This window comes from Toxorhynchites rutilus, chromosome 1 (genome assembly GCF_029784135.1).
Source record: "Toxorhynchites rutilus septentrionalis strain SRP chromosome 1, ASM2978413v1, whole genome shotgun sequence".
Lineage (NCBI taxonomy): Eukaryota > Metazoa > Arthropoda > Insecta > Diptera > Culicidae > Toxorhynchites > Toxorhynchites rutilus.
Genome location: NC_073744.1, coordinates 111,031,528 through 111,094,268, shown reverse-complemented (window position 1 = coordinate 111,094,268; position 62,741 = coordinate 111,031,528). Strand labels below are relative to the sequence as shown.

The 62,741-nt window shown below is 38.4% G+C and overlaps 1 protein-coding gene across 3 annotated transcripts; it reads left to right on the top strand.

Annotated features, from left to right (window-relative positions):
• Nucleotides 1-23,717: 23,717 nt before the first annotated feature.
• On the top strand, nt 23,718-36,319 carry LOC129762942 (uncharacterized). Of its 3 annotated transcripts, none has more exons than XM_055761574.1 (2): nt 23,718-25,226; nt 30,632-36,319. In XM_055761574.1, exon 2 carries the CDS (start codon nt 32,929-32,931, stop codon nt 34,648-34,650), a length of 1,722 nt encoding a protein of 573 aa, XP_055617549.1. In that variant the 5' UTR covers nt 23,718-25,226; nt 30,632-32,928; the 3' UTR covers nt 34,651-36,319. The 3 variants fall into 2 exon arrangements, with proteins under 3 accessions (XP_055617550.1, XP_055617549.1, XP_055617551.1); XM_055761575.1 differs by having other exon boundaries at nt 32,897-36,319.
• Nucleotides 36,320-62,741: the final 26,422 nt, after the last annotated feature.

Genomic DNA, 62,741 nt, shown 5'->3' with positions numbered 1-62,741 from the left:
GGCCAATTGGCATCACCAAAACGCGAAATTATGCGTCTCTCAAATTTCGTTCGCAATATGGCCATGTTCGGTCGTGTTGTGTGGCACGTGGCGCCGTCCTGCTGAAACCACATGTCATCCGTATCCATATCTTCAATTTGTGGCAAAAAAAATCGGTTAAAATGCGGCCATAGCGCTCACCATTCACAGTTACCGTCTCGCCGTCCTCATTTTCAAAGAAATACGGCCCGATGACTTCACCAGACCATAATGCGCACCAAACAGTGACTTTTGGCGGATGCAATGGCCTCTCAACAATAACGTGTGGATTTTCTGAGCCCCATATACGGAAATTTTGGGTGTTCACATAGCCACCGAGCTCGAAATGTGCCTCATCGCTGAAGAAAATTTGATGCGAAAATTCAGCATTTTGCTGCTGTTGTTCGTTCACCCAATCGACGTATGCCCGACGCATTCCATGGTCACCACGCTCTAATTTTTGTACCAGTTGGACTTTATATGGATGTAGGTGCAAGTCCAAATGCAAAATTCGCCACAATGATATGTTTGACAAGCCCAATTGCTGAGCACGCCGTGGAATCGAAACATTCGGGTCATCCTCCATACTGGCAGCAACAGCAGCAATATTTTCGGCCGAACGCACATTACGATGATGCACAGGTTTCACAATATCCGCTACGGATCTAGTTTGTTCGAATTTACGCACTACATTAGCGATTGTGTGCTCTGTAGGCCGTCCATGACGACCAAAATCCGTCCGTAATGCTCGAAAAACATTTGCCGGTTTTTCATCATTTTTATAGTATAATTTAACAAAATTAACACGTTGTGCGATGCTAAAACGATCCATATTGTAAAATGGCAGACATTCAACTAACGATATGACGCTTTGGTTGACAGCTATGTCAAACGGTTGTCAGCGCAGGGCTGTATACTTTCGGAAGCCCGAAATGGAAAACCCTGTACATTCTTAACTTGATTCAGTGAGGTTTTGAAGAAAAAATATAAATGTCTTAATGGTAGCGTTTTCAATGGGTCTGGATTATTTCGTGTTCATCCTCTATTCTATTACCAGGCTGTCTTCACCTTATTGTTCAAACTGTAAAGATTACCATTAAGGTCTCTCTCGAGTAGAGAAAAAAAATGCAAGGTGCAAGGTCGGGAAAATACGGAGGGTAGAGAATTGGTTCAAATTCAGGTTTTTCAGAGTCTCTTCAGTTACACGCTAAGTGTGTGGACGAGTGCTGTCACTTTGCAAGATTATTGGCGCCAGGTTGCCTCTAACACGACAAATTCGGATGTGTCTGCGTCGGATGTGTTTCAGAATCATTTTTAATCAAATTGTGTCGGCAACACCACTCGACGCAGCAACGCCGTAATGAACTCAGATGCGAACTGTGTCATGTGTAACAGGAAGAAACGTCAAATGGTTGAACAATAGTGGCAAGAGAGCATTGTAGCTTATCACTGTGCCTGCTTTCATTTTGGTTCATCTCGATAATTAAGAGTTTTCATTGTTTGCCTTAAAATTACCTTAGACTATATCCTTAAATTACTTATTGTGCTCAAATTATAGAATAGTGCACACATAGAACGTGGACTGATTCTGTCGTTCCAAGCCTATGTACACTATAATTGTAAGTGATGAATAAAATCAATGAATTATATGAGGAATGAAATTGTAACTGTGGTATAGCTTGAAGCATAAAACATCAATCCGAAAAACTGCGTTTTTCGTGCTGTCGAGATTAGTGTCACATAACTTCTCCCCCAACAAAATCTTCAAGAATTTTATCGCGGGGACCCAGATGGAAGGACCGCAAAGATCCGCAGGAACAAGCTGCCAGTCTTGCAGCTGGCCGGACACCCACAATCAGAGTAAGGAATGTAATTTATGGAGCATTACGGTTGTGCGGGGGTGGACGATTCCGTGAAAGACAGATCGTACGTTTGCAAACGGTGCCGATCCAAGCAAACCGTAGCTGGAACATTGTCTACTCTGAAACGAGACCTACCGCTTTCAAACACCAGATGTCTTTGTTCAACAACGGTCAAATCCGGATCTTAAAATACGAAGCAATGATCTGATACAGCGTCATAGACTACTCCGAGTACGACTTCCAGTACAAGGGCTCTTCGTTAGCGGCCGAAGAAGCACATATCCTTAAAGAGAAGGAACTGGAAGTGCAACAAGCAATAATGAGAAAGGAATTAGATGAAGAATTACGTCGTCTGGAGAAAAGGAAAGCACTTATGGAAGAAGAGGCGAAGCTGCGTCAGAGGAAATTACAAGACGGGAAATCGTTTCAGAAGAAGCAGCAGATGGTCAGGAAGGAGTATCTAGAAATGCAGGCCATAATTTGACAGTTCAGCGAGTGTGGCAGTCAGAGCAAATCGATTCTCGACACCGAACAACGAGTTTCCAATTGGTTGGAACATTGCTCTACCGAACCATTCGAAAATCAAAATCCTACTTCGTTTATGGTATCCGCATGTGCAACGCCGATAGTCAGTCAGAATCCACCAATTCCAAGTGATGGCCAACATCAGGCTGCAGTTCTTCAGATACCCTCATGCTACGTTCCTGCACAAGCTATTCCCGCAATGACACCAATGTATTAGCCATCTAATGTATCAGTCTGATCAACTGAATTGGAATCTCATTCCGGGCCAGGTATTTACCCATCACTGTGGAGACTCCAGACAGCAGATCAAGAGCATCGCGATTCTAGCATACCAGCAATACGATCCGGCTTTTGAGTTAATTCCATGTGGCAGAATCCGGATGCGCCGCAACACGCTCACGGAGGACCGATTCCCGATGTCGCTCCGGGTATTCCTCCTAACCAAACACGAAACGTACAGCAAGGACCAATCATACGGCACAAGATGCACACCAGGTGGCAGCAAGGTAGGTGATGAGGGAAGAATTGCCATCCTTTTCTGATATTCCCGAGGATTGGCCAATCTTCATCTGCAGCTTCGAGCAATCGACTGCAGCCTGTGGCTATATTGACGCCGAAAACCTAATACGACTACAGAGATGCTTGAAAGGGCATGCACTTGAGTCAGTGCGTAGTCGACTTCTGTTTCCTTCGAGCGTTCCTCAAGTAGTAAACACATTAAGAACCCTGTATGGCAGACCCGAACTCCTCATCCGATCGCTACTTGAAAAGGTCCATCGAGCGTCTCGAACCGATTATCGAGTCTGATCGTTCAAAATCTCGCTGATCAACTAAAGGTAGCAAACCAGTTTACGCATTTGGCCAATCTGGTGCTCATGTAGGAACTTGCCGAAAGCTCCTCGGCTCTCTGAAAATGCAGTGGGCTGTCTACAAAAGTAGGCAGTCATACGCTACGCTGACAACTTTCAGCGACTTCATGTCAGGATTAGTGACTACAGCAAGCCAGGTATCCTTCGAACTACCAAGTTCCAGCCGGGACTACAAGAAAGAATCACTAAAACCCAAGGAGAAAAGTATACTACATTCGCATTCAGCGATGCCAACTGCGTCGTCGTCTTCAATTGGGCTTGTGTCGTACGTGTTTGAATAGCCTTTGTAAATGGCTCTTCAAACATGTACAAAGTTATTAATCGGATTGAACAATCTTCGTCTCTGTGTTACTTGAAGTTACGCGAAGGAATGGATCCGATAGCTGCAAAGAGTAGATTGGATTGGAGCATCGACGGGTGTGTTTTCGGTACATCAGAACAGCAGGCTGTCATCCATTTCCAAGGCGTCATCTGCGGATCAGCAGCTGAACAACCAACTTCGAGACTACTTCGTACTAGAAGACGTCGGTGCAACTGGGTCGTGTGAACGTTTATAAAACCTGAAAAATCCATTTTGATTATGACTTGACTATGTTGACCTTAGAATAAATTTCGAAAAACGAAGATAAGACATAAATTTATAATAGAAATGTGAGGCATTTATACATATGATGGTTTTCCCACGTCACAATATTTCTAGCCTACTACACTTTTTCTGAACAATTGTTTCTGTTGCAGTTATTTACTGCGCCGATTTATTCCGGTCTTCTTCAATGGCATTAACGTTCCTAGAGGAACTTCACTGTCTCAACGTAGTATTACTTGCGTTATTTTTATTAGTACTTAGTTGAGATTTCTATGCCAAATAACACGCCTTGAATGCATTCTGAGTGGCAAGCTCTAGAATACGCGTGATCACAGTGCAAGTCGGAGGAAATTTCTTTGACGAAAAATTCCCCCGACCAGAACGGGAATCGAACCCGAACACCCGGCATGTTAGTTATGACGCTAACCACTCGGCCACGGGAGCACCAGCATTTATTCCGGTCACGGGTTCCGATCAATCGCCGTAAGGCCGCCCGAAGTATTTTCGTAGAAGGTCTAAAAACATAAAATTTAAGAAACGTTTGGTCCATTGAATTATATTTTGTAGTTTTTTTTATTCATTGCCATCCGAAATTAGTCCATTTTTTTCAATTGCATTCGTTATTTTTTATACCATTTGATTTAAGCATTGGGGAAGAAAGGTCATAAACGGTAACATTCAAATACCAATCGAAAACTGTTCTGTTCTGTTATAAGTTTTCTTGCAATTGGTTGGTTGTCATGACTAAACACTAAAGAAAGACTAGTTGAAGAGAAAAACTTTGGAACTCTTACAATGTAAGGAAAACTGTCCCAGTTGACGAATCAAAAGTTTTTGATCTTCATTTCGTCTGTGGAGGTCCGTGAAGTGTAAGGATATCGTTGTCAAATGGTATAAATGGTATCCCAGAGAAAACATGCCGTGAACTGATAGAGTCTCCAGAAGTAAAGCATGTCACAGTCGATTTATGTGATGACACAATCTGTTGAATTTTCTTCCTCACTCTGTTTGTTCCGGTTGTCGTCCTTTTTCCGAGCGTGGGGCAACATCTGAATGAATAAATAAACAGGAGAACATCATGTGAATTAAACTTTAAGAATATTCGAGCGAAGTTTTTTTTCTTCCCTAGTATTTTCAAATATAAAGCTAGCCGAATGCTTGCCTAGTTCCGAAACATTATCGCACAACGTTTGCCACATATTCAACACCGATATATTTGCGGTATGGCCACATGTGTCGTAAATGGTGAAATGATGATATCGGATGAGACCACCGGTCCTTTTGTGGATGTGTTGGCGAAGAAGATACAAAGTAAATGTTATTCCCCGATAGCATTCTGCTTCCGAACTGCGGTTACAATGAGAAGCAGAAGAATACAAAGGACAGCTTCGGAAATAAGTTATTCTCAAATAAGCTAAACGAATCAATCTTTTCTTGATTGATTGCTGATGGATTATTGAGATGCACTGTGATGATGTTTCTGTGAGAAAAAACTGGCAAATAAAAAACCAAAATCAGCGTTCATTTCAATTGGAGGATATTTTTTCTCACAATAAAAATAATAATGAACCAGTACATTTAATTTCGATTTACTTAGAACATACCCTACAACATTATAAACTACATACGCAATAGAATGCATTGAACTTTGGCTCGAAATTTATGACTTTTTCCAATATTTTCCGTAGACCGTAACACAGTATCAAAATCCAATTTGAACGGCTTTTATTGGCGCACTCCGATATGCGAGGACACTTGTTTTATTATTAGTGATCGACCCCGTTTCCGTCCGTTTGATAGCTTAATTTATTTTCTTCCGTCAAGCTTCATTGGTCCCATAATCGAATCACAGAACCTTTCCGTCCTTTGCCGCCTTTTTCATTGGCTTGTGGCGCAATCTTAGCAGCGAGATGTGTTCGATTTGGGTTCAAATGGGGTGGGTAAAGAGAGGACGAAACGATAAAAGATACCATTGACGATACACACAATAGATTCAATTTCAAGGGCTTTTAATTTTCATTTTATACATATTTATATCTTATTTTGCTAAATCCGCTCGTCTGCTCCGACGCGCTTTCTGTCTTTTAGCTGTTCCTTACCAGGGTTCGTGTTCGATTTGCTTTCAAGAAAATGTTGGATGATTCTGTTCCGAGATTCCAATTTTCACATGTGACAAGTGAACGTGACGGTCGTTGTCCGCAATATTTAAAAGAATAGATCTGTCCGCACTTTAGATTTAAAACTTGAGCATTATTTTTTATAATAATTATACTAGACTTCACTAATTAGGAATCATAGAAGATTATTTATGATTAAAATGTCACATGGATGGATTTTCTTAAATGGAGAAATCTTGCACTTTCTTGGTTGACGGGCCTATTGAACACTCCTTCCAACCCGCTACATAGCATCAGGCAACAGCGCAAACAGATAATCAGAAAATGGGTTTGAGTGGCTTGAGTGCCACAACGGTTGCCGGGAAGAGGATTATGTTAATTTCCGTATGCGACACTTTCCTGTTTTGAGGTGGTGGATTCTTTTTCACCCGGAATATTCAATATAATACAATCGACGGAAGTAGCGTTCAAATGCTTTAAGATTCGGCTGTGTTGAGGACTTCAAAGCAAGAAATAAATGTCCTCTAATAACGATTGCAGTGTAAACAAACAAAATTGTAATCGTAAATCAATTAAATTATCCATAAGGGAGTCAAGAACCTTAACTTGTTTCGTGAAGGTTATGCAAATCACCCCGTCAGATATCGCACAATGAATCCGATAGTGCACCACTTGGTTAATCGTACGACGATTTTGTTGATGTTTACCCCTTGGGCTTGTGCTATTGTGAACAGCATTTTTTTGTATGTCGGACCTATTTAATTGTCACTAACCGCTTCCCTTTCGGGATAATTTTTCCCCCTTTTCATCGGAGTTTGAACATGTGTTCGGCCGCTTTAAGTTTGAATAGAAGTAGTTAAATTATGTCACTTTTAGAAATGAACGGTATTCTCAAGTGAGTTGAATGATTTATGGTTGATAATTACGATTTGCCTACGATTTGTTGTTTGGTAGAAGTGAAATGATACAGGGAGAAAATGAACCAAATTCGATATTTTTCTTAGTCTTCAATGGAACTAATGCTCGTTTCTCTAGGGCAATCAATTCAATAGTTTGAACTTGGGTAGATTGTATACTCCGTAGTTGCTCTTCGTGATTGATCTGAACCATCAAAATTGCACAAAGAATACACTGAATGACGCTTGGGAGTAGCAAATCATTCCCATATTGCATATTTCGGTGATTCGAGCTTCAAACGACGCCGGGCACATCCTTACAGTCTACAGGGAAGGAAAGGAATGTTAGTATGATATTCGCGGCCAGCAGGGCCTAGCGAGCTACCGAGACCATTAACATGTCACTTCGCATACAAAACTAAATTTCTTCCTCTTCTTATTCTTATTCTTATTATTATTGAATTATAGAGATTTAAAAAGTTTGCAGTTCATTCGTCTCTAGCCCTGAGAAGGGACCTTGGGGACAACTCAATTCAAACTTTTTATTTTTGCCTTGACAAAGACACTTCATTGTCGTTCGACGCTCCTCAGCAAACCGTATCCGTTTCATCAAACATCAATCGGCGTCCTTGAAATGGATTAGCCTGTTTTCGAAGCAAATTTGAGGCTATTGAAGCAAGTTTTCGGGTAAATAATTACTAAAAATATAACTCTCAGACATTTTATATTTTGAATAAAATGATTACAATCCACTTTGTTTAGCTGGAAAAGATTTATTAACCCTCAAAAAGGAATCGATTTCTCCTCAAAAGTATCCAGCACAAAGAATAATCCCCGCCAATTAGAATCAACGATCGATTGTGGAATTCATCAATGATATTAAAACTCCTGCTTTCCTCAAGTAATATAATTTCTTCGATATTCTCTACAACATATCAAACATTTCATTTCCTTCGCTATCAAATTCATAGCCGATGTCATCATTTGTAAACAATCAATATCGAATTGTTATCGATACTTCGGTTTTCGTTAAAGGCTCTGTTCGGTCCGGCTGCAGAAATGAAATGGAATTGAGAGAGAAGAGCACAGGGTTTAGGCGAGTGAGCGAGACCATTCCTTTCCTATCACAACTAAATGGATTTACGACCAGGCGCCAGCTTATATACAGATTTATGTGATTTGAATAACCTGTTTTCAAAGACATTTTTCAGCTATTGAAACAATTTTTCGAGTCAATGAGTAGCAATCATATACCTCTTGAACATTTTATCTTTTGTATGCAATGATTATCACATCATTCCGTTGATCCAGAATTATTAATGTTTAAAGGAGGAATGTATTCCTCCTCGAAATAACTCAGCAGAATCAATACCTCCACTTCTCAACAATTGGAAACGACGATCGATTACGGCATCCGCCAAATGCTTCTTTCAGTTCAGCTGCAGAAAAGAAATGGAATTGGGAGCAGTGTATTAGAATATCAACAAATATTCACGAGTAACGAATATGATTTTATTTCAGTGTAAATGACTTTTTTTTTCAGCTCGAAACACACTGCCCTCATTATATTGATGACAATAACAAACGAGTTCATTTTGTTCATATCGCTGATGCATGAACAAATTTGCTATAATTAATGAATGCGCCATTGAGTGGGGTTCATAACTTCGCTGTTATTTATACTTTGAATATCAAAAGCAACAAATTGATATTTCTCACATTCGAAACGATATTCGTTCTGGCATTGATTTTGAGCCAAAATTCAAAAATAAAATAAAATTAGTCAGGCTGGATCATTTAGAGAACAAAAACGCCAGAGCTCGATGAAACGATTTTTGCAAGAAATCGCGCAGAATTTTGTTTGGCGAGACGGTAACAACGGCATTGCGAACGATCCCTAAACACCGTATTGCAATTGAATAACAATTGCTCCTAGACTCGATGGTCAAATGGATTACAACATATCATAATCTTCTTGTTGCCTGCGTTGATTTGGAAGGACTTAAGCATCAGTACTGTGTGCTGTGTGCGGCTGGTTTTTATGTAGGTCGGATTCTACATAAAAACCAGCCGCACACAGTTACCTCTGGTTAAAAGTAAACAACAGCTGATATTCATTTGGCTAAAATGAAATTCCGTTCTGGCATTCTGAATAATCAAGATGAAAATGACATTGGGTGGAAAAATAAACATCAAAACATATTGATCAACAAAAGTTCATTTGCTCATATTCACTGGTTGCTTGGATCTGTCATTTTGATTTTCGTTTGGAGTATATAGGTTTTCGATGCAACCTATCTCGAAAATATATGCTTTTGAGCTAAACGAAGATGATTTTTTTCAACACTGATTGGGAGAGAAGATCATAATGCATAGGCGTGTGAGCGTTACCATCCTCATCTCACATCGCAATAGCAATTGAATGGATATCCGAGCGGACGCCAGGTTATATACAGATTTGTGTGATTTCAATAGCTTGTTCTTAAAGTAATGTTTAAGTTTTTGGAACATGTTTTCGGGCCAATAGTTAACAATCATATAACTCTTGGAAATTTTGCCTTTCGAATGAAGTGATTATCATATCGCTCTGTTCAGTCGGCAAGGAGGCATTAGCGTTCAAAACCTAGTACTCCAAGTGTCACGCTCTTGTTTTCGGAATTTTAAACTTACACCCCAGTACAAAAAAGAAACAATTATCCCGTGAATATTTTCCGTTAAGCATAGTGCGCAGCCTTTGTTAAAATATAATCGTAACGGAGGAGAATTACTTCTGGGAAACCTGAGAAGATAACAGAGGAAACTTCTCTAAAACCAATCGAACCGCCCTAGGGGCATTGAACCCTCTGCACTGGTTCTCAGTAATTTTAGGTTTTTTTCTTTCATTATACTATAGTAAAGTGACCAGATGGTCAGAGGTCTAACACGGGACACAAAAAAACCTTATTTATATACGTTATGTGAACATAAACCATAGTTTAGCAAGTCTCACTTATTCGTAACATGTGTCCTTGCAATTACACCTTGCACTTAGTTGTGATTTTTCGGTGGTTTAGTTTTTGTTTACGCCTGAGCCTGAAAAACACTCGCTCAGTCAGAGCATTTAAGCCTGGCAAGCACGATCCAAGTTCTACCATTTTTTTAAATTACCGAATGGAATGGTCGAAAATTCCAATCCATTTTTAATCGATTTTAATGTTAATGCATGCATTAAAAAAATGTACTAATTTTGGATGGCGATGGATAAAAAACTATAAAAGTTCATTTAATGGAACAAATTATTCTCAAATCTTACGTTTATTAAGCCTACAACGAAAAAGATTCGAGGCTGTAGATTCGCAGCAGCATACTGCCAGCTCCACCCCACAGCGAAGGAGTTGGACATCCTGAGATACTTCGGGTCCGATCTGGTATTTACAACATCCTCTGCCTGCCGCTTCTTAAGCCGGGAGATCGAAGCAACCGACCAAACGGTGAAGAAGAATCTGGCCAAAATGGAAATTTCTATGCGGAAGCGTCAGACGAGACCAGCCGTGTCTGAGCAGCAGGCAATCACCTAGAAGGAGTAGCTCGAGGTGCTGGTGAAAAAGTTCTTTTCGGCGAAGCGCTATGTCGTGCTCATAACAAAAGACGAGACGTACTGGATGCTAGCATTCAACGAATGGCAGGGGTTCGGGTACCCAGATAAGTGATGACGACAAATATATCATCCACACCAAGTTCTTGAAGAAGGGAATGTCTAAACTGCTCTTCGTTCTAGTCTTATGGTGAACGGGGAGATATATAGTACGAAGTGCTTACCGGAAGTTACCGCCTTCATCAAGAAGTATTACGCGAAGGTGATGTGGTCTTTATGTCGAATCTGACAACAGCCCTAAATGCTAAAAATCACTGGAGGATGGATCGGCTGGAGATAAACATTGTAGTGAAGACCGCCAACCCTCCCAACATCTCCCAGCTGCGACCGACAGGAAACTTTTGGGCGAATGACCAAAACGGAGAGACAGCTGACCACCAAAGCCACGAAAAGGTTGAAAAACACGCTGACAAACATCTTTTCATCGGCCATGATTGTGGTTTCGGCCAACTTCCGTAAGGCCGCTCGGCACTTCATTTACGATACCTCATCGCATAACCCGGCTTCTTCCTGTTCAGCATACACTAGTTCTTCCGGCTTATATAACACGTTAAGCCCCGATCGAGCTAGAGGCCGAAGATGAACTTTCCGTCTGACTCACGTTGGTTCCTGCGGATCAATAAGAGACTTCTATAAAAATTATTTTCCAATTTCGTTACTGTCGTACCCAGAAGACACTCTCTAAACAAAAAATCCACTGTCGATGCGATGAAACCAGCTCAACGTGTTAATCTTCGGATGGATTGGAAGCGCTCTTTAACAGTCTGTAAAACAAAAGTTTTTTTTTGAGGTTCATCCATTTAAGAAAATCAACATTGTGATATTGAAATATATTGATATCGCGGGATATTTTCGCTTCTTTTGCCAAATGCGAGACGTTTCGCAGCACGTAATCTTACGCGGAACATTTTGTTGAAATGCGGACGTCTGGTCAGTTTATACTATAGAGATCCATCATTCGTAGGCGGAGTAATCTCTAGGGCAATCAATTCAATAGTTGATTATATGTAAAATGTACTTTTGCTGTTTTCTGTGTGATGTTTGAAAATCTACGTGATTGTTTCGTCTACCGGAATATAGGGGTGGACTATATATAGGGTGTTGCTCCACTCTTGGAATCCATTGGAAGGAATCCTCTTGTTCCTCACGCCTTGTTCGGAAGGGTGGGAGCCCCTGTGGTCTGCTCTACTGTTTGGGATGTGCTTTGGAAAAGCTCTTTGTGATATTTTGGGATTGATTAGTGCAAAGCGAACACATGATGTTTCTACACTTTACACTGTTTTGTTTCTACGCTTATTCTACACTTATCTACACTATTTCTACAATTGTTTCTCTTTGTAAACTGATCGGATTCACATTGTGTCCATTATGGTGTCAATGAATGTATGGGAAAAAATCCACCCCATAAACCCCACAAAAATATTCACCACCTCGAAAAAACACACTATGCAGAATATCAGCTCAATCGGACTTGAGGCAGAATCACGCAAAGTGGACAAAGTTTGAGTTTTTTGAAAAATCGGGGTTTTCAAAAAAAAAAACAATTTGATGCCAAATGTCTTAAAATTGTATGGAACGTCGAGATCTACTGTCATCTCGATTTTTTTTGTCATTTGATAAAAATATATCTTTTGAATAAAAAAAAATTGTTTTCAGTAGATCCCATCAAAATAAAATGTATACTAAACCAACGATAGTCCCATGTCAACCTTGCAGTCATAGATACCCACCCAGTTTTTTAGCGTAGTTACATCTACACTATAAATTTCTTTCAATCCATGGAAAACTATTCACAACATTGGCACTGGCACTACCGCCTGAGGAAAAGGAACATGTTTGCAACATGAGCCTCGCCTTTGTACAACAATTGCACTAGCTGAGATTCACGAAAGCGAGTTCCACTGTGATCTTACAGGCCTTCCCGAAATTTGGGCTCTTGCTCTTTTGTTTTGGTCATGGCTTCCACATCACCTAACCACTAGTGTACATAACCTTATAGATGTATAGTTTAAGGATTTCTGTATTGAAACTAAAGACTGAATGTTACGAACTGCAACCGGTCAGCGAATCACTGAAGCCAAAGGGTGAATCCATTTACATACGAGACTCCCTCGTAAGAAAACCGTTACACAATTAGTAAATTAATTTTCCGGAATCCCCTGACTACAGTGAAACCCCTATACACAAAAGACTACTACATAAAAAGTAGTACCATATTTAGAAAAATATTACGCTCCTTGTTGTCTCTTATCGAATAACAAAACTTATAGACTTAGCATTCTAGATAAGATGTGAAACATTTTTTTGAGTTGAAATATTCACTTTTATCAAGAGTGAACTGGGTTCATAAGATTAAAGAAATAAATTCGTCGCTCATGTAATAAACATACTAGGTTTTAAAAAAATCAGTAAATTTTAAGCCGAAATAAATAACCGAAACTCTCATTGATGAGTGAGCAGCCCCATAATCACACTTGCACATAAACATACCCGCATGTGTTGAGTGCACATAAAACAGAATCGTTTATGAAAAAATTGGATCTGAATAATTAATAGCATCTTCAGAGCACATTATCACCCTTGCGGTTTGTGTGCATATGTGCGTTATTTGCTACCTCAGAGAGGGTCTCGAATGATACAGCTATAAAGTGCTGGAAAATGAGAAAGTGTTGCTACTATAAACATATAATAAATTTACGTTCTACGAGGCTAACGTTGCTAAGCTGCTTCGAGTATTGCTCCTTTCGTACGATGCTATGCTTTTTGATAGCGTGCGTATGACTAAATACATATGTATGCGTATGCATATGATCGTAAATATATTATTAATGTTTCTAATAACTTTTTACAATTTTGTGTTATGACTCCGTTGTGAATGAAATTGTTTAGGTTACCAATGTTATGAATAGGAAACCGGCACGGAAGTTGAAGGTTTGATGATTATTAACTATACTTAGGAGCGATTACATGTAATGTTGATCTTCTTAAGCATGATTTTTATAGGTTGTTTAATATGCCTGTTTTTTATTGGTAAAGCAGGAAAAGTCTCAAACTTCGCTATCCATTTCTTAAATGAGTACACTTATACATTTAATATACCCAAAGCTTCACAGAGTAAGCCATGATTAAATGTACATGGTTGTCAAATAATTGCATGCTTCAACAGTTTGCAAATAAAAATACTCGACTGCAGGGTGGCAAGCAAAAGATAAAACTATGTTTGTTTACATAATCAAATATAGCGCTGTCGGTTTCTGGTTTCATCTTGATCCGAAGGCGAAATTGATCTCGGAAAATATTCCGAGGGTTGTTTGAACAGGCTCCGCCGGAAAATAAATACTGGGGTACAGACTCTCCGGTATATGCTATATACACTCACTTCCAACAAAACGCTTATAATTTGATGAATATGATATAAACGTGCAAACATTCAACAGATTTTACGATAATAGAACAAATCAAGGGGGACAACAAATGTAGGGTGAGGCATGCAGAGCAGGCGATCAAGTGGTATGCTTTTGTGCTATCGTGCATTCGCATGCTAACATAAGCCTGACAATCAGTAACAGAATCCAGAGAGGAGCGCAGGGTAACCTGGAGAGTCAACTTTGGTATTTGTTATCTTAGTAAATTGTAATTTAATTACTTACAGCGTTCCCTGCATTATTTTTTTTGTTTGTATAACGGCAGTCACCAAAATGATTCGGTGATATACCATATAGTGGTAAATTGTGACTTACCAATTGAGTGAGAGCGAACTGATGCGTTTTCATCAGTCACAGTCATCATTATGGTACTTAAGATTTCAATTCGAATACATATATAATCTTAGAGTGTGGGGCACACAGTACAATAATTAAGAACTTCTGGTGAGAAAACCACATGTGTCTGCATGGTCGATTATTCGCCAGCGTGTATATTTAATGGATGACAAATTTAAAAAAGGATTAAGAACAGTACCCTTTTCTGCTCTCTCTCTCTTCTTCTCGGAGGCTCATGTCTATCAGCACGAAAACGATGGGACATTGTGTGTGCACTTTATTTTATTAGGCAAATACAATCTCTCGCAAGGAAATCAGGTCAATTTTAGAGTTGTTTACTCAAAGGGTAGATGCTTATTTGCTTAGATGTCGACTGTTGATTGAATTTTTGGGTTGATTGGTTTCACGGTCTTTTGAGCATTTCGTAAACGAGGGATGATGCATTTGTCATGCAATTTTCGCCCGCAATCAGGCATTTTTAATTGAAACCTGCCACTGTTAGAGGTTGTTTGCATCAGAAGCATGTTGAAAACTGTGGTTTTTCTATCCGAGTGGTATTAAAGCGCAATTTTTTATTATTTTTCACATTTCTATTTATTAACACTTTGGCGTCCGGCGACACCACAGTGGTTACGCACGCAAACTAGCGCCTGATTGCCGGCGACACCACAGTGGTTACGTGCGCATAGTATCTCAGTGGCCGGCGATAGCACTTGAGTATCATTTGCATTCTGTTGGGGTTTGGTTTAAGTAACAATAACATACACAGACTATCAATTTTAATGTTTTTATAAGTAGAGAAGGTGGGGAAAAACGGACATATTAAGAAGAACTTTTATTATATCTTTCGAAACTCGCAGTTTCTTGCATTTCAATGTACTGTTTTTCGAAATAATCGGTGGAAGGTTTTTCAATGTTTTTAATAAAATTAAAACAGACCGAAAAGTAGAAAATTTATTCGATGATTATCCGCATTGACATATAGTGGGGGGAATACGGACATGTTTGTAATATTTACGTATGTATATCTTCGAAATTTCATGAAATTAGGGGAATAGGGTTGAAAACTTATGAAAACTAACGATAAGATTAGATTTCTATTTCTAGATCTATTTCTATTTCAATTTCTAATTTCCCGATAATGTCAAGAACGGGCGGCGACAAGCCAAGTAATCCGAGTTAGCGCTGTCGGCGCCAAGCGCATATTTTTTTACGAATCGTGCGGACGTCAAAGTGTTAATTATTCATTTTTTCATTTGTGTATGTTTTGGGCTTCACTAAAAAATTCTACTTTCTCTGAAAGAAATGAGCAGCTGGAGCTCATCTTTTTCGGAATTCAGGGAGCGATTTTGACGTGTCAAAGTTGAGTATTTTAGCTTTAAAAACAAACCTCAATTTTGCCATGCACCGATGCCATGCCATGCACCCGACCGAATAACATGACTTTCTTGAAGTGGGAATATTTCTTGGAAGCAGCGGAATGAAGTTAAATTGAGATACTAAACAGGTTCAGAATTCGAGCGAATTATTCAAAAGCTTTCAAGTGATAGTGGTATGTGTCAGGTCTTACCGTTGGATACCAGATCAACTGTTTCAACTGTCAATTCATCCTATGTTCTTGGTAATCTAATTTGGTGCTGTTTGCATGTTACCATACTCTCAGCTTATAGCAGAGTTTGTTCTAAAGAGCTGTGTGTTTTCAGCTCGTCTACAGCCAGTTTGCGATTGAAGCCTATGGAAACTTCAAGTTCATAGTCCAGTGCCGAACAGGGAGAAAGCTGGAGGCTCTGAAAACACGGATAACGGGACCGAATAAGCCTAAGCATTCTTTAAATGCAGCTTTGCGAAAGATGGAGTATGTCACATGACAAGACATGTACAAGTCACACCAGAGTAAAACGGTGTTGCGGAAATGGGCTTCTTCTGGAGCAATTTAGGGCAGATGCGGTTTCAACAAGGAGCGTACCTCGTCAATAAAAGCCCACTAGGTTACTCTGAACGAAAGCAGATGCCGGGTCTGATATAAAGTCCGATCGGCGTAATTTGTTAATTTGTTTATTTTTTTTGTTACTTGTTTATTTGTTTATTTTTTTGTTTATTTGTTTATTTGTTAATCGATGTTCATTTTTATTATTTTATTTGTTTGATTGAAGCAGAGAAACCCCCATTTTACTCTGAGACAGAGGAGCCAGCTCGCGTTTGTTGTTATCACCCTTATGTCTGCACGAACCAGTCATGGTGAACCAAGGGGAGGTATTGAAACCTGTTGAAAATTTCAACATGCCATTTTTTTCAAGACTTTATAAATAATTTTGGCGTCGGATTACGTCTTTCATTTCTATACTGGGGTGTAAGTTCAAAATTACAATTGATTTGAAAGCAAGCAATTGAAATCACAAAAATCTGTATATAAGCCGGTGCCAGCTCAGAAATCCACTCTGCTATAATTGCACAGCGGTTGGAGCATGTTATCGCTGCTCATGAATGATGTGGCGAAGTTAACTTTGTTCATCAAGAAAGCGCTGGCGAACAAAGTCACCAGTAAGAGCCTGTTTGTGTAAGCGAGGGGCACTGGTGTTCATTTATGCTTCTCCCTAAGGTTAAATAGGAGTTCACCGGAAAGATGAAAGCGATCTAGAAAGCACCAGTATTGCAAAAGACCACCGGTTCCGGGAATAAGGGCAGGGCATAGAAGACAGTCACCGAGAAGAATCCGAAAAATGTTTGAATCTTTCGAGAACTTTTTATGGGTACAATGAATCTCGAGAAAGACAATTCATTCCCGCTCAACACTCGCACAAACGATGTCCACTCAACAGTTTCTCAAACAGGAAGTGAGTTTTGTGAGGAAGGGCTGAGTGAGTGCAACATTTATGTAGACTGATTGTAAGCGGCAGATATTTTGTCTATATGAAATGGTATACAAATGATATCACATATAAAGGGCAGAGCTCTTGACTTTTAGTTTTGTGGAGCGGACTGATTGATTCACCTTTGCATTGCATCTAAGAGTTTCCAATCATCAGAGGCGAACCAGCCCAGGAGGCTGAAAGCCTCTCAAATAAAGAATAAAAAAAAGTATCCAATCATCGCCCACATTGCAACTATCGATTTACTGAGCTAGCAGTAATAATTCAACCGGGAACCGGTGAAGTTATATGTTGGGGTGAGATTTTTTGCTCCTGCCACATCGCCTCACCTGGCACCTCATCTTCGCTGTACCGAATCAAATGAAATTGCACCGGATTGCAAAAGGCAAACACTAATCGAAACTGTCCGACCAAAACACGAAAAGATGGGTAATGTCGGGAACATAACCGGAGAGACGTAGAACTACGCCAAAGGTTGTCAAAAATATAAATATTACTTAATTTTTATCTGTTCGGGTTTGGCTCAAGTTATTCCACTTCAAAAAAACAAGCTGTAAATACGTAGTTCATTGTTTGGCTTCTTATTCATATTTATATACAGAGCAGATGTAATGTAGACAAACTAAATGCCCAAACCATCATCAAAGCATCATTGTTTGGCTTCTTATCCATATTTATATACAGAGCAGATGCAATATAGACAAACTAAATACCCAAACCATCATCAAACCATCATCGAAGCAGCGGAACACTAAAACTCCCCAATTAACTCTCAGTCTCAACATTAGCATGTTGATTTTTTGGTGTCGAGAGCGACCCCGAAGCACTGATCTTCTTGAATATCAAATTAGTTTTTCAGTATCATTAGAGCAAAATTTCTTCTCAAATGCTCTCAAAAACATTATTCCCAAATAAATGATCCACAAATGTGCCAATGAAAATGGACATCTTGAATTTTCCGAATTTGATTTCCACGAAAAACTACCCTATGCAAAATCTTAGCTCAACGTCTTCGGACTTCATTTACTAGTGTCGCACAGCGATCAAAGTTTGTGTTTTTTGAAAACCGACAAATCACCCAAGGGAAGGAAATCGGGGTTTTGGAAAAAAAATTGATCCCAATTGTCTTCAAATTGCGTAAAAACGTCGAGATCTACTGTCATCTCGAATTTTTTTTCTCAAAAATCGAAACTCTGGACTCTTTCGACACTCTTCCGGAATACGAGGCAAAACGAATGGTTTAGGGTGCCAATGAAAATCGTCATATCGATTTTTCATATGGGACTTCCTGCGAAATGCTGATTTGCACGATAAAATACTTTTGCAAAATATTGGCTCATGCGGACTTCATTTACTATTGTCGCAGATCTCAAAATTTAAGTTTTCTGAAAATCGAAAAATCACCCAAGGGGTTTTCAAAAAAGTTTGTTGATGCTAAAAGTCTTAGAAATGCATGAAACGTCGAGATTTACTGTTATCTCGAAAAAAAATTTCGTCAAAAATCTAGTTTAACCGCAGCGGAACGAATTTTCACCTTTTGATTTCAATCGAAGAAAGCAGCTCTCGCCGCCGGAAATTCACACGAGATCTCCGCCGGCAAACAAATCAATAAAATCATTTTGCTTTATTTCGGATATTGCTTCAGAATGCATCGAAATAATTCTTTGGAAAAGCTATGTTGAAATTTTCAGAAATAAAAAAAAACTTGTTTGCAATGGGCCGAAGCTGCTGGAAGCCAAGATGTGGGCTGACCTGGCACATCTTCCATTGTTTCCTACCTGGTCAGTGTTCAGATTTTCATTTTATCCCTCATTCATTCCTGTTAGACTTAGTCTTAGTCTAACATCAAATCGCGGATTAAAACGCACAAATCATCTTATAAACAAAAATTCACGTCAAGTTTGAGCACTTTTCCCGAAAATCAGTGAAAACAACTTGCTTCATTGAAATTGTCCGATTTGAATTTTCAGCAGCAAGGATTTAGGCGCAGCGAACGGTACCGTCAAATTCATGGCAAGTATTCTAATTTTGATTTCATATAGTTCGTTTTCTGGTGAAATTGATTCTGTCCAACGCTCACCGATGATCTCCCAAACAACGTTTGATGACCCTCAAATTGAACTCAATCGCGGCCACGCGCTAGAAGATCGTGGCTCTGGAGGGGAATGAATCATAGAAGGTTATCAACCTTCCGAACCACAGGAAGGATGAAACAAATGGGTGTTCAAGTCAACGACGATTAAATATGATATTTTCTTCGATGCAGCCTGGTAAATGAGCTCACAGACATGGGTCTAACACATAAAATTCGCTGTTACTTCGAAGCAAGTCTGTCGTCTGATGAAGTGTATTGAAGCCCATGCCCGTGTTGCTACTTCAGGATCAATGGTAGAAAAATAATTTCGGCCACAATCTACATGGACAATTTCATGATTTTTGCGATGCGATGCGAATACTGAAATTGTTCCTTTACGACTACTTCAAAATGAAGGACCTTGACTTAGCGATTTTTTGCCGGGGACTAACGATCGTTCGCTCTCGGAAGAACGTAAAGCTGTTCGTAGATCAAGATCATCATCGGATATAGGTCAACCAAGTTTGTCAATCTTCAAGACCAAATGAGGTCCAACTGAAATCTTTTTGCGACGTACAAGCGAACACTAATGATCTGTTGGCACTTAAACTTGACGGATGTGCGTTAAGGTCGTACCAACATAGGAAAAAAATAAACCGATTTTTCACATGCTCGGATACTAAGGGGATCATCACGGGATAACGTGAAGACGTTCATGGGAATAGCTGGGTCATTGAGTTTGAAACGGTAACCAACCGTGGAAAAGCCCTCGTGTGAAATACACCTTCTCTCCTGTATTACTGTATTACTTCTTTATTATAAACCTTTAATGTACAGGATTTTGCTGTCACATTCCAATTCCGGGCAATTGAATTCCGGTGAGTCAAAAACCACGACGAAGCGGGCGGGAGTCAACCCAAACGCTCGACCGATATTCGGTGTATCCGCAGTATTCCGCAGTGCACGCCAAACGCACTGCGAACTTGAGGGAGGACTACCGGTCGCAGACTACCCGTACTCCACCACGTCCGGTATGTCAGCACGTCCCAGAGTCCTGGAACAAATCCGGATAGCGACCAATTAAGGGTGAAACCCTGCACCCAGGTATGTTCTGATAGTGTGACATGGCCACATCATGCACCACATCAAGCCGCACGTGATTAATTCGGCTGACGACAGCTATGAAGAATCATGGATGAACAAGGATTTCCCCGAAAGCTGAAAAAGACTGATTCAGGTAATGACGAACAGTATGCGGTGCATTGTGCGGATCTCATGTGATCTATCAGAATCATTTGAGACCCACAAGGGGCTTCGACAAGGCTTCTGTCTGCTCTTCAACGCGACCCTGGAAGTTTTTATGCGGAGAGCGGACTTTAACGGCACGACTTTCAACAAATCCAGTCTATTTTTGGCTTCACCGATAACGTGGACCTAATTGTAAGAACACATGTGATGGTTCGAACTTGTATATCCGACTGAAACATGAAGCAGGACTGATTGGGCTTGGGGTCAATGCGTCTAGGACTAAAAACATGCTAGCAGAAGGGACTGATCTTCACAGAATCTATCATGGTAGTAACGTTGTAATTGATTACGACGTGCTCGTGGTGGTCGACTAGTTTATCTACATTGTCTCGTTGATAACAACAGGCACCAAAACAGCCGTGAAATTTGAAGACGCATAATCAACGGAAGTCGTGCCTACTATGGGCTCCACAAATACCCAAGGTCCAACAAACTCCGACCCCGTACGAAGTGTACCATGTACAAATTGACGATTCTCGAATAGGTCTCGAATTTTTTCAATACATCATTGAAAGCGGTCAAGTCAAAGTCGACCAAATTTGGTCGAAGCACCTTTTACGTTTCATCACCCATAAAGACATAATCGTATTTTATCGACAAATTCTCGTAGAGCTTCCTTGATCTTTTTTCGCCTTCAGATTTTCTTCTGCGTTTCCATCCGGTACTACTTGTGCCTTGCAACTTATAAACCTCGCCATGTCTTCGCTTTCTGTACATAAAGGGTGCGTCACATCAAATTGCATCACGGAAAAAACGCTGTAGAAATTCGCCCAGTAGACCGATCCTTTTGAAAATTTTGGACAGTAAAATAAAAACTTTTGGCATTTTCTTTTTATTCATACTTCGAGCCCAAGCCCGTATGCTCGCACCTTCCTCTTTACCCCGTCCATAAGGTTCTGTACAACGTCAGGTTGTAGTTTTTGACGTAGGACTACGTCTAACCGGAAGATATAGGGGGTGAAATGGAAATCTAGGCACTGAACAAGTAGGAAAAAATGCAAGATTTGGAACGCTTATAACTCGAGCATTTCTCAATAGATCGCAATGGTTTTGGCATCAATTGATAGGAAATATATCTACGCATCTATCATAATGAATAACATTTCATTTTTCTTGAGATAAATAATTGAATAATTGTGAAATATCAAGAATTGTCCAAATGCACTATGTGCCCATTTTTGATTGGTCCATTTTGTGCTCCTCAAATCGTACCGACCAAAACGGGCAACCAGAGCAGCAGCGAAATAGAATGAAGCACCATTGGAAAGGAGAAAGAAAAAAATGAACGAAACATTGGTCGCTGTCTCACACATGCGTAATTCTCGAGCCAGCCAGTCAGCTTAAAAATCCCCGCTCCGCTGCCGTAACGATCATTCTCATTCAAGCCGTACACCACATCGGTTCGCATCAAAACACTTCAACAAACCAACCCAAGCAGCCATGTCTGGACATGGCAAAGGAGGAAAAGTGAAGGGAAAGGCAAAATCCCGCTCGAACCGTGTTGATCTGGAGTTCCCCGCAAGGGTAGCTAGGCCGAGCGCGTTAGTACCAGTGCACCAGTCCACCTAGCCGTTATATAGTTTCGGCCGTCGAAGTGATCGAGTTGGCTGGTAAAGCTGCTCGCGACGATAAGAAAACCCGCATTCAGAACAGAACACATTCGGTTCGGTGGACATCGAGACAACAACAGGCAGTTGCAGCGAGTGGCAAACGCAATCGCAAAACGGCAGCTGGTAGCAGAAGAAAAAAGTTTGTTCTTTATACAATCTGCTTTGGTGGCAAATCCAGAATAAGGCGGCATCGAGGGCGTTCGAAATGGTTTTTTTTCAAAACCACGAGTACTAAGTTTTCTAAAATTCCATAAAACACGGCGCTTATCAGGGCCATTAAACCTTTCAAAAAAGAGTTTACGAAATACAGTTCAATGCTTTCTAAAATAATATTAAAAATAATAATAAAACACAAATTGATTTTTTCATCATTTGTTTGCCAGTATATGATGAGTATGTGAATTTGGCAGTTGTTCTGAGCTTATTTATGGTTGGGGACTTTCCCGATTATTCAATATTCATCAATTTTTAAATTGCTTCTAGATTGAAAGTACAGTAATTTACATTTAGCTCGACATTCAGCTAATTGGACGGACCTGTAATGCGACATATTTAGTTGGACATTTTTGTAAACATAAAGTTCGAGGCCCAAATTATGACCCCACATCGAAAGTCGACACTGTACCACTGTCATCGCAAATGTTCAATTACAGGTTAAAATCGCCTCCAATGCGACACTGAGTGGTGTTTCGGCACGTCGCATTAAATGTAATTTACTGTACAACATGTCACAAGCTGGATGGGAAGAAATTTTCCAACTGTGAAAGCTGTGGCGAGTGGCAAACGCAATCGCTAAACAGGAAGGTTTAGCAGAACAAGATGGGGATATCGAGTGATAACAAAACAATAAACTCTTTAGATTAAAGATAATTTTGTGATCCTGAAAAGGACCCTTTTTAGCCTGCATGTGAATCCAACGAGCGAACAAATCGTAATGAATGTATTTTTTTGCCATCGCTGCCTTTTAACGCTCTTTCGTTCGTCTCGTTGGACTCGCCCCTTTGGCTTAGTCTGCTGATTTGTCTCTATCCTGTGAGTGTGTACCGCTAGAGTACAAAAGGCGCGGATCCGCTGAAAAATATATCATTCTCTTTCAAACCGTAAATCAGTGTGGTTGTGTGGCATCGTTTCACATCACATCGCATCAACGGATTGGTGCCGGAGCACCAGTATACCTAATAGCGGTTATAGAATTTCGGCCACCGGAGTGCTCGAGTTGGCTTGCAAAGCTGCTCACAACAATAAAAAAAACCCGCAAAACCGAACAGAACAGAGCACATTCGGTTCGGTGGCAACAACTAGTTTCAGCGAGTGGCAAACGCAATCGCAAAACGGAAGCAGGTAGAAGAAGGAAAAAGTTTGTTTATACAGACTGCTTTGGTGGCAAAACCAGCCACCGTAAAACACGGCGCTTTTCAGGGCCATTAAACCTTTCAAAGAAGAGTTATTGAAAGTTTTTCACAATACCAATGCATTCTAAAGAGACATAATATGACATATAATATAAACTGATTTATTTTGTTCATCTTGTTCTTGAACTTATAGGTAGTTGGGGTCTTTTAAATTAATCATTCAGTTTTCACAAACCCATGCATGGTTTCCGAATTAAAAATGGCTTCAAATTACAACACATTGTATGCAGGATGGCATTAACGAATTTTCTCGGTAGCAAGAACTGCTTTCTTTGGTTGATAACTGATGTTGAAAAATGAATGACGTTACATCTGCATTGTATAGAAAAATAACTAAGGAGCAACATGATGAGCTATATATTTCCTTATTTTTCTTTCTTTGTTTTTAAGAGGCTTTGAACTTTGCAGTTCATTCGCCTCTATGTATTTCCTGCTGCTCTGTTCTTATTTTAAAGGGCTTTAATCCGAAGGTCATTCGTCCATGTATTTACTGTTGGTTTTTCAGAACGCTTATAGCTCGTTTATTTCTCGACATATCGTAGAGTTCGTCTCCAAAACCTCAGTTCTTTTTCATTTTTATTTACTTTGTTTGCGGAAACTACAAATCTTACAATTCATTCGTCTCCGAAACACGGAAACAGTTTAAGGTACGGTAATGTGCTCAATAGTGAAATATATGATAGTGAATGAGCTGATGACCACCTATGCATCCCCTATCACAGCCATCATTTTGATTGTACGATATGTGCATACGCCGAAAGATGCCCGGCGTTGAACATTTAATAAGTACAAAGCCTTCGGAAAAAAATCAAGAATTAACTATAAGACAGCGAGAAAAAATTGAGAAAGTTTGTAAAAAAAACGCAAAAACACAACACCAAAGGTTCTTTTCAGAATCCTTTCATTTCTTTTGTTCATGAAGAGTAAACAGTAAACTAATCCATTTTTCAGGTAGATAGGTAGGTATTCACGTAGCAGAAGAAAATAAAACAATATATTTAAAATATATATTTAGCAAAAGCTGTCCCCTTTGTATAGTCCTACGTCACTCCGGTTATGTCCCCGACATTACCCACCCGTGTTGTGGTACGAACGATCATTATCGTCTCGCCGTGTTTATTCAGAATTTAGCCTCGTGGGAGGTAAATCCATAAACATAGTGAAACATCTTTTATGATCGGTTCGTCTCACAGAATCATATCATAAGAATATCAGGCATATAGTACAGACGATCGTTATAGCCTCGTCATGTTTATTTTAGGATATGGCCACATGGGTGACGAAATCCATAAGCATGACGAGGGTTGTTTTATGATCGGCATTCTCGGCATCCTAGCGATAAGATAAAAAACGAATAGGCAGGAAAACGGAGTAGATAGATAATAAGGATTTGTGAACTAGCAAGAAAGGAAAAAATAAACTATGTGGCAGTCGCTTACAAAACCTAAGACAGTGCAGTTCATTATGATCCGAAACCCCGTAATATTTGGTGTCAGAAGTGGAAACAAAAATTCGTCGCGATAAGTTTTCAGTGAAGAAAAAAAAAGTGAAAAACGGACAATATTGTTAAAATAGTGTGTTTTAATTAGAACAATAAATTAAGCAACAGTACGTCGGATCATCGGTGCCACAATAAATAACCCTAGGACTCATCACGCAAATTATCACCGCACTCAAAAAGGTCGTGAGTAAAATTTTTTTTAAAATTTTTCTATTTTTTCCATTGCCTCTAGACGTTGAATTCATATTTGTAACGGATGAATTTTAGTTTCACTCCGATAAATAAATTCAGAAACATCGTTTCTCCAAAAGTTCTGCACTTTGAGCAATTGAATAGCTCAAATCAGTCATATAAGGCATTAGTGAAAACGGATATCAAAAACGTTAGAATGTCTGAAATATTAAAGTTGGATTATGTGCAAATTTTCAACGGCACAACTGCGTCACTTAGTTCTTTTATATGCATTTTAGACGCATTGCATACTAGTGAGAACATTGCAACCCCCGCTGATGAACTAATTTTTGTTGCGACAATTATTCATTGCAAATTGTCCGACTCAGTTCGAGAAAAATTAATGGGCATCGAGATAAAATCTTGGGGCGAGCTAAAACCTGTTTTACAGGAAAAATTTAAAACTGACCCAACGCGCGTTCATATTATGCTGACAGAATTGTCGAGTTTTGCCATCAATCAAGGCGAATGTTTATCATTTAATTAGCGTTGGGATCACCACAAACGCTCGAAGAAGCCAAAAACATTTTAATTTATAAAGGTTTAGGATCTTTCAAACCAGCTAATCAGTTTGAAACAGTTGATTCGATAGCTCGAAGAGAAATGAGCGGCAATATGGCTTCAAGGTTTGATACGAGGCAACAAGATTACCGTTATCGGAATCAATTCCAGAATTTTAATCCCCAATTTGGACGGGACAGGAATGTACCACATTTTATAAACAATCGTCAAAATTATCAATTTAGAGATAATTTTCAAAATAGCAATAATTTTCGAAGACAAAACCCACAGAATTTTACTAATAATTATAGGCAAAGTCAAAACCAAAATCATTTCTTTAATAATCGATTTCCGAACAACAGGTTCAATAATAATTTTATGAATCAAACGTCAAATTATCAAAATCATCGAAACAACGGAAATCCAATAAGGCATATACATGCCATTACTAGTGGATCATCAAATCATAATAATTCTACCTTTTCAAATAGGCAGGAGCCGAATATTACACCTTCAAATTCAATTAGTGAAGAAGAATATAAAGAATTTTTGCTATTTAAGCAACAAAAAAACGATCATTAATTAATGATTCCTTCTGCGCCATTGATAAAAGGAACATGCATAGTCAGGAGAAATATGTGAATTTATACACCATTAATATGAATAAAAGTGCTCCAAAATATATTGATTTTGATAGTTCATTGAATAAAAAACAGGAAGTGGGTTATATCTATGGTATAACCGCAAGGGTGACGTAGGACTATCGTTGATTTAGAGATCATTTGTTTGAAGTTGAATCTGAATTCATTCTGAATGAATGAATATTTGGAGAACTTCGAAAACGAGAGCGTTACGTTGGAGGCACAAGGTTTTATGCATCCAATATTGGATACGGAAATATCCTACTGATGGGGAAGAATAATCTTCAGAAGCTATCCTGTTAATTGCGATTGATTGAAAAATCACAAAACCAAATGTATTTGGTCACAGTGTTACATGAATAGAAAACATTAAAATAAACTCTTTCACATGAATGTAATTTTAAATTCCCAGAGGAACTGGCAGATTATTTTCAGTAACGATTAGATATTTCCACATTTTCCTCGATACTGGAAGCCCACCAGTGGTTTATGCTAACTCGATAACCATCTGTTAATAGCACTTGATTGAATCATATTTGGTCACAGTGTTACATGGATAGAAAACATTCAAATAAACTCTTTCACATGAATGTATTTTTAAATTCCTAGAGAAACTGGCAGATTATTTTCCGGATGTTTCTCGATGCTGAACGGCATCCAAACGGAAAGAATTCCGTGCGTGTATGTGTATGTGTAGCGGCTGCTTCGATGGTCACCTTCTCTTCTCCTGAAGGATCGGCTTCTCTGTGCTCCCTCACAGTTTCAAACAAACTGCTTGCGTTTCAGGGCAGATCTCGATCCTTCGCCGTCCAGCACCCTCAGCAACGATGTTGTCTTGTCGATGTCCTCACGAAAAATGAATGCGTCTCACCACCAGAATATCGCTTAAGTATGCTTTTTGTGTGTGATTGAATCGAGAGAAGGCGTGGTTTACGATGGCAATTTGAAAGGCAAACTAGAGGGGAATGAACTCTCTGGGCTCGGAACTTTCGGCGACTGAGCAATAATCGATTGCGAGCGCATACAATATTGGATACGGAAATATCCTACTGATGGAGAAGAATAATCTTCAGAAGCTATCCTGTTAATTGCGATTGATTGAAAAATCACAAAACCAAATGTATTTGGTCACAGTGTTACATGGATAGAAAACATTCAAATAAACTCTTTCACATGAATGTAATTTTAAATTCCCAGAGGAACTGGCAGATTATTTTCAGTAACGATTGGATATTTCCACATTTTCCTCGATACTGGAAGCCCACCAGTGGTTTATGCTAACTCGACAACCATCTGTTAATAGCACTTGATTGAAACATATTTGGTCACAGTGTTACATGGATAGAAAACATTCAAATAAACTCTTTCACATGAATGTATTTTTAAATTCCCAGAGGAACTGGCAGATTATTTTCCGGATCTTTCTCGATGCTGAATGGCATCCAAACGGAAAGAACTCCGCGCGTGTATGTATGTGTGTGTGTAGCGGCTGCTTCGATATCTTCCCGGGGAACCGTTTGTGGCATCACTCTCCTCCTGATGGATTCCCTTCTGGCCTAAGGTGCACAAACAGGCTCTTGGTAACACCGTTCATCCGCGCTTTCATGATAAATAAAGAGCTTCACCACAACAGCGACAACATGCTCCAATCGCTGTTCAATTAGAACTGAGTGGATTTCCGAGCGGCGCTCGCTTATATACCGATTGGTGATTTCAATAGCCTGTTTTGAAAGCAAATTTAAGACTATTGAAACAAGTTTTTGGATCAGAAAGTAACAAGTATAGAACGCGTAGACATTTTATCTTTCGAATGAAGTGTTTATCATACCATTTCGTTCAGTTGTTTAGGAGCTATTAACACTCAAAATCTCGGTCTCCGGCGTAACGCTTTCGTTTTCGAAACTTTGGTTTTACACCCCGGTATAGAAATGAAAGACGTAGTCCTACGTCAAAACCATTAAAATTATTAGTTGATACAGGAGCCAATGTAAGTTTATTGAAAATTAATCTTGTATCACCCTAAAAAATTAACACTTTTGAAAAAATATGTCTATTTGGTATTACAAAAGAGGTTGTCACAACATCAGGCACAGTAAAAGATATTTTAAATTGTTCTTCTAATAAAAATATTGAATTTAAATTTCATGTCGTCAATCATAATATGAGTTTACCAGATGTTGATGGAATTATTGGTATTGATATGTTGAATGCTTTAAAATGCGTTATTGACTTGCATAATAATTTTTTATTTTTTCAATATAACGGCAAAAATTTTAAATGGGCGATAAAAAATTTAAACAAGGATGAAAATGAAGATGAAATGAATAACGACGAAAGAAATGCTTTGAATAAATGTTCGAATTCAGATAATTTTAACAAGTTTGATTGTGGCGACATTCCTAATAAATGGCCATTATTAGAAATGAACACCAATAGTCAAACTAAGGAAAAATATTACTGTAATTCGCAATACGAAATGGTTCATCCAGCAGACACTTATCCGGAAAAGTTTTCTGTTGTCTTGGAACCGAGTATAGCCAAAAATACAAATGACAGTGAATCCTTCATTCCTGCAGGTGAAGTGATTCCTGTTAAAATTGAAAATAACAGTGAATATAAAAATATAATGATACCAGCTCGTTGTGAAAAAATTTGTAAAATTGAAGCAAATAACTTAAAAGAAGGAAATGGATATATTATTTTTTCCAATCAAGTGATACCAGGCGTTTATATAAGTAGCACATTTACTGAAGTGAAAAATAATTTGATTACAGTGTCTATTATGAATACGAATGAACATGACGTGAATTTGAGCGATATAAAATATGAATGTGAACCAATTGAATCATACAATATATTAAAATTTGATGCAGACATTTCATTGAGAAGAGAAAAATTAAAAGAAGAAATAAAATTGGGTGATGATTTAAATATCGAGGAAAAAAAATCTATAAAGAAGCTACTGAGTGAATATGAAGATATTTTTTTGTAGAAGGTGACAAGTTAAGTCACACAGATGTAATAAAGCATGAGATTAATATGACGTCCAAAGAACCGATAAATGTGAAACAATATCGATTACCGCAAGTATATCGCGAAGAAGTTAATGAACAAGTTGAACGAATGTTGAAAGATGGTATTATTGAACCCAGTACAAGCCCATATGACAGTCCGTTGTTAGTGGTTCCGAAAAAGAGTGTTGATGGACAGAAAAAATTTAGAGTGGTAGTGGACTTCAGAAAAATTAATGAAAAAACTATTCCAGACACATATCCATTACCAAATATTATTGATATAATTGAGCAATTAGGAAATTCTGAATATTTCTCGACTTTAGATATGGCATCGGGTTATCATCAAATTTTAATGAACGAAGATGATAAAGAAAAAACCAGTTTCAGTACATCTTATGGTAAATATCAATATGTTCGAATGCCTTTTGGATTGATGAATGCACCTAGCACATTTATGCGACTCATGAACACCATTTTCACTGGACTTCAAGGAATACATTGTTTTATTTATCTTGATGATATAATCGTTTATGGATCATCTCTAGAAGAACACAATAACAAATTAAAGAACGTGTTTAAAACTTTACGAAAATTTAAACTAAAACTACAACCAAACAAATGCCATTTTCTAAGAAAAGAACTAAACTATTTAGGACATACTATTTCAGCTAATGGATTTCTACCAAACGCTAATAATATCAAATCTATTTCTGAATTTCCAATACCTAAAAATATTGTTGAACTCAAATCGTTTCTGGGAATGGCAAATTATTACCGTCAGTTTGTTCCAAACTTCGCTAAAATATCTTTACCGTTATACAAATTGCAGAAAAAGGATGTGAAATTTATATGGGATTCAAAATGTTTAGATGCATTTAATATTATAAAAACAAAATTAATAAAACCACCAATTTTGCAATATCCTGATTACAAAAAAACCGTTTATAATCACGACAGATGTTTCAAAATATGCACTAGGTGCGGTATTGTCACAAGGGGAAGATTTGGATTTACCTATAGCTTTTGCAAGTGTAGCATTAAGTAATGCTGAAATCAATTACTCAACGATTGAAAAAGAGCTACTAGCAATAATTTTTGGCGTGAGAAAGTTTAGAACTCATGTTTTAGGACGAAAATTTTTCATTAGAACAGACCACAAACCGTTGGTATATATTTTTAACCTCAAGGATCCATGTTCCAGGTTAATGAGGTGGAGGCTTGAGCTCATGGAATATGACTATGAAATCTGCTATAAAGCTGGGAAAACAAATGAAGTAGCTGATTGTCTAAGCAGGATTCCATATCCTGAGGTTTCCAAAGAAAGCATGCCAGAAATGGTATTGTATCGGATAGATGCAGGGATACATATTTCTAACAACTCAAAAGTAAACATATTACAGGATATATCTGCCACTATTAATGTAACAACACGAAGTTCGGTAAAGAACAAATATTTGGAGTTCGAAAAGCAATCCAGAGACCTTAACAAAATTATTACAGAAGTAACAGATGTTCCAGAAGATTTTCTAGTTATTCAGATTGATCAAGTTAAAAATGCTTTGAAGAATGTAAATGTGAAAGATATGCTTATTAATAACTTTATCAATGTCACAGTAGATAAAAATTTTCAAAATCACCCGGAAAAACTTAAGAAATTTGAAGATATCGTAGAAGTATGTTCGAAACTCAAAAAATTCAACATTTGTATCAAAATTAATAAGCAAAATGTTTTAAACCATTCGTTGATAATAAATCAGTTGAAATTCGTTTTTCAAGGTACGCGTTTTGTATTAGTATTAATGAAAGAAACAGAGCAAAACAACTGTTATGAGAATAGGCCTGAATCACAGCCTAATGAACATAAACGTAGTGATATAACAGAACAGTTAGAAATCAGCAAAGGGTTTGAAGATCGTTTAGATAATCTAAATCAATCACCGTTACAAAATGAATTAGACCTTTATAATTTACTGCGCGAAAAGAACTACGAGAATTTCATCAAATTCAAAAATAACTATGATATTAACTCATTGAGATCACAAGTATTTGATACATTGGAATCGATTGAACATGCTTCTAATAATATTTTGAAAGTATATTTTGATCGTAAGGAAGAGATTCAATGCTTTGATTCATGTGAGAATTTTAAATTCACTATTAAAAACTCCAATATATATATTTTAATAAGAAAATCTTATCAGTTGTTGATGAGTGAAATTTTCAAAATTCTAATGGAAATCCAATCGTTTTGTTTGAAAAATCATTTTAAAAAGTGTGCGATCGCAAACGTCTCAACGAATTCAATTAATCATTCTTCTTTACTATCGAAATTAATGGTAAAATATATTTTTGCAAATTGCCCAATTATACATCAAGGAATCTTGCAATGGTTAACAAAGGATGAAGAAATACAAAAGGTTCTGATTATCATAAATCTTTAGTTGGCGCCCATATAGGTGTAAACAGAATGTTAAAAAGAATTCAATATCAATATAGATGGCGGAGCATGAAGCAAGATATTAAGCAATTTGTCAAAGATTGTACTGAATGTGCTCGCAGTAAAATCAAGAAAAAAACTCGTATGCCGATGGCAATAACTACAACATCTGAAAGAACTTTTCAGAAATTATACATGGATGTTGTAGGACCAATGCCAGTTACAGAACAAGGTAACAAGTATATTCTCACAATGCAGGATGATCTGAGCAAATTCGTATGTGCTATTCCAATCCCAGATCAAGAAGCGGAAACAATTGCAAAGGTATTTAGTGAAAAGTATATATGTGTGTTTGGTACGCCAAAATCTTTGGTAACTGATAACGGCTCTAATTTTATGGGAAAGTTATTTAAGAACTTGTGTAAAATGTTTCGTATTAAAAAAATTAATATTAGTGCATATCATCCAGAATCCAATGGAGCGTTGGAACGCTGCCATCGTACTTTCAAATAATTTTTAAGGGCAGAAATTGAACATAATGTTAAAGATTAGGATTTGTTAATTCCGTTTGGTTGTTTTGCATATAATACAACACCACATTCAAGTACAAAATTTACTCCATATGAATTAGTTTTCGGTCAATTATGTACATTCCACAAAATTTATACAAGGAACCCGATATTTTGTATAATTATGATGATTATATTTTGAATTTGAAGCACACACTCCAACAGACTCAAAGCAGTGCTCGAAAAAATTTGCTAAAGAATAAAGAGATTTCAAAAATTTATTACGATAGAAAATCAAATCCAATCGTTTTGAACGTAGGTGACAGTGTATTTTTGGAAAATGTTGCTACAGGCATAGGTCAGAAATTACAGCCACTTAGGAAAGGTCCTTATGAAGTTATAAACATTAATTCTGCCGAAACGACAACAATATTAATTAAAGGAAAGGAACAAAGAGTTCATAGAAATAGATTGTTTAAATTATGAAGTTAATCCTGTTTTCTTTTTTTTTACATTTTAGCAAATCCTGTATATCCATCTACCATTTCAGCGATGACCATGTTTGGTCTCATAATATTACTACCAATAGTTTTAGGACTGGAATATGTGCTGACGGCTTTGGACAATTCTGGATTCGCCATGGAAAGAATACCAAAGGTTCTTTACACCAAGCAAGCTGTTGAAATCGCGACATATGTAAATCTAACGGAGATCAAGATAGATTTGTCCATCCTGGATAAAATTATCAACGTCTCAGGAGAAGCATGTCTGAAGCTCAAAGTTTTGAAGCTACAAACGCATTGCGAATTTGAAATGGCAAGTATACGGCATCGTCAAGAGGAAATGATGGGTTTCGAGTTTTTGTTCAAGGAAAAAGAAAGAAACAAGAGAAGTGTACCTCTGTTAGGTATACTTGGGAAAGTAGCGAAGACTTTAATTGGTACTGAAGAAAATTTCAAACGTGTAAAGAAAAATGAAGATATGTTGGTCAGTACAGTACAAAAACAAACTATGGTATTAAATTCATTGTTTGAGATTATTAATAAAACAACTATTCCTAGTATAGAAATGTTCGATAAATTTCAAGAAAAGTTTAAGGATTTTTCAACATATGTTACGAATTATCATCATAATACAGACAACCAAATTTTAAGAATGTATAGCGAATTAGGTTTTCGAGAATGTATCTCATTAACAAATTTACTGTGTACAACAATTCAAGGGAAAATTAATCAAATTACCAATTTACTTGTTAGCGAACGAGAAAATCTTCATCCATTTTTGATTCCGTCAGATGTTTTGATTGAAAAGTTAATGAAAGTATCTGCTGTATTACCAAAAGGCTCCAGATTCCCACTTCGTTTAGATTCCTCTAATATTTTTGAATATTATCGCATGTCAACGGAATCTAGATATAGATTCAAAGAATTTCTTATTTTTGTCGCCCACATCCCAACGGTACATGATACAATTTTCCATACATTTAAATTGACTGCTATTCCTGTTCGACTAATCGATAATAAATTCACAGTTTTCAAATTTGAAAAAGAAATTTTAGTAACTGATAACGAAATGAAGAAATACACAAGTCTTCCTAGTAGGACATTGGATTTTTGTGAACATCTGAATGATATTATATTGTGTCCGCATTTATTTAGTATGAATAGTAAGCCATCCTGTGAATTATCACTCTTGAAACAATCGGGAGAATCTGAAAAACTATGTAAAAAAACAGTGTTGCAGCTTGAGGGATCACTTTTCATTAAATTATATATGTTAAATACTTGGGTGATTGTAGCTCCGTCTTTGGAGATATCACATTTAATTTGTAAAGACAAAAATCAACCAATGAAACTGGCAAACACTGCCATGATAACAATCAATGCGGATTGCAAATTAATTACAGATCATGTATATTTAACCCCAGAGATAACAGTTAGATCAAATGTTGATGTAATGCATCAGTGGATGCTAAATTTCACCGAGATTGATTTTAATTTTACGAGAGTGTTGAATTCTTCAGATTTTAAAATACCTGTTGTCAAAAGTACTGTAATTCATTCATACGAAAACAATAAATTGGCTAATATAGGTAAACATATCCAGCAATTAGAGGATGAAAAAATTATTCTAGAGAAAATTGAAAGTAGAAACACTGAATATCAAATTATCAAAATAGGTTTTGGAGTTATTTTGCTCGGAATGATTTCTTATATATTCGTAAAAATATATTTCATGTGTTGTAAAGTAACAAAAAAAACCAAGAAAACTTAGATGAAGCAGATAATAAGAAAAATATGGAGCTTGTTCCTTTCAGAAATTCTCCAATAATACTGTAAACGATTATTTACAAAATACTAAATATATATATATATATATATATATATATATATACTTTAAAAATAAATAAATAAATGAATGATGTAAGTAAATTAATTGTTTACTCCGAGAGGCGATCTATCAAGGACAACCCCAAGGCGAGAGGAATACGAGGACCATGGACCAAAGGGGGTGGAAAGACGACGAAGTCTGTTTTGTGCCGTATGTTATCAATTGGCTTTCATTGTTATCACCAGCAGTGAATTCGGAAATTACTAGTTTCCTGACAACAGTTCAGCAGTTTATGTTGTTGCTCTTGTTTCCACAACGATTTGAAGTCGACAAGCATCTGTCGAATGTGATTCGCATCAGTACGCTAGAATTTGCTACGCTAACATCAACCTGAATTGGTTATTAACCCCTTGCCGTGCGATTTGATTGCCAACAACACGGCCCAAACACGAGAACATCGAATCGTTTCCTCTATTCTGCTGCTAATTTTTGTTTCGTATCGATCAAAGCAGTCCCACGAACATCATACGTCTGAAGCTATGTATCCATTTCACATCGATACACCACGAGTGAGGGTTGATGTTGTACGTGAAGTTAAATGCTGGATCTGACTCCAAGCCACCAAAGCATACAAACGCTTCCTTTATGGTTAATTCATCATCAACATCATCATCATTACATAAACCATTAAGACATGGATCAAATAATAACAGAAAACTGCTGCAACAAAGAAACTAACATGCTATCCATGCAAACGACGAGCTCAAATATAATATGCTCGAATCATTGAAAAATGTCCAATCCATATAAGAAATGGAAACGAACGTTGATACTTGGACAGAACACAAGATGCATGGAAGATCAGAACCAGGAAGTTCACAGTAGATGATTTCTTCGTAAAACAGAGTAATTAACAACGATGATGCATTTAAGAGGTACGAATATACAGAGCTAGACTGGATCAATGGAACAACGATTTGCTGTACAAATTGAGCGAATAGCCAGCACAACAACAACAACAACAACAACAACAGCTATCAATGCAGTTGACTATTATCATGAATAACAAGAAGTGCAGATAACACGAATAACGAAAAATTGCGAGATGCCGAATCTATGATCGAAAACAAGAAAAAAAATCCAGATAAAGTCAAGGAGTAAATGAACGAATGAATTTATTAATCGTAAGAAAACAGCAAAAGATAAAAATAATATTGTGCACCACTATTTTCCAAGCATACATTCTCTTTTCCGTAGGGGATAGTGATGTTGTGGTACGAACGATCATTATCGTCTCGCCGTGTTTATTCAGAATTTAGCCTCGTGGGAGGTAAATCCATAAACATAGTGAAACATCTTTTATGATCGGTTCGTCTCACAGAATCATATAAGAATATCAGGCATATAGTACAGACGATCGTTATAGCCTCGTCATGTTTATTTTAGGATATGGCCACATGGGTGACGAAATCCAGGGTTGTTTTATGATCGGCATTCTCGGCATCCTAGCGATAAGATAAAAAACGAATAGGCAGGAAAACGGAGTAGATAGATAATAAGGATTTGTGAACTAGCAAGAAAGGAAAAAATAAACTATGTGGCAGTCGCTTACAAAACCTAAGACAGTGCAGTTCGTTATGATCCGAAACCCCGTAATACCCGTCTTTTTTTTTTTGAACAGAAATCCATTTTCTCTTGAAGTACGCCTCCGATTTGAGAACTTTTGGGTTCTTCCGGAGGGCCTGCTTCATAATCGCCCAATATTTCTCTATTGGGCGAAGCTCCGGCGCGTTGGGCGGGTTCATTTCCTTTGGCACGAAGGTGACCCCGTTGGCTTCGTACCACTCCAACACGTCCTTTGAATAGTGGCACGAAGCGAGATCCGGCCAGAAGATGGTCGGGCCCTCGTGCTGCTTCAATAGTGGTAGTAAGCGCTTCTGTAGGCACTCCTTAAGGTAAACCTGCCCGATACCGTGCCGGTCATCACGAAGGGGGCGCTCTGCTTTCCGCAAGAGCAGATCGCTTGCCACACCATGTACTTTTTGGCAAACTTGGATAGTTTCTGCTTGCGAATCTCCTCCGGAACGCTGAATTTGTCCTCTGCGGAGAAGAACAACAGGCCCGGCAGCTGACGAAAGTCCGCTTTGACGTAGGTTTCGTCGTCCATTACCAGGCAATGCGGCTTCGTCAGTGTACAGCTTCCGGGCTCGCGTCTTCCCCATGTTTTGCCTTTCGTCGCGGTTAGGAGCCTTCTGAACCTTGTATGTACGCAGACCCTCCCGCTGGACGAATGAACTTGACAAATTCAGCTTATTGGCGACATCCCGGATCGAACTTCTCGGATCACGTCTAAACTGCTTAACTAGGCGCTTGTGATCTTTTTCACTGACGGAGCATCCATTTTTGCCGTTCTTCACCTTCCGGTCGATGGTTAGGTTCTCGAAGTATCGTTTTAGTACTCTGCTGACCGTGGATTGGACGATTCCCAGCATCTTACCGATGTCCCGATGTGACAACTCCGGATTCTCGAAATGAGTGCACAGGATTAATTCACGACGCTCTTTTTCGTTCGACGACATTTTTCCAAATTTACGAAAAAATGACAGTGAAGCATGGCCAACGTGATCTATACACTCTTATCTGATTATAAGCGAAAGCTGAAGATATAATACCTAAAAATTAAATTTCTACAGCGTTTTTTCCGTGATGCAATTTGATGTGACACACCCTTTAGTATTGAGACATTCGTGCCATTTCTGGATGCCACCTTTGAGTCATGAGTCAGATGTATTTGCTCTTTTGACACTACCGGGTTGATTGATCGTCAGACGTTCTCCAAATCGTTTCAAGACATCATACATCGTGGTTTTGGGTTATTTCAACAGTTCGGTCAACTCACCAGCGGATAGTCCGGGATTCCCAACATCGGGTTACACGATTGTTCTGGTGACGCCATGATGTAAACAAATTAATATACCCTGACAACAAATACCTACGGTGATTCTAAAAGACTCTAAACGTTATTTAGGGTTTTCGTGTCCAACCTTGCCACCTTCGACATTTTCACTCTTCTATCGTGCAAGTTTGTGAATCGCAATGAGTTCCACTACGTACGCAAATTGCTTCTGTCGCTTATTGTCTGAATCTTTCGTGGCTGCAATTATATCGCAAACTAATTCATTATTTTGGAGAAATACGTTCAAAGTTCACTTGTCTATTTTTCAAATTATAATAGAAAAACATATCGTATCTAAAACTCGAACGATGTTCCTATTAGTTTTGACACTGTAACCTAGCAGTAAATTGTGAATTTGTCGGATTAGAAAATGCCTGTGACAGTTGCTCTTTTCATCACATAATTCATTATTCAATGTTCTCCTCGAATATACACTCATTAGCGCTGTCCTCTGTGATTCGGGAGCAAAGACAGGGTAATCAATTTCCAGGTTCGGAAAGTAAAGTAAAAGTATTTATGAAGAGTTCAAATTTAGATGTATTTTTTCGGTTTGTTTTTTTTGTAATGTGTCATAGATATGGAAAGTTTTCGTTGATCTTTATTGACATTGATCGTGTGATTGTGATTTGATCGTGTAGCATGAATCGTGGTCAATGCCGAATCAACATTTTTGTAAAATAGAGGATCGTTAAAACTTGCGCGTTGTTTGGTTGCTAAATCATCCATATTTCAAGTAGACGAACTTAAAACTCAACGGGTTACAAGCTGGATTGACAGCTATCAAAATAGAGACCTATAACAAAAGGGCCATGCAATGGACAACCCTGTGTGATTATGTGACACAACAAGCAAAACTTCCTCGACCCATCAAATAGCGTGTAACGAAGATGTGATAAAACTCCATGCTCTGAGCTCGGCATCGCACTAATGTTTTAATGTATGTTTATTCGGTTTCCTTTTAAAAAACACATGATATTGTTCCCATGCATTACTTACTTATGTAGGTATGACTTTTTTTTAAATTTAAATGCTATATATTTGCGGCGACCCAGCCGCAGCATCAGGCAGAAGTGAGCAACTTGCCACTGTCGGATAAGCGAAAGGACAAAATCTGTCTGCGAGCGAACAAAGACGGTTGCAAATTGGCAATTTGGTATAATGTGAGGAACGAAAAAGTTTTCTTGGTCGTATACAAATTAAATGTTCCTTCCGGCTGGGCTATTACGGAACGTCTCTGGCGAGACTGGGAGTGATGGAACAGGAGGTATTTTTCTCATTCTATGTTGAATGGAAACGATCGATATCGCACTGCTTTCTCCTCCCCTCGGTTCGGCAGATCAGGGAAACATATTTATGCAATCGTAGACTCTTCGCCGTGGGAAGGGGAAGCAAATCTGCAATCATGTTTGACTTTTTTACTTGGGAGTATTAGGGATTCGTCATAAGAATGGCTTCGTGGGCGACACTGATTCCGGTCACGTGACTTTCACACTTGGTTGCGCTGGTGCGAATAATTCCACACGGATAGAGCTCGTCAAGCGTGAAATTTTCCTAGGCGGTTGTACTCAAATCTATCTGAATTATCCACACCATCAGCTGACTACAATGGTAGTCCAATTACCGGATAATAATGGGGATTAGAATGCTGTGACGAATTGATAAAAATTAGAATATTTTGCGGGTCGGGTTTAAACAGTTGGCGATGCGTCGTAACACCATGAACTGGTGAGGAATGATAACAAGAGATACAACAATATATCCATAAACTTTTGTAAACTATGATGTACCGGTGTAACGCAGAGTAAACATTGTTCAAGGAATGAGATGGGATGGAAGGAATTGTTAGGCAAAAAAAAGTTTGGAATAACTGAAGATTGCTAGAAATTTGGTTTAATAGACTAGATGCTTCGTACACAATAAATGGAAACATATTATAGCATTTTCATGAATATACTTCTCTATATCAAAAATCGAACGGTTTATTGCGTCATCACAGTGGAATAAAAGCACCACCTTTTTTAGGATGTGATGTTAAAAGTAAAACGAAGAAATAATACTATATTTAGTATGTTCCGATATTTTGTTGTAGAGTTTAAATTTTTTTTCATCATAGTGCAGGCCAACCGATAGGAGAGATTGAATTCACAACTAGTTGTGAATGAAAACCAATTGGCAATTGAAACACATTTTAAAAGTGTGTTAGAACTAATTGGACAACCTGTATTTCAGGGTGTCCAAACCGTTCTACTAAACAGTTATGTCAACAATGCGGTTGTGCCGTGGACACACCCTCCCATAATTTTTTGTCGAATTCTCACGACTCACGAAAACACATTTGCAAAGCAAAATTTGAAATAAATTCTTTGTTCGATATCAATAACATTTGTAGAAATCATAACATACGCTTGGTACGAAAAAACAGTAAAAAACAGTAGAAAAACATGCTATACGAGGAGCATATTGAAAAGTAATCTTAAACTTTCAAAAATCCAAAAAATGTGAACAGATTGAAATGAAATTTTCGGTTAAACATGTTTTATTATTGCTGTAGAACCTTGGATTTTACATCATACAAATTCTGTAGTAAGCTTTGCTAGATAAACAACAAGGAGACCAAATAAAAGTCAGTTATTGTAAAGCATGTTTGAACTAATTATGGAAATATAATATACCTTTGAGTTCGCTCAACAACAATTCCCGTGTGCTGTAAAGAGTTTTCAAAAAAAAAAACCGAACGACGATGTTATTTTCCACAAACTACTGGAGAGTACATTTGAAGTAACGCCCCGTTGCCCAATCTGGCCAGAATAGACGAGACATGCCTTGCTTTCTATACAATTGAAACAAGAGATTCTTCGAGCATTCTTCCAAATAAATTTATGGTCCCTTCTGTGATAAAAGTAGAACACATGTGCAAATGACTTGCCTGACTAAAACCTTGATAGATTGATTCAATGTAAAAATGAGGCCCCGGCAGCGTTCTGTAATCCTCTTTGACATATAGTTACAATTGCATGACTGTACCAGATAACGAGGTAGCCAATACAAACAAGAGCAGACAAACACCGAACAGCCAAACAACAAGCATACAACGGACGGACCGCACACCAACAGAAGAGGGGTGCCAGGTAACAGACCTCCAGTAGCGTGGCATTCACAAGAACCATATTTACGGAACAAGAGTCTAGTTTTGACAGTCAGTCTCATCCGATCCTTCGTAGCGTTAAGTACAAAGATTGTGAATGAATAAAGTTAATTTGTTTAGCATGAATTAACTAGACTCATTATTATATGACTCTTCGTCGAACAATATGCGGTGGTTGAGATTATCCAGAAAACGTTCATAAAGCTTTGGAGCCCTCGTTTTAAAGCGATATTTCTGTTCCTGAGTTTATTTGGGTTCCTTTCTGCTTCTTGTAGGTTTTCAAATCATGGCTCTTCTACTATTCTGCCGTCATAATCCCATTGATTTCGCCAAATTCTCCACGCCAACCCATATGATAAGCCCCAAACCTTAGTATTCCCATAGATCGTTGAATTATTTTGTAGAAAATTAGTATTGATGCTATCGTTCCAGCGTGAAACATAGCATCATAAATTTATCGCTTAGCTACAATTAATTCCTTACGCATGTTTTCATAAAGACATTAGGCATAAATGGAAAAGCCCCTTTCAGATCATATTTATGATGGTAAAAAGCTCCACAAACTTATCACCCGTTAGCAATTACCACCAGAGATTCATTTCTCTAATCATAGTGAGGAAATTCGTTGCTCTTGATGCTAGCAACTAATTTGAAATATTGATTCCGTGCCAAGTCTGCTGGAACTCTACTGATACGCCCAATATCCGTTCGTATATTCAAAAGGTTTCCGAAATTTTCCAATCAAATTTTGATTAGAACCAATTATGACAAGGTTAAACTGACCAGACTTCCCGCGTTACGCGGGACAGTCCCGCATTTCAACAAAATGTCCCGCGTAAGATTTCGCCCCGCGTAAGATTTCGTCCCGCGAAACGTCCCTCATTTGGCAAAAGAAATGAAAATGTCCCGCGATATCAATATATTTCAATATCACAATTTGATCATGTTGATTTTCCTAAATGGATGAACCTAAAAAAAAAAATTATTTGGCATACTGTTCAAGAGCGCTTGTAATGCATCCAAAGATTAATACGTTGAGCTGGTTTCATCGCACCGACATTGGGCTTTTTGTTGAGAGAGTGTCAACTGGAAGCGAAAGCAACAAAATTGGAAAATGATTTTTATGAAAGTCCCCTATTGATCCGCAGGGACCAACGTGAGTCAGACGAAAAGTTCATCTTTGGTCCCCTAGCTCGGTCAGGGTTTAACGTTTTAAATAAGCCAGAAGAACTAGTGTATACTCGACAGGAAGAGGCAGAATTGTTTGATGAAGTATCGTAAATGAAGCGCTGGGCGGTCTTACGGAAGTTGGCCGGAACTTGAACCATGGCAAACGAAAAGATGTATATCGGCGTGTTATTTTACCTATTCGTGGCTTTGGTGGTCGTCTGTCTCTCTATTTTGGCCATTCGCCCAAAAGTTTTCTATCGGGCGCAGCTGGGGATTGTTGGGAAGGTTGGAGGTCTTCGCGACAATGTTTATCTGTAGTCGATCCATCCCCCAGTGATCTTTTGGCATAATGGGCTGATCCCAGGTTCGGCATAAAGACCACATTACCTTCCCAACTCCGGCAAGCACTTCGTACTATATATCTCCCCGTTCACCATATGACTCGAAAGAAGAGCGGCTTGGACATTCCCTTCAAGTCTGTCAGAGAAGGATCTTCTTCAAGAACTTGATGTGAATGATACATTCGACGTCATCGCTTACCTGGGGAACGTAAAGTACCCGGTCCCCTGCCATTCGTTGAATTCTAGCATCAAGTACGACTCGTCTCTATTATGAGTACGAAAAGAAGTTTTTCACTTCTTTCACCGGGAAGAAGTTTTTCACCAGCACCTCAAGCTGCTCCTTCTGGGTGATTGCCTGCTGCTCAGATACGGCCGGTCTCGTCTGACGCTTCTGCATCAAAATGTCCATTTTGGCCAGATTCTTCTCCACCGTTTGGCCGGTTGCTTCGATCTCCCGGCTTAAGGAGCGGCAAAGAGATGACAAAGATGACAAAGTGCCTCAGGATGTTGCCTGACAGTGCTGCTGCTGCGAATGAACAGCCTTGAATCATTTTTGTTGTAGACTTAATAAACGTAATGTTTAAAGAAAATTTGTTTCTGTATGTTATCTTCCATCGCCATCCGAAATTAGTCCATTTAATTTGAATGCAAACGTTAACACTAAAATCGATGAAGAATAAATTGGAATTTTCGAGCATTCCATTCGGTAATTTGAAAATGCTCTGATTGAGCGAGTGATTTTCGGGCGTAAACAAAATCTAAACCATCGAAAAATCACAACTGAGTGCCGATACTCAGAAAGAAATAATACTGATCAGTTTAGACTCGCTAAACTATGGTTTATGTTCACATAAAGTATATGCATGACGTTTTGTTTTTTGTGTCCCGCGTTAGACCTCTGACCATCTGGTCATTTTAGACAGGGTAATCAGAGGTTCAGAAGCCTTCTACTTTCGCGCTATTTGCCGTTCTGAGGCCTAACGCCACTCATAGGGAAATCGGGCTAGTTAAATATACCTTACATTTCGTTAACATTCAATTACTGCAATATCTAATTAAAATTCTAATGGAATCATATACAGTAGTAATGAAAAATGTTCTAAAATTGAATTTTTCGCAGATTGGTGACGAGATTCGCTGATATTCCCTGACGTTGTATGAATTTCCTGAGATTCCCTGGTTTTCAAAGGTTTTTCAGGCACTAGACACCCTGTATTGTGCTCCCATGGCTGAGTGGTTAGCGTGACATCTAACATGCCGGGGGTTCGAGTCCGATTCCCGTTCTGGTCGGGGGGATTTTTCCTCAAAGAAACGACCTCCGACATGCACTGTGCGTGCAGTTCGGGAGGAATTCTGAACACATTTTTAGTTCCTTTGTCTCCGAGTTCAATTTTGAGAAAAAAAACATACAGAAAAATGGGTTTATATAAAAAAAAAATTCACAAATTTGTCACTGTTTCTGAACGCAACACTGCACGCTTTTTTATATGTGTGAATAATTTTCGTGTACTATAAAAAGAAAATCACCTCTAAATAGTATATGTCAAACCACGTTGAACTCAATGCATTCATAAGTGATGATGTATCAGAGAGAAACGAATTCATAAAGTGTAGAATGTACCGAATTTTCATTTTATTGATTTCCATTATTAACAGCCTGTAACTCACAACTGAACAGAACGAACAATAAACAGCAAAAGCATTTGTTCAGTGTGAAATATCACTTTTACAACGAGCATAAACTTGAAATTGTATGTTCGATACGCGAAATATTGATAACTAAAGCCAGCTACCGAGAAAATGATAGATTACTGTGTGGTGCTCCAAGATTATATCGATAACCTTGACGTTAACACCCGTATGCTTTATTAAAACGTCCCACCTTGTATGCACATACTTGGTGCGCTACTATCTCCGGGCTCGCACACTCAGTTGGGCTGCACCTCGCAGAGCTCATCCTTATACGGGCCGTAGTGTAAGCGAGAGCGATACACAGTGTCACAGAGCGTGGTGGGTGATTCCTTGTTTCCAGGAGCCACATAATTACTTTTTCCCCAACCTAATATGTTTCACTCTTCTTGGTGCAACAAATTCGCAAAACTTTTTTTTGGTTTCCACGCACGCACAATTGTATTAACCTATAAGAGCCTAATTCAACACATTTTAAAAGTAAGTTTCTTCCTATTCTAATTAGGTACCAATATTCATCAAATTAAAATCCATGATTAGGACCCTGAAAGGGGAAGTCAAGATATTTGTTCGGGGAGTAATAAGGCTTGAAGCCGTACCGAATTTGTAAGTTCCTACATACGATAGATTTTTACAATTTGTAATTATTATTCAATAAATTTCTAGCTTGAAGCATTACGCTAAAAAGAATCGGCGTTTGATTTTATTCCCGAATAATATCTTCAAGAAATTCGCTCAAGATGATTGAAGAAATGACAATTATGTCGAACAACATAAATGCAGCATGCGGTGAACAGCGTCCACTTGATAAAAGAGGCTCTCTCTTCAAACTTACTCTCATGTTAGACGATGGAGGCATTCTACCGGAAGTTCCTCCACGGAAATCCATGCTCGTTTTGTCGGGATCGATTACCTTCGGCCAATCCTCGTACAGGTTGGTCGAGCCAACGCAAAACGATGGGTGTGTCTCATCACTTGCTTGACCATACGAGCAGTGCATGTAGAAATTGCAAGAGATTTGTCCACACCATCTTGCATAGAGTGCATCCGCAGATTCGTCGACCGAAGAGGAGCGCCACTGGAGATTTATTCCGATAACGGACGAAACTTTGTGGGAGCCAACGGTGTGCTGCGAGAGCATATTTACCACTAGATTCACCGGAACAGGAAGCACTCACCCCAAACCATTTCGTTCTGGGGAGTTCGATTGAATTAGGGCGTTCCGACAAGACCATCAGCAATACTTGGACGATTATACAGAATGACCTGGACCATTTTTGGAAACTGGAAACGTTGGGTTCGCGAATACCTGCCAACACTAACGAGGCGCACCAAATGGTTCGGGGATGTCAAGCCTTTTGGTGTTGGAGACGTGGTGATCTTGATCGATGACAAGAAGCGCAACGGATGGGTTCGTGGCCGTGTATTAGACGTGACGAAAGGGAAGGATGGTCTAGTTCGACAAGCGGTTGTCCAGACGGTAGATGGGTTATTAAGGAGACCTGTTTCAAAATTGGCGGTGCTGGACCTTTGTGGAAATAGTAACGTTGGAGTCAACACTCAGCCTTACGGGGAGGGGGATGTTGACGATTCAGCCCCACATGTAGCAACCTTGCCATGCCACTCGCTGGCTAAAGAAGGGAACTGACACAGGCATAAGCAAACGAGATCGGTTGAATGCTAGACGTAAAAAAAAAGTTCTTTTTGTGATTTGAGAAGAAAAGGATAAAAGGTTATATACATATTGATTCAATTGATAGAAGTGTCCAATAGTTTCTGAAGTGATTTATGATTTATATTTAATTAATACTACACTATAGCTGTCGTAGGTAGATAAAACTATTTATTATTGTACGATTTCCTAAAGATTTAACTATGTTTCCATAGCAATCCCAGGAGTAAACGCACGCACAATTGAATTAACCTAAAAGAGCCTAATTCAATACATTTTATTAGTAAGTTTCCTCCTATTCTAGTTAAGTACCAATATTCATCAAATTGAAATCCATGATTAGGACCCTGAAAGGGGAAGTCAAGATATTTGTTCGGGGAGTAATAAGGCTTGAAGCCGTACCGAATTTGTAAGTTCCTACGATAGATACGATAGACATTTTTAGCGAACCGTGAATCGTACGCTCTTTCTGACAAACCCACAATGCAGCATTCTCCGTGCAAAAAAAAAAAAAAAAATGAGTGGGTTACTCAAACAAAAAGTGGGTAAAAGTACTCACGCCTTGCATGTGTCCGCTATGGTTTCCCAAACACTAATGCCTGCGGGCGAAAGAAATCACAGCCTGCATGTATTCGCTATGACGGTTTCATCAGGTACCTAAATTTTGCGTCCGTGTTAGGGAACACATTGCGATCACCAATCATCATCAATAAGCTAGATTGTTATGAATTCAATAGCTTGCTTTCAAAGCAATTTTTAAGCTATTGAAACTATTTGCTGGACCAATAAGTGACAATCATATATCTCGTTGACATTTTATCTTTCGGATGAAGTGATTATTATACCACTTCATTCAGTCGGTAAAGAGTTATCAACGTTCAAAACCTTGCAGTCAGGCGTCACTTTGCATCTCCTCGATCGCCTTGCCGACGTCATCTATCTGACTCGACTTTTTATAAATATTCTGCGACATAATTGCATCCTCGATAAAAGCTTCCCCGACAAACTAAACTAAACGGATTTGCTAGAACAGGTTCTGTGGAATATTCATCCTCGTAGTTTCCCTAGTCCTGCATTGTTTGTAATTCTTTTCACAGAACAAACTATGGATTTCATGACTGTTTTAATTTGTGTTTGCGATCGTTTAATAATCTGAGTGAAGAGTTTGATTTGCCTTGTTCATAGTAGTGTTCAATGTTATGTTGAAAGATATAGACTAATTTAGTTTTAAAGGAAACAATCTGCACGTTACAGTCGAAGATATTTTAAATAAATTAAAATTAACGACGATCAACTTATGTTAGTTTATTTTACCATGTATCATTTACGGGTGCTATCTAATTAAAACCCACCAATATTTCACCCTACGTAATAAGTAAAAAGGAAAGTTTCGGTATGTGACACATTGTCATAGGAGAACGTCGTCTAAAAAAAGACATAATTATTACATCCGCCATGGGTGACAAATCAATTGGAGAGCGTCAATTCTTCGAGAATTTCCCCTCTTCCTTAACAGCATTCCCAGCGTTTGTCAAATCTTTTTTTCTTGTTCCGTATTCACGCTTCACTTATTGCCTTTTCTCATACTTATTTGTCTTCAGCTTCCGACATTTTCTCATTTGTGGTCAATAAAAAATAGATTTCCAGTATAGAAGTAAACGCGTCATGCTTCTTTCCAGGAGAACGTTGTATCAACATTTCACACTGGTACGATATTAAAATTTTGCATCATAGCTCCTGTTGCAAATCAAGTCCCAGGCAGCACGTGACTTCGTGAATAACTGTGTAAACAACATTATTCCGAAACACATAGTAGTTAAAAATAACGAAATTATCCCGTCGATTGAAAACTGGGAGGGGCTAAAGTGGTATGCCACAAATGATTGCCGTGAATAAATTCACGAAAAATAGCTTGCACACTCCGCACAAAGCGAGTCACGTGGCATTGTTTTTTTTTTCTATTGGCGGATGCAGTTGAAGCGAATTCAGTTGTAGTTCACGCAATTTTTCGGAGAGGGATGTTATCATTTATGCAAGAACGGATACCTCAGCAGTAGGTTTGATACGCTAGCAAGGGACACGTGCCTCAGCACGGACAGTAGTGAAGACTTTATGGTTTAGCAGTTTCCCTGATTGCTTTTTAATTATCATTTCACGCACACCAACTGCTGATCTTGGGAAAATGCGTAGTGCCCAATAACTGGAATGCTTCATTCGACGATTATCGCACATGACGAAAGATTCATCGACATTTCAAAGAGACCAATTTACACCGACTGCAGCTTTTGATCTTCAGCTCACTGCCGATTCTACTTGCCTTAATAATTAATTAGTCAATTAGTTGCATCTGTTGAATCATAATTACTCCCAATCCCCCATGCCGGGATGACGTCTTTACATGTAGTGCTTAGCACGCGCCATTGCATTTTACTGTTTCCCCTTTTCCGTGCGCGAGAAGGGGAGCGCATCTAATCAATTGGGCGTGTATTCTTTTCAACTGATGATTCTTCCAACGGCATGGCGTCTCGCTAACATCGGCCAGAAAAATTCAGGTGGAATGCGAGACGTCTCGCGCAGGTTAAAACATATTTGTCAGCTCAAAGTAGATGACAGAAAAGGCGATGAACATGTGTATGAGGTTTTCGACTAGTTATGGCTTTGATATTTCACCGGCTTCGTGAGAACGCACGTTTTGTGGTTTGGTTCGTGTTGTACGAGGATCATCCGAAAACTAAGTTTTGGTTCGCCGAAGCTAATCAAATGAAGAGCGAACCTGTAAACTAGTGTTGTTTCAAATGTATGTTCAAAACAATTCATCAGCCCATCGATTCTGGAATAGGTTTTTAACAGTGGAAATTCAATATCATACGATATATTGGTATTCATGTCTCTCACTCATGCTGACAAGTTCGACCATTTGAATATTCAGTTATTTTTTGCTTAATTTTGTGTGTCGCACAAAATTTTGTACAAATTCCATTCATGAAATAGGCAAAAATCGAACACGAACCAAAAACTAGCGCTTTGCCTCGAATATGAACTGAACAAATTCTCGAATATGTCGGCGAAAGTGAGAGACTTTCGTACCAATATAACGCCACAAAAAAACCAAAAATCGAATACACGTAACCCGCAGTTTTTCATAAGCCGCGATAACGATTTTTAAACAGACTTTATATTAGGTTGGGGACAAAGCAATCCATTATTTTCTTGGTAGCAGGTGATCAATATCTAGCGTAATATCGATCATACACTTTCGAGTTAAGTTTCGTTATAAAGGTGAACCTTTACACTAGAAATATTGGTGGGTGTTAACAATAGAAGTGGAAAAGAAATTTCGGTACCATTTACCCTTTTTCTTTTATAAAGGCGAAATGCAAGCCAGTCAACTGAAATTGTGAATGGTGGTAACGGTGCCGATACTGTGCAATTTTTTTTTTCATTTGTTTTTTTTTCAGTTTTCAATAATTGATTTATTTTTTCAATTTTTTTTAGTGCAATACACTAAATTCAAATCTCCACAGTCAACAAATGGACATATATTTTTACCATAATGATGTATTTGGAAAAGTTTTTGAAATTATAAGCAAATTAAAAAAAATCATGAGCATTACGGTATAACACGACAAACATATTAAAAGAGCATATTTACTATAAAAAAGACAATAAATTAGAAACATTATTTTTAATATCTCGAGAATGGCTGCATGTAGAAGGAGATTGGTAATGAGCTTTTTGACGTGGGACTACGTTTAAACGGAATACCCCCCATATATTCCGGTTGAAAAAATGAAAATATGAACACAGAACATGTTTATAACTCGAACATTTTTCAATAGATCGGAAAGATGTTTGCATCAATTGACAGGAAATATTCTTACACATCTATCACAATCAATAAAATATTATTTTTCTGAGATAAGTAATCGAATAACTGTAAAATGTCAAGCGCTATACGAACGTCCTAACTGCCCCGTTTTGATTGGTCCGATTTACGGTTTCCCCAACACATCCATCAAAACCAAGGTACCTGGTGAAATTGGCATTGTTAATACATGCAAGTTAAGGGAACTTTTGTTCCCATTGTCATGTGTTCCATAACACAGCCATCAAAACCAAAGTGCCTTATATTACATGGCATTTATTCAATTTTTTTACTTACACAGCAAATATATTGAATTCAATTGAATTCGGCAATTTTCTCATTCAATCAATAATTTAATCAATGCAAACAAGTGATTACTAAAACAACGGTAATCTCACGTCAACCTTGCGGATATATCATATATCAGGATTCATAATTTGTGGCTAAAAATGACATACAAACAATATACAAAAATTCGAAGTATCGAAAATTCATAAAAGTTCGATGTTTCACAAAGTTTGTCTACAATAGTTTTACCATCTTGGACTATTTTTTTAAATTTTCTACATGACTTCTATTTTATATGAAAGTACATATATAAACAAAAACAATTAAAATTAATAAAAGACAATAAATTAGAAATGTTTTTTTTTTCAAATATCTCGAGAAAAACTGCATTCAGAAGGAGATTGATAAAGAGTTTTTTTTTATTTAAAATCACATCAGGATTCATAATGTGAGGCTAAAAATAATTGTTAATGTACAAGAATTCAAAGTTTCGAAAATTCATAAAAATTCTAGAACATCGAATTTTTATGAGTTTTCGAAAATAGTTCGAAGTTTGTCGAAAATACTTTTAAAGTCGTTAGTTAAATAGTAGACTGTTTTTTTTAATTTCTACATAATTTCTATTTTGTATGAAAAAAAAAATAAAAAATACATTTTTCAGATATTGCAAATTAATTTTTTTTTGTAAATATAAAAAAGAGTACTAATTTTTTTTCTCAGAGTATATTTTTTTACGTTTTAACATTAATACTCTATAACTCTTTCTAATCCACAATGTCGGTACGACTCATACTTTTTGAGATATAAATTATCAAAAATTTCACTTACTAAAATCGATACGCCCTTTTCAAAAGTTTCACTTGAGTAAAAAAAATCTCAATTGTTGTGGAAAACTCATATTTCCTCCAACACAAACAGAATACAAACTTTCATTGGAATAAAAAATACTCATGTTTTGTCATTTGCCGATATCATTTGGAATTGCTCAACTCTGCTACTTGCGAATATATATTTGTTGCACCAGTATCATTATTCCACATCTCATAATGACATCAATCTTTCTTTGACACTGCATGGAAACAACAGAAATGGCATTAGACATCGTTCGTACTACACAAACCAACTAGCACCAAACAAGCGTTCAACATAGCATGCATACAGAGCCACACGCCGATGGCTTGAAACGACTAAATATCGGGTTTTTTCAGAAGAGTGCTACTATAGTTTTTTTCAAATAAAACAAAAAAGGGTTTGGATATCAATGAAATTCTTTATTCATGTGAATGTACATTTGATGCCATTATGTATGGAACTCGATTTCTTTTGCATGGCCACCACGGGCACGCTTCCAGAAGTCCAGACGCTGAACCCAATTCCCGATGTTCGATATTCGTACGAAGTTCATCAATCGTCGCTGGCTTGTTGGCATAGAGCATGGACTTGACGTAGTTCCACAGGAAATAGTCTAACGGCGTCAAATCGCACGACCGAGGCGGCCAATTGACTGGGCCATTTCGTGAGATAACACGCTCACCAAACTTGGTTTTCAATAAATCGATTGTTAAATTCGCTGTGTGGCTTGGGCGCCGTCCTGTTGAAACCACGTATTTTCCAAGTCTATATCATCCAATTCGGGCCAAAAATATTCGGCTATCGTTGAGTGGTAGCGATTCCCATTCACAGTATTGTGTCGGTCTTGATCATCACGGAAGAAGTACGGCCCAATGACGCCGCCGAACCATAAACAGCACCAAACCGTAATTGTTTCGGAATGCAATGGTGGTTCATGGAGTACGTGTGGATTGCTGCCTGACTAATAACGCATATTTTGCCTATTGACGAAGCCAGAAGTGAGCCTCATTGCTGAGGATGAAAATCCTGATCATTTTCAAGTTGATGCTTAGCCCAATTCACGAACATACGACGGTGATCAAGCGGCTTCAGCGGCAGGTCAATTTGATCTTGTAAGGATGTAGGCCAAGATCTTTTCGCAAAATTCGTCAGAACGACGTCACAGAGATGACCAACGCTTGAGAACGACAGCTTAGAGACTGATTTGGGTCTTCCTCAATTGATATGCTAGCGGCAGCAATATTCTCGACACTACGGGCACTTCTTTGTCTCACTGGCAAGGGAACATTATGTATTGTGTCCGTGGATTCAAAATTATCCACTAGACGCTCAATTGTTTATCAGAACAGACGATTATAACGACCATAAATTGAACGTAGCGCTCTTGAAGTTGAGGCCATTGACTCCGAATTTCGGTAGTAAATTTTAATAATCTCGACTCGTTGTTCGATCGTATATCGTTCCATTATGGAATGGCAAACGGTACTGAAACCTTACCCTATTGAAATACCCAAACGCTTTCTGTTCATATTACTGGCCTAGAAAAAAGTTGCATTACTTTCTCATGCTCGAAATGAGCGTAGCTGTCATCCTTAGTAGAGAAAGTTTTGCTACTGGCAAACGAAAACAAATCACATACAAAATTCCAGAGCGAAAATCGTTTTCTTGGTGACTAAATAAATGAAATAGACTCTTTCTGTTAATCTTAACAACCTCGAATCTCGTTGCATTGCTTCATCATGATCAAGATAAGCGCAGATTTAATTCTTGTTCAAGAGAGTTTTGCGACTGACACGCAAACCCAAATAACTCATAACATTCCAGCACGACATTCACGATGATCTAGCTTGATATTCCCAGATAATTATGTGGCGCACAACCTTAACGCTATCTTAACGCAAATATTCCCCTTCCGCTATCTGCTCTCCTTGTTTATATTATCACGGCTGCATAATTTGCATCCCCAAACAATCGTCCATCATAGCATCAAAAAAGCCTCTCACGCTTAAGGTCACGAGCTCAATTCTCACTCCCGACATTCTTTCAAAAATGGAAGTAAAAAGTGTTGAAATGTGTCACTATAATAGTGAGACAAAAAAAAAGTTGGCAATTGTTGCATCGTGACAGGGCCAATGCACACAGGAACAGATCCAAATGGATTTTTAGAGTAGCGAATATGTGTTATTTGTACGTATGGGTTATGAAGCACGCACGTACGCACACAAAGCTATATATCGATGGCTTGAAGCGACATACACTTCTCTCTGTTTTGCGCTCTTCTCAACAAAAGCATTTTTTGTTAATATTGGTGGTCTCGATTAGCGTATCTGCCATCCTTGGTGGAGAGACTTTTGCTACTGGGATGCGAAACCAAATCACACACAAAATTCCAGAACAATTATTTTCTTGAGAGCCGATGACACCCTAACTTGATGATTCTCAACACAATTGTGTAGCTCAGAACCTTTTTTTTTAATTTTCAAAAGAACGGACCAAATGCGAACGCTTCGATGGGTCACACATCGAGTAATTTAACTACTCTGCTGAGCGTCTTAGTGCCTTGCGTTATGTAAGCGCACCACGAGAGAGACTCGATGATGTACGTTTTGGCACAATCATTTCACTTCGAGCGAGACTCGATGTTGTACGAGAAAGGGTTAATGCAGTGGCGTCAGTTTGATGCAATGATTGCAATGCCAATCGACATCGACGAGTGAGTGATCGTGTCCTCAGTTCAAGCCGAAACGAAGGCATGTGATGACGCAAAACAAGGAATAACAAGCGATGTTCAAGACGGCGCCAGTGGTTGTATGGTTAGCGTAACAGCCTCACAATCCGATCGGCCTGGGTTCAATCCCAGCTGGCGTCGTTGGGATTTTCTGAGGCGAAAAATCTCTGGTTACGTCTTCCTTCGGAGCGGAAGTAAAAAGAAGTTGGCCCGGCTCATGAGTTGTTGAGTCTGATAGGTAGGAACAGGTGGAGTCGCCTCCCTGATGTCGGTGATTGGCACTGAAGTGGCGGAAATAGGCCGACGAAAAATAAGCGAAGATAAAAAAAAAGCGATGTTCATTGCTTCGAGTGCAGAACGAGGTTGAAAGTTTGTCTCTACAGAAATCCAATGTTTATACTCTATATCAGTTGTGGCCAAACTTTTGGGCACTACGGGCGACTAATTATTCAAATGTTAGGCTGCGGGCTACCAACGTTGACTGTATCAAACAGTCATTAAAAAATGAATGAATACTAGACAATAAAACCAAGTTTGAACTAGGATTGGGCGATCTTGCATCGATATTCAGAAGATCGATCTTTTCCTCTCCGATTTCCGATTTTTTGGTTCGTTCTTTGTACTGCAACAAATCGCGAAAATCGATCTTTTCTTTTCGATCTTTTCGATATTTTTGATTGTGGAAATCTTTTCAAAAATTTGTTTATCAGTGAACATTGATTTCGACCGTTCGAGTTTGAGGATAGCGCTCCTCTAGGGATCACCCTTTAACAAACGATTTCGTCTTCCGGGAATATAATGGAAAAATCTAGATGCTATCACTGAATGCCCATCCATTTTTCGATAGATTTAGGAAATGGTTTCAAATGCCCCCTTTAAGCTGAAGCTTTTTTAAATATACTCAAACTCATCCACATTTTTGGCATACTCTCACAAAATTTGCTCAGCACTCTAACGATTAATCTCATCAAGTTATATACAAGTTATATCCACTCGACTTGGTTGACAGTGAAAATTGTGACGAAATTGGATGATGACATCAGGTTCGCGGCAATACATACACACACTCTTTACAGATGCACGGGCCGAAGGTTGTGCAGTCCACTGATCATTCAACAAGAGCCAAAGGTTGTACCGCTCATGACAACTCTACACGAGCTGATGATTGCGCCGGCTAGTGACCATTCTATCCTGGATTTCCGAGTCGAGAAAGACGCACCACGCTAGATATGGGGTACAGACTAGGGGGGCGTTGCTGATTAATGGCTGCATCCCAATAGGAAGTATCCCGTGTCGGGCACACGTACAGAGCATCGAAGACTGCAACATACCAATTATGAGAACACTTGTAATACTAATCTCGAGCCAACCGCGAGTAATCTGTTACATATTACTAACATAGTTGTAAGACAAAAATTGTCAAAATATTGGACTCCCGGCCCCGTCAGGCTAACGCCACATGTGCCTTAATAAAATATATATTTTGGGAAAAAAAATCAGGTTCTTTCCTAGAACTGAGACAACACAAGACAAGACTTTCGACTAAATGCCAGACGTATAGCACGGTTGGATTTTCTTGTTTGAACCCTCCTGTACTTGCGCGCAAAATCATAACTCGTATACTCGCGCACATTGTCACAGACTGTGCGTGTCTCTATAATTTTGCTATTGTTTTTTGCTGATGCTATTTTTAGGCATTATTTGTATTTATTTAATGCAAAAAAGATACAGATACAGACCTCTAATGGGTCATACTGAGACACCACTCAGTGTCGCATTAGAGGCGATTGTTACCTGTAATTGGACTTATCAACAAACACAACCCAATGTGAAAAATAAATTAAAACAGGAAAATCATTGAAAATCTAACAAATAGTCACTAGAAAAGTGTCCAAAATGCATAATCTAGTGAAATGATTGAAAACACTCCTAAAAATTTATCATGTTGTAGAAACTTGCACGAAGGAGGTTACGTCGAATTAGAGAATCATATCAAAATATCCAATAATTCGTGTCGCATTACAGGTCCGCCAATTAGCTAGATGTCCAATTAGAGGTGAATCACTTTTTCTAATTAAATGAAAATTATTGATTATCTATCGAAAATGCTGGTCCCTATTATGTAAATTGGATCGAACGATAGATCACTATCGTTTTGTAAATCAATAGAATCTTATCAAAGCGAGTTGTCAAATGTTTCTTAAAGCAAAGCATCAGGAATGTAACAAGCAAACTGAACAGCTTTCACCCGACTGTATCTATAACAGTAAAATAGAGCTAACAAGCAAAAATCTGTTGAACTAGAATTACATAATAGATTTCAATAGTTAATTTTAGAAATTTTTAATTTCTCATTTATCACTGTTGTTCTATTCATGACTATGTTTTTGAAAAAAAAATATCTAAATGTGCAGATAATTTTCTCATTACTTAAAATTTACTTCTTAAATTAAAATAACAATACTTTATTAAAACTCGCCTACGAGTACGCAGTCAAAAACGAAATTTTGTTCGAAAATTTAGTTTTGATCGATTTTCGAAACCTTATGCCGGTTGTTTCCAACCTTTTCAATTGTTCAAATTTAACAAATTATTGAAATTATTCCTAGTGACAATTTTCTACTTTATCACAAGAGGTCGAACAACTGGATGGGTTAATATTAAATAACTAACAATCTGAGAGAAAATATAAAACCGAACCTTTTATGAAGAAATAACTACTCTCACAACTAATTTGTTTTATTGAGGTTAGCATTAACACCATAAAAAATGATCACGGTAAAAGGTGGAGGGATATTTATTCCATTGCATTCGGAAGTGACACTATCCTAGACCAGCTGGCGGGCGCCTAGGAATACCTAAGCGGGCGACCGGTAGACCGCGGGCGACCGTTTGGCCATCCCTGCTCTATATTATCCTTCGTTGCTCGTCGATAAAATGCTTATTATTAACGACACGGGTAGGTAAGCTCACAAATGAGCAGAACAAATGTATGGGAAATGGAAATGCTTCCAGTTTTCATGATTTTAAACCATTTACACACTAATGAATTGTAATGTATTGCATAACAAACAAATCTTAGAGAACTTCCGATCCGTTTGTTATTTCAATCGCCAAAATCCGTTAGCATTAAAAATAGTTATTAAGGGGGTATTAGAAGAGACACGAATTCCGGACGTTTTTTCGAGTTTCGTAAAAATATAACAAAGAATAGTTTTACCATCCTTTATATCATTCCAGCCCTTCTGGATATCGCAAACAAAAAAAAACGAATAGATTCTGAATCAGTAAAGACGCCCCTGCTGCTTTTTTAAAAATAGTAAATTTAAAAAAAATATATTTTTAGAGGTTTATGCGATAGAGAGTGCATGCAGATTGCATTCATATAAATCCGACATGAATCGGTTCACAAGGACTTGAGATATCGTGTACGCTAGTTTGAAAAAACTAGTTTCGAGAAAAACGCGTTTGAAGTTTATTATTATGGCCGTACCATGTTAGATACCGCATCACTAAAATGGCTGTAACTCGGTAAATAATAGGATTTTCGATAAGTCCTTTCTAGGGTATATTCTTGAATGTCTAAATAACAGAAATATAAAGGATTCTTTTTGTTTTTTTTCAAATTTCTAGACTAGAATAGTGCTTTAACGTTAACTTTATCTCATAAAAACGTGACCTGTTTTCTAATTTGACACCCTTAATGAAACCTACGTCAAAAAGCACAGATTTGTGGATTCATGAATTTTGCACTCCAATAATGCATCATATCACTAGGACATTAACAAATACCGTACGAGAACTACGATAATCACCTGATATGACCGGAGATGACTTTTTGCTTTTTCCAAAACTCACATAACCGCTTCGAGAAAATACAGAATACAGAATATGTATGAAGAAAGCTTCACACTCCTTGCAAATATTATTATACCTACCAGTGATATTCTAACGTAGAACTATGTTTCACAAAAACGCATGCGGTGCTCTCGTGGCCGAGGGGATGGCCCCATATATATCATGCCGGGGGATCGGGTTCGATCCCCCCACATGATATGTTTGGCCGAGGGATTTTGCTCTAAGGAAATTTTTTCCAGCGTGCACTACGGACACGTGCATTCAAGACGTGTTATTTGGCATAGAAATCTGAAGTACTAAAGGGTGTGTCACATCAAATTGCATCACGGAAAAAATGCTGTAGAAATTCGCCCAGTAGACCGATCCTTTTGAAAATTTTAGACAGTAAAATAAAAACTATTAAACAACTTTTGGCATTTTCTTTTTATTCATATTTCGAGCCCAAGCCCGTATGCTCGCACCTTCCTCTTTACCCCGTCCATAAGGTTCTGTACAACGTCAGGTTGTAGTTTTTTTTAACAGAAATCCATTTTCTCTTGAAGTCCGCCTCCGATTTGACAACTTTTGGGTTCTTCCGGAGGGCCTGCTTCATAATCGCCCAATATTTCTCTATTGGGCGAAGCTCCGGCGCGTTGGGCGGGTTCATTTCCTTTGGCACGAAGGTGACCCCGTTGGCTTCGTACCACTCCAACACGTCCTTTGAATAGTGGCACGAAGCGAGATCCGGCCAGAAGATGGTCGGGCCCTCGTGCTGCTTCAATAGTGGTAGTAAGCGCTTCTGTAGGCACTCCTTAAGGTAAACCTGCCCGTTTACCGTGCCGGTCATCACGAAGGGGGCGTTCCGCTTTCCGCAAGAGCAGATCGCTTGCCACACCATGTACTTTTTGGTAAACTTGGATAGTTTCTGCTTGCGAATCTCCTCCGGAACGCTGAATTTGTCCTCTGCGGAGAAGAACAACAGGCCCGGCAGCTGACGAAAGTCCGCTTTGACGTAGGTTTCGTCGCCCATTACCAGGCAAAGCGGCTTCGTCAGCATTTCGGTGTACAGCTTCCGGGCTCGCGTCTTCCCCACCATGTTTTGCCTTTCGTCGCGGTTAGGAACCTTCTGAACCTTGTATGTACGCAGGCCCTCCCGCTGCTTGGTCCGCTGGACGAATGAACTTGACAAATTCAGCTTATTGGCGACATCCCGGACCGAACTTTTCGGATCTCGTCTTAACTGCTTAACTACGCGCTTGCGATCTTTTTCACTGACGGAGCATCCATTTTTGCCGTTCTTCACCTTCCGGTCGATGGTTAGGTTCTCGAAGTATTGTTTTAGTACTCTGCTGACCGTGGATTGGACGATTCCCAGCATCTTACCGATGTCCCGATGTGATAACTCCGGATTCTCGAAATGAGTGCACAGGATTAATTCACGACGCTCTTTTTCGTTCGACGACATTTTTCCAAATTTACGAAAAATTGACAGTGAAGCATGGCCAACGGGATCTATATACTCTTATCTGATTATAAGCGAAAGCTGAAGATATAATTCCTAAAAATCAAATTTCTACAGCGTTTTTTCCGTGATGCAATTTGATGTGACACACCCTTTAATAACAATGACACGAGTAATATACTAACGTTAAGACGTTAGTGTAATTGCAGAAGATGAAAGAATGGAATTAAACTCTAAAATTTGAACATGGAACGAAATAATGAAAGATTTCCAATGCTCATAACTGGACCATTTCTTGATAGATCACAGAAATGTTTGCGTCAATCCAATCGATCTCCAAATTGTTCGCCCTAAACAATGAATTTTTCAGGACGCAACTGTGTACGATAGTGGCATGACGATTTTCTTCACTCCAAATGTAGCAGTTTTGCTTATTAACGTACCCATTTAACCAAAAAATAGCTCCATCGTTGAACACAATTTGCTTGTGAAGTACAGAATCAATAGCAACTTCGTTTTGAGCCCATTTACCAAATTTACCGTATACCAGTGGTTAAATTTATTTCGTATCTTTAATTTTTCCAAATATCAGCTCATTTTACACAAATTTGTGAGTAGCTGATGGTTTTTTGGCAGAAGGTAATCATTATCAGATTTTATAATTAGTAATATGAGTGTAATTAACAAGAAGCTAATTCATAGAAATTGCTAAGAAAATCATATTAGCGAAAAAACATCGTATCAAGTAAAACCCAATACTCTCATACTCCCGGTCTTCATTATGTTGGGAAGTTGCTTTTAATCATATACATCTGTCCTTTCAATTATTTCAATTATATCTTAGCGTTACGCCTAGAACGAAAAAAGTGACGAATTTTGAAAACAAAGCACAGTTTAGGTTAAAAATCAATTTTCGCTTCATCGACAGCGCGGTGGTTTACCGAGGACGAAATAAGCGTGGCGGTAATATGAACCAGATAAATTTCATTTTTTGATTAGTTCCCGGCGCGTGTAGATCATAGCCGGGTGTCAGAGAGAAGGGTGCTACCGAATATTGCACGCTGCATGATCAGGAAGAAGAGAGCAAAGCCATTTCTCAGCTCGGATCAGATTTCACAAAGGGTGCCGAGCACAGAGGCAACAAAAAAAATACTGTCACCAGAGGAAGCTAATTACGTCATCAAACATTGTTAGCGATGGAACTGTAACCTGCGATATGTACGTGATGTATGTCATTTATGGGAAAGTAGGCGGGGTTTCCATGGTAACCACAGTTTCCCAAATGTTGCGGCTTAAGAAACTGTACGAAACGAAGGCTACGGTTCCGAATCTGGGCGGTTCAAATTAATTTTTAATGACTTGCGATGCAAATTGAATTTCATGTGGCGTGAACCGTGAAATGTCATGAAAAGTCTAGGGTTGTACCAGGATAAATGATGGATTAGGTGATCACAATAATATAAGCAGAGCCCTCATATAGTAGAATTAATCATTTTGACTAGTGAAGTAAAAAATCACTTATTCTGAGCAAACAGATTCACACGGGCTTGATACTGATTGAGAAAGATATTGCTGTCAGTTTGCGAATATATGCGCGTTATAAAATTAAAACAGACCTCATCTATTCTCATTCGTCGCTGTTTATTTTTGATTAATTGAAAGATATGTGAACACTCCACGCGATATCACTGCAAAGCATGCTGATGAGAATTTGAGTTTGGGAAATGATTTTTAGCGCGGAGTTATTTATTTTAAATTGTCTATTATCCCTAAAACACACTGCAATTCCGAACTTCTTGAAGAGCTGTGCTTTATGAAGTGTTCGTTTTCGTTTTTTAATGAGACACTTTTAATTATTTAAGACATAGTTCATATTTAATTATGGTGTCACTCTAGTGAATGGTAGAGCTCGCACTCTCAAACATGTTCGTTATCATCCCCTTTGCCCTCATTCTCATTTTTGTAAATATTGCTCTTATTAGGAGGAATGTTTATTGTGAATTCAACAAGATCGGTGAGCAAATTGAAAGAAATTGTCAAATAGCGTGCAACTGAATAATTTCTTCAATATTTGAATTTTTTGAACCAGAACGGGAATCGAACCCGAACCCCCGGCATGATAATGTGTGACGCTAACCACTCGGCCACGGGAGCACCTTTTTTACATCTAGAAATGATAAAAATGCAAAACAGATTTCTCCGATTTTGGCACCCTGTATACGATAGTGAAGTAATGTAAAAATATGTGCGGCCTAGCCAAAATACTAATATAGAATTACAGCAGCAATTACAGCCTCTCGCAATGGATGCCAGGTGATTTTTGCAGATGTCTTCACATAGTACGATAAAATGTCGTGAAATGTCTTCAAGAAATCTAAAAATCATAGCCTAACTCTAAACAATGTTTGATAGATTATTCAATGTTTAGTTAGCTTTGGAAGTTTATTTCAATATATATTAACAAAGAATACAAGGGGCATTTGATTCAGTTTCCATGGAAATTCTCTCAGAGAAGCTTCATAATCGTGGACTTCAATTCTGAATAATTTCCTGTACAATTTACTGTCAGAAAAGCACATGAATTTCTCTCATGGCAACTTCTTCTCGTTACAGTTTTATGAGCCTACCGCAAGGCTCCTGCCTAAGCCCCCTCTTGTACAGTTTTTACGTCAATGATATGGATGATTGTCTAACTAGAGACTGCACGCTGAGACAACTTGCAGACGATGGAGTTATTTCCATCACGGGTACTAATCCCGTCGCTCTGCAAAAGTCGTTGCAAGATACCATGAACAATCTGTTCACGTGGGCCCTCAAGCTGGGTATCGAATTCTCTACGGAGAAAACTGAAATGGTCGTTTTTTCTAGGAAGCACGAACCCGCCCAATTCCAGCTTTACCTATCCGGCAAAACGATCCAACACTCTATGTTTTTCAAATACTTGGGTGTATATTTCGATTCTAAATGTACCTGGGGGAGACACATTGCGTATTTGAAACAGAAATGCCAGCAAAGAATCAATTTTCTCCAAACAATAACCGGAACATGGTGGGGTGCCCATCCAGGAGACCTCATTCAGTTGTACAAAACAACGATATTATCAGTGTTAGAATATGGCAGTTTTTGCTTCCGATCAGCTGCCAGGATTCATATTCTCAAGCTGGAGAGAATACAATATCGTTGCTTGCGTATAGCAATAGGGTGTTTGCATTCGACACATACGATGAGTCTCGAAGTTTTGGCAGGAGTACCCCCGCTTACTATTCGGTTCACAGAATTATCCTACAGATTTCTCATCCGTTGCAAGATCATGAATCCATTAGTGATTGATAACTTCGAAAATCTACTCCAACTGATTCCTCAGACAAGTTTTATGTCTTTGTACCATGAGTACCTTACCCACGACGTGCACCCTTCACCAGGCATCTCCAACCAAGTTTGCTTCCCATACTTTTGCAATTCCTCTGTCATTTTTTATCTGTCCATGCGACAAAAAATCCATGGAATACCAGATCACCTACGCTCCAATGTTATTCCGTAGATATTTTCGGAAAAATATGGGAAAGTTGGATCTGATAAAATGTTCTTTACTGACGGTTCATACATAAACGGGTCCACTGGCTTCGGCATCTTCAATGAAAATTCCAGTGCCTCTTTCAAACTCAAAGATCCTTGTTCCGTGTATGTCGCAGAAATGGGTGCGATATACTATGCTCTAGGGATCATTGAAACACTGCCCATCGACCATTATTTTATTTTTTCAGACAGTCTCAGCTCAATAGAGGTAATCCGCTCAATGAAAGTTGATAAACGCTCATCTTATTTCCTAACAAGAATAAGACATCTATTGAGTGTTTTGGTCGAAAAATTATTCAAGATTACCTTAGCATGGGTTCCCTCTCATTGCTCGATTCCGGGCAATGAGAAAGCGGACTGGCTAGCTAAGGTGGGCGCTTCAGAAGGTATACTTTTTGAAAGGCAAATTGCCTATAATGAATTTTTTCACATTCCTCGTCAGGACACACTCGT

Excerpts from the sequence above, each read along its gene's own strand:
- LOC129762942 (XM_055761575.1), top strand. The coding sequence starts at position 32,929 with ATGACCATGTTTGGTCTCATAATATTACTACCAATAGTTTTAGGACTG.